Raw genomic sequence first — 72,089 nt, 5'->3', positions numbered from 1 at the left:
TCAATGCTTAGATTGGAGAGACAGAACAGTGAGTGTTTTTAACCTTTATTAAATCGTAAGTTCATTCTTACCACGCTATGAGAGTTTACTCTTTTTGTATATACTATTCTATGCATGTTATTTCGGAGTGAACTGAAGGAAAGATTTGTTTGTGATTCAGTGGCATCCCGGAGTTAAATTTAACAAGCACATGTGACCATCATTTGACAGGAAGTCTCAGCATCTGGTAAGGTATATCTGCATATTCTGCATGTCTGGTGTAGGCTGTTCCTCTTCTTAGATTGGTGGAAGATCTGGCATGCAGGCTCCTACTTCCTGATTGTGTTTATTCATTATACAAAATATTTTTTGTTTTTGCTTCATTGGTATTGGACATTTTTCATCCTTTTTTTTAAGTAGTGGACTGTTTCTATGATATTCACTATTTCTTGAATGAGATGTTTTGTGTATCATTTATCTGTATGTGTTTATTCAGCCATAATTTATTCATTGAACAATTTAGCGCTGTACTTTCAGTTATATGGCAATAGAAATCTGACAGGGGTTCTAACCTTTCTCTACTATTTTAAAGAAAAACATTTTATTTCTGTGTATATAGCCATTGCAGAAATCCCTTCACTTTCTGACTGGGCTATAGATGTCTATTGATCTTCTCCCAGAACCCAGCCTCCCTGTGCACCCCTGGGGCATGCATTCAAAGTGCTCTGTGATTGCTGTGTCCTTATAGCACAGCTGATCACAGAGAGAGGTAAATGACCAATCCCAGCAGCCCTTTACCACATGATCAACTGTGTCCAATCACAGTTGATCACAGCGTAAATAGATTTGTTGGTTATTGGCAGTCTTCTCCACAAGCACTGTGACAGTGTGAGGAGAATAGAGCCGATAACCAGCAATTCTCACAGGAACATCTACACTAATAATCAGAGCACTGATAATCAGGGCGCTGATGATCAAGACCCATCAGTTCTGCCTATAAGTTCCCATCAGTGCCACCTATCAGTGCTTCCTCATCAATTCCACCCATCAGTGCTGCATATCAGTGCTTCCTCATCAGTGCAGCCTATCAGTGCCCATCAGTACAGACTCATCAGTGCACATTAAGGAAGGAGAAAAAGTACTTAACAACAAAACCTCACAACTGTCATTCAAACTGCAACAGCACTGAAAGCTGCAAATTGGCCTGAGCAGGAAAGGGGTGAACGTGCCCAGTAGGGTAAGTGGTTAAAGTATAACTAAACGCAAAACCTTTTTTTAAGGCAGACAGACTGGAGATGGATTAGTACACCTGTCAGGTTTTTATTGTTGTCTGAGTGCCCATTAGGGAGATTCACCCTCTCTATTTATCCTGTTTACCATTATCATTGAAAGTGAAAGTAAAAGAAAATCCCAAATTTTGGGTTGTCCCCAGGAATGTATTAGAGGTGAAATCTTCCAATGGGGACACTGCTTCTGGTGAGCTTGGGATCCCCAGGGGATTCCTTGAATTTGTAGGGATTCTCCTCTTTTTGTTTTGGCTATGGGATAGGAAGAAGAAGATATCTCTCCCCAATGGGACACAGATGATAAAAAGATTTGACAAGGGTTATAAACTTTCCTTGCTCTATCCAAAATGAAAAGAAAAAGTTTTACCTATAGTTCAGTCTGAAAAAATGTTGTTAGCAGAACAGGATGTTGAGCCCCAGTTAGCAATAAAAAATCTGACAAAGGTTTCAACCATTCCCCACTCTATTTAAAGTTAAGAACAAAAAAAATGTTTTGGCTAGACAAACATTTTATGTTAAGTGAACATTCCCTTTCTTAAGCGTACAATCTGTATTGATTTAGTAAATCAACCTCTCTAAGTCTATCTATCTACTAGTTTAATATAAAGCTACTTGAAATCTGTACAAGGCTTTACCACATCACAGCATACCTTCAACAAAACCTTACATTGATTTTCAGCATTTTAACTTTAACCAGTTTTGATCCGTGTTGCACTTTTGATAAAGCAAAATATTTCCTTTTAATAGATCTACCAGAAGTTATCTATTAAAAGGTATTTTTTTGTGTTCATAAAATGCCCAGATTTTCCATTTATATAAACCTAGAAGAAAAAAAGCCTCCAACTTGATTGGTAAAGCTTGCAAATGCAATTGTCCCAGCATGAAAAGCAGGCTGAAAGCAACTTGAAAGCATGACAGCTATTAATGACCACAGGAATGCCAACTGGTAAGAAAGTCAAGAACTAACAAAGAAAATCATTTTTTTTTGCAAGAAAAAACAGCTCCTATGAAGATTTTTTTCTACTGACATTTTACAATCTATTGTGCAGAAAGGAACTTCATCTTTCTTGTTTGATGAAACATATTTCTTCTTTTAATTGTGTGAAACATATCTGGAATGTTTATTTAGGGTTTGAAGACCTTTATTTTAAACCTTGAATGTTTGTTATTCTGAAGTAAGAATTGTTTTTTTCTCATGGCAAAATGACAGTTGGAGAATGACAAGATGAGCCTGCAACACAGGCAGTTCTTAATTCACAATTAAAGCTGCATTAAACCCAAAAGCAAAAATATACTGCAGCTTACCAATCCTTAAATGCATTACTTTTGTTTGTTTTTTCACCTGGTGATCTGGCAGTAACACACTTCCTTAAGATGTCTCCACTACACTGAAGAAGTAATGGAGACATCTTTGGACTTCTTTGTCAGCCTGAGCAGAGGGTAGTGTTGTATAGACTAGCAGATTTAGATGGACTTGACTAACAAATAAAAGTTAACACTAACACTTTTTAAGGTGGTTGTAAGAGCTGAAGGCCATTCCCTATTTCCTTTTTTCCCCATATGCACTTAGCTAATGGATTACCCCCCTTCCTGCATTGAAGGGGCATGTAGATCCGTCCCACACAGCCGTTTCCCTCCCCTTCCTTTCCCTATTTAAATGGCCTGCTTTGTGGCCAATTAGGTCTGACGAAGAAGCAATAAGCTTTGAAACGCATTACCGCCCCTTCCTGCGGCATCACGTTGCCCTAGTTACGTCACTTCCGCCCGGTGGCCATCTTGCATTCCAGGATTGGTTCTATACACGAGACACAGCCTATGCAGGCTACAGAGGAATCAATGTGACTGAGGAGACCTGGCCCCCGGATAGCCATGGCCCCCGGATACTCATTCACCTCCTCCACTCTGTCTCTGGCACCACGTCTGGATGACGGCCTTATATACCGATCCCTGATTACCACTTACCTCCTGTGAGTTACTTAGTATTGTGTGCAATAAAATGATTATTTCATACTGCACTTAGTCTGGAGCCCCTCTCTCTCCTTTATCCCCCTTATACTTACGTGAGCCTGATCTCGATCCAGCGATGTGCACAAGATCACAGGTTCTCCCAGCTCTCTCCCTTCTCATTGGCTCAGAAACAGCGAAATGAGCCATGAGCTCCCACTGCTGTCAATCACAACCAATGTGTATGGAGTGGGAGGTCAATGGACACAGAGCAAGGCGTAAGCACACATGAGTGCCCCCATAACAAGCAGCTTGCTATGGGGGCACTCGACAGAGGAGAGGAGCATCAATGGGGGACCTGAGAAGAGGAGGTTTAGGTCTGCTTTGTACAAAACCATTGCACAGAGTGGGTAAGCATGGTAAGTTTATTTGAAAACAAAAATCTACCATTTATATCATATTTATAGTTGAAACAACTATATTTTTTCCTTTTGGGATAAAGGTTTTACATAAATGAATAAAAGCTGATCATTGTAAGCACTCCTGTCAGTATTAAATGGTTTCTCTCAACTGCCACTTTTGCTGAGCAACTTGGTCTGTTAAAGTAGAAAAAAACAGACGTTATGCTGGGATCAGCCGATGAAAATGAAGGAAACAAAATTTAAGAAAGGAAATTAACGCAGCCCCACATCAAAAAAATTGGTGAGCTGCAATGTATTACATTCTTGATTTAATACCATCCTAATTCAGACACTTTTATATAACTGAGGTTTTATTAGACCTTAACACTTAAAATCTGACACTCCTAGCTACATACAGTATAATGTATAATTATAATGTAAATATCTATTTACTTTTATGGTGATTTTTTAGGAAAAACTCTAAAAAAATATGGCTCATTTGTTAAAACTCGTGCATATCACTGTTCTATGATCGCTGCAGGTTTCTGACACATCTGGGTGTGGTGAATTTCTGCTCCTTCTGCTGGCTTGTACAGCTGTAAAAACGCCCAATGAGTCCTTCCTGTGGTGCTTTAGATCCAAGGGAGCAGTAACTGGCAAGATGATCATGCTTTAAATATTAAATATAATCCTATGTATCTGCCGCTTAAAGGAATTTATGTGTATCTGTCACTGTAAAAGATGAATGTGTTGCTCTGGATAAATATTTTACAAAAGTGCTAATTGATGAGCAAGGAGTATTGTAAATTTTACTATAGAACCTCTGATGAAGTACCGGAGAAGAAGGAACGTGTAGCACAGAGCTGCTAGTGATGTATATGGAGTGCTGTAGTGGATTCTACATGAAACCCCCAAAGCATGCGGGGCAAGATGGCGCCGAGCAAGACCTGCTCCTCTGCCGATCCTGCCATCATCCTCTCCTGCAGCCACAGATACCTTGTCCTCAGCTTGTGGAGAGTCTGTAATGATCTGTGTCAGAGGAGAGAGGTAAGAGAACTGCCACCTCCCCGGCACACTCACCATCAAAGCCTCCCCTCACAAAAAGGAAATATGGCGCTGGGCCTTGTAGTCCCACAGAGGAATTACCACCCCCACTATCATTACCAGCATTTCCCACTACGGATCACCCAGCTACTGAAAACTCCCTTAAGGCTATGCTACTCACTCTACAATCTGATTTACAAAGGGAAATTAGTTCCTCTATTAATCACCTACGTGAGCAAGTTGATTTCTTGGAACAACGCACTGACCGTATTGAACAACACTTAAGCGCATCCACTAAAGTACATAATGCAGTAGTGGACATACAAGATGAACAAGTTACACTTTTGCATAAGCTTTGCCTAAAAATCACTGACCTGGAAGACAGATCTAGGCGCAATAATATCAAATTCAGAGGAATCTCTGAAGAAATATCTAATGCTGAGATAATTCCATATTTGCACCAATTTTTCCAGAAACTGCTCTCGACACTCACCCCACAAGATATGCTCCTTGATAGAGCGCACAGAATTCACAAGCCTCAACACCTATTGTCCTCTACACCTCGGGACATTCTGGTGAGAGTACACTTTTATCATGTAAATGAGCAAATTATGAAAGTAGCATGCTCCCAACACTCTCTGCCTGACCACTTTGCGAAAATTTCTCTTTACAACGATATTTCTGCAATTACCACTCAAGCACACAAAGCGTTTCAGCCAGTAACATCTATACTTATGGAACACAATAACCCCTATAAATGGGGCTACCCCACAAAATTACTCATCACTTTCCTCAATCAACTAGTCCTGTATTGACACCTAAAGACAGGCTAAAACAACTCCACAACTGGGGTGTCACGCACTGGGCTCCTCCCATCACTCCAAAGCCTAAGCCTTCATCCAAGATCACTGATCTGTGGGAATCCCAGATTTCGCACTAACCTCCAGTCCACCTGATATTCACTATTAATGTCTTCACTTTAAGCCTGCAGGCTGTATTTTTTGCACTCACTACTGTGGAGGAGGGGGTTGTTGACACTACTTTTTTTTCCACTCCCCATAGTAGTAGTGTGCTATTATTTGATGTATTATTTAATGTTTCTTGTTTCATATATTGTACTGCATTACAATCTTCTGATTGATAATTGAATCATTATTGTATACTCATCAGTTTATTAGCATTGCTCAAATCTGTAAAATTGCCCTCTCTCACCCTTGATCTTTGCCATGGTGATTGAACCCTTGGCACAGGCCATACGTACCCATCCACAGATCACAGGAATATAAGTCAGTCACACTTCCCATAAAAAAGGCCTCTATGTCGATGATATTATTATATCTTTAACAGATCCGGAACATTCTTTGCCTCACCTATGCTTGCTCCTTGATCAATTTTCTAAAATTTCCCTGTATAAACTCAACCATACCAAATCAGCTATGTTAGGAGTTTCCCTACCTTCAGATACTAAACAGGCCATAACCAAGATTTCCACCTTCTCCTGGGGTCCGAACTCCTCTATGACATACCTGGGTATCCAACTCATTGCTCCCTTTTTTAATCTCTTACAAACTAATCTATCTATACTAGTCACTAAACTTTAAAACCTTAGCAAAGACTTCAACATCATCAAAGCTTCATGGGCAGGATGCAAAGCACTCGCCAAGATGTTTCTACTGCCTTACTTTCTCTACTTCTTTAGAACTTTGCCCATACCTATTCTAGTGTCTGATTTACGAAAGCTACAGTCCATTATCAACCACTTTATTTGGGCGGGCAAAAAAATAGATTAAAGGCTTCCACACTATGTACTCCTAAAACTCTGAACAGATTGGGAGCTCCAGATGTCAAGAAATACTACAAGGCTACTATCCTAGTTCAACCTAAAAACTGGTGGACCTCAAACCCTCAAATTCCCTGGTTCCAAATCGAAATGACCGTACTGGACTTACAACCTGAATGTCTATTAGGTGCTCTTTGGCTGGGACACCATTCTCCCCGATCTTTCTTATACACTATTCGAGCTACTACTAACTCCTGGATCTCCCTCATACAAACTTCAAGAGGCATACACCCTAAAGCTCTACACAATGTAACATTATTATCGCTACAACTACTCTCCCCGCATTTGAATCTCCACCACTGGGTTGCTGCGGGCATACAGAACATTGGGGTCCTCTTCTTAAATCAAGGCCTCTTATCCTTTCAACAGTTCTCCAACAAATTCCAATTCAGTAATAAAGACTTCTTCATATAGTTATGCATATGGCACATCCTCTCTAAAGCCCCCATTACAACATCTGCAATGACAAGAGACCTCCTAATGTTCTACAGATCTGCTAAGACCACACAGAAAGGAATATCCACAATCTATGGTGCTCTCGTAAACCAGATTCCACCTCTAAATCTCCAGCTATGGCATATTGGGAAACAATATTACAAATAGAGGTTCCTACCTCCATATGGTACAATGCTCTCTGTGTACCTTATGTGTTCTCTAGGAATATCTCACACTGGGAATCCGCCATGGAAATTTACCACAGATGGTACTTTACACCGAGAAAACTTGCAGCTATCTACCCCAACTCAACCTCAGAATACTCAAGGAATTGTGGTCTTGAGGGTTCTCTCCTTCACATGTGGTGGTCATGCCCGCCTATATGTATCTTCTGGAAAGATGTATCTGAATTTATTCAGGGTTTGACCAAGTCCACTATTGACCTTACCCCTGAGTTGGCCCTCTTCGGCCTTGGCCTTCAGACATGGCCATCTGTTTTTCAACCCCTCCTAACACATATTCTCATTGCAGCACGTCTCTCAATAGCAAAAATTTGGGAAAACACCGAAACTCCCTCACTAAAATCAGTTATAACCAATTTGAATAAAAACTGCCTGATGGAATTTCTCTTTGCAAAAGCTCATCAGTCTCTACCGAAATGTTTCTGCCACTGGTAAATTTGGCTTAATGATACTAGATCGCATCATTTGCAATGAACCCATTCCCCTTCCTTTACAAATTCTTTATTATGCTCAAGGTCTTTTCTTGGCCAAACCTCAATAGAGAGCCATTATCTACTACCACTACAGTACAGCACTCCCCCCAAAAAAGCAACAATATGTACACACAGATATTTACTATGCCTCTCCTCACTTCTATCTCTATCACGCAAGTGCCTTATCCTTCCCGTCCTACTCTAACTTATCCTTCCCTCCTCTTCCCTATCTCTCTACAGTAAGTTTGATAGGACACTGGGATTGGCTTTTCCCCTACACGGGGATGACCCAATCCGATAGTGAATTTACATTGTTCATGGCAAGAATATTATTTACCATTATATGTATTTTTCATATAGCAAACGTTTGGAACATGTACAGGTCTCTTGTGTATGGTCTATGGAAGATGGTAGAGGTCATATCCTCTCACCCCCTACTGTATGTGCTCATGTCCAAAACTAGTGTAATCTGTTTGATGCATTGTTTGTTACTAATGCAAAATTTTCAATAAAACTAAAGTTATAAAAAAAAAAGTGTCAAACTAGCATTTTTGAGAGTTTTTTTGAGTCAAAATGTTTATTTTTTTGTATAAGAAGACGTTTAAAAATGCTACCGTGGAAAACGTGTCTAAATGTAGCGAAACACTAATGCAAAAATGCTAAAAAAATGCAGAAAAACGTGCGTTTCTAATGTGACTTTATATAGGTAAGGCTACCAGTTTTTTTTAAAAAGCACAGTGCGCATGAGCCCTAAAACTTCACTCATTTGTTTTAAAACATTTGAATTTAGGTTCAATATTTAGAATATGTGTCTAGCATATGAATGCAGAATATATCTACCCTAATATGCCCCTTTACATGTATATTTAATTTCAATTGCCATTTATTTTAATATATCTAAAAATCTTAGGCTTTTGAGGTCAGAATAGGCCAATACAGTATAATGTTGCACACCTTTTTCAATGTTTTGAATATGTTCTTTTACCTGTTCCATTAACCTTCTTATAGTCCTCCCAACATACTATTTGCTGAAAGGGCATTTCAATAAATATCACAGAAATTGTTCAACTGCAATTTTTCTCCAGCACTTACAGATGTAATTTTACTTATTTTTTTTTCCCATTACTGGTAATTTTACACCCTTTACATTTACAGAGGAAGAAGACTTCTATTATATAATCAGATCTTTCTTATTTTTTGGAATAGCTATCACACATTTTGCTATCAGATGCCTTTCTTTAAATGATTTAGGAACATCTGTAGTCTTGGTCCTCTATTAATATGGTTAATTGTTCGTCCATGAGTCTATATCTTTGTTCATCAAGGCAAAACCCACATCATATTGCTAGATTGTAAGCACCATTGTTGGCATCCCACAAATTGCAGTATTAACCCCCCCCCCCCCCCACAAAGAAAAATATTGAATTGTAACTCCATGATTCTTAGATGTGATAGCTGTATTTGTTTTCTTTTTTAGAGTTTTTCCTAATATTTTCACCTGTTAATCCTGCTTGAACGGTTGTACCCATCTTGTTTACTGTTGGACTAAGTGTGTATCTGGATCCCCGATCTGTACACTGACTGACAGCCTGGCACTAAATAAGGCTAAGTTGAAATGCTCAATGATTGTTTATCTCTGCTTGCCAGACTGTCAGCCCAGCAGTAAATAGGCTGTGTGTAGTGAAAGTTCTGTTATCAGGTGAGATGGTTTACTTTACTTTAACCCTTTACCGGTGTGAGTTTGTTTCTTGGCTACTCTTAGGCTGGCTATATATTAAAGGCAGCCATAGATGGATTGAATCTCAAATGGTTCAGCAGGCACCAGCCACGATCCGATCCATCTGTGGGCTGGCTGGTTGTACCCAAGACAATCCATCAAATGACTTGGGTACAACTAGCCTGTTGAATTTTTTACATGTGATTATTGTGTAATTACTGTGTGATCATGGTGTTCAGCTGCCCTGGAAGGCTCCCCACAGGCAGAACACAATAGCTCCACAGGAGGTATTCCGCCAACAACACTAATTGTGTTGATGGGGGAATCAAGTGATTTTCTTTCTTCCAACCCATTGTTTCAGGAAAGAAAATCAACTAATCTATACTTTCCCTAAGCAAATATCTTTCCTTCAACCTTGGGTTGAATAAAATAGTTCGATTTCCCCATCAACACTTAATCCCTCCCACTGTGCTATCGTATTCTGACAACAGGAGATTTCCCTGCTGTCGAAATACAATGATTACTGCTGCCAGCTATAAATCAATAATGAATGCAGAGCAGAAATAAACATAAATATAGTGCTAAAATATTAAATATGCATATATAAATAGTGAAAACAAAAACTGTGCCAGTGACAATCAATGTGTGCTACACCAAATGTCTTACCAATGCATACACATAGGTGTGCCCATAGAACTGCACATAACTAGTGCTAAAAATGAATTGTGCACACAAATATGAAATAAAATGTCCCTAATAGTGGACTGTCCCTTTAAATCTTAACTATCTTCACGTGAACTTGTGTGGTATATTTCCTATAGATCGTGATCCAAATACACCAGCAGCGAGTGTCTTATAAATATGGTCTCAAAAAATGGTGAATGGTCAATCCATCTATGTCCGACTTTAGAAGCACCAGCTTCCTTTTCTCTTTCATTCTTGTTGCCTATAATTCCAAAGTAGCTCTTGGGACCCTAATGTAAAGAGAAGGGGGCCCTGATGCAAAGGGCGTATTCTGGGAACCTGATATAACTAGGGAAACTCTGGGGACTCTCCTTTAAGGAGTGAATGTAGGGACCCTGATGTAAATGAGGGTCACTCTGAGGACCCTGACATAGGGGGGTGACTCTAGGGACCCTGATGTTAGTGGGTGACACTGGGGATCCTGATGTAAGGTGAGTGGTTTTGGGAACTCTGATGTAAGGGGGAGGCTCTGGGGACCCTGAGGTAATGCTGAGGAACCTGGGGACCCTGTCCCTTTGTTTTGAGGTTTATGTGTATCTGTGAGACTGTCACTTGTGACATAGTAAGTAGTATTTTGTGGGTACAAAGGCTGTGCTATATGTGTGTCAAGTATCAGTGACTAAGCACAGATTCCGTTTAATAATTTCACTTTAAGCTCCTCCCACTATTAGGCAAAATCTGTCCTTCGTTCACTTACTGCTGACCTCAGAACTCTGCATCACTTACTATTGACATCTGTCCTCTACCTTGTTCATCCCATACTCTGCCCTGCCTACCCCTGTCCTCCACCCTGCTGGCACCTGTACACTGCCCTACAAACTGCTACCATTAACCTCTGCCCTACTGACTCCCTGTACACTGCCCTGCTGACCTCCAATCCTCTGCCTCCCTTACATTTTCCACTGCACTCCTACATTAGACAATCTAGATCCGTCCCTGTGATCCTGCCAGAATGTCTTTTATTTATATTTACTTTAACAGACCAAGCTGTCCAGACAAAGTAGCAGTTAGTTGCTTGAGACAAACCATTTATCACTGACAGGGGTGTTTACAATGATCAGCTTATATTTCTTTATGTAAAAACCTTATCTCAAAAGGAAGAACTGTTTGCTGTAACTGTTTTTAAAGTGTTATCTGGAGTTTACCTTCAATTTGTTAGCTAAATCCATCTAAATCTGTTAGTATAACATTATCCTCCACCCATAAAGACATTGCTACTGTTCAAGGGTGCCTGCTTCACTACTTCATCAGGAATGCAGACACAAGACAAGAAATACACTACTGGCTGGATCACCCGGTGTTTTTGGGTTTAATTCTACTTTAAGATCATCCGGACAGGACTTTAATTTCAGTGGTAAGAAAAAATATTGAAATTACGCAAAAAATATTAAAATCATTTGTTTTACACATATAGAAAATAATACAAACACGTGTAAATGAACTGACATGGAGTTCTTACACATTTTGATGTAATACAGGATCTAAACATACTGTATATATTGGTATGCCATTACAGTATCATAGACATTATATAGATATGTATAATATGGTGGTTGATTAACTTTTTATAATGAATCCCATTAATAATGGTCACAAAACTTGTTAAAAAAAAAAAGAAAAAAGGGAAACACATGGGGGCTCCAGACTAATTGTATTGGGTTTATTTAAAGACAATTGGCAGCTTACATGAAAAACAAACCAGCAAGCATATCTCAATCTCTGCAGTCAGTGTGGCAGAATGTCCCAAAGTCATCTGATGGCGTCTTGAGATGTAGTAAGCCTGGCATGTCAATAGAAAAGCCAAGGAGAGCAGGCCAGATGAGAGGAAGGCAGCAGTAATAAGGGTAGAATGTGGAAATCGCCCAGAAATTATGTCAACGGGAGGTGGGGAACACCGCAGACAATTAGGGTAACACGTTTCAAAGTATCCAGTTCTTTGTCAAAAACTTTTTATCTGTTATTGATCAAATCAAGCATTTCATCATTCAGAAATATAATGTATAATAATAGTAAAGCACTTTACATCATATGTTATATAATGTAATCCCTTTCAAATATTTACTGCATTTATCCTGTTTAAAATACATTGAACTGGTATTACTAGACCTACACGAGGTGTATACAACACAGATGTGCTCCAGGCCACAGAAAACTAGAAAATAAAAGGGGCAGAGAAAAGTAAAAACAAGAAAAAGACAAAGAAAAAGAAGGGTCACATTCTTATTAACCTTTCATATTGTGTAACACAAATGAGGCCTCATTCATATGTATGTACTTACTGTATGTGTACACCCATGCAAAGGGCCTTCTTTGCCCATGTGGCATGCACAGGTGTTCTATGCATCAATGTGTAGGATGTCCATTTCATTCTATTGGGAAGCAGCAGTTGCATGAACACAGCCACTGGTCCCAATTTGATGGAACACCTTTGCATCCATTGTGGACAAAGTCTCGCTCCATGAGGATACTGAGAAGCAACACTTTGACGTACAGCTCTTGATTCATGTAATTACTTTGAGTGCTATCATGAATGCCCACCCACTTTGAATCTGCTTCTGGCTTGTCTCCTTGGGTTCTCGTGGAGTCATACTTCCACAGCTCCCAGGTAAGACTCCCCTGGCGATCACCATTTGGAAATACTGTAATATGTATTTTAATTGATTTATATTATATATGCATCTACTCCTGAGAAAGTGAATTAAGAGTCACAAAATGTGTTGCATTTATGGATGCAACTTTAATGTAATTATGTATTAACATCCTGACTGTATACGATCAATTGTAGATCCAATTATATATGCAATGCATTAATATGGATTTATTACAAATCAGCTTGTTACCATTTTATCCTCTTTTTGTAAGCAATGATAAGTTTATTAATTTATTAAAAATTAATTTTGGAAACTAGTTATTCGTTGGTTGTGTTTTGTGCCTCATTTAAAGTCCCAAGACAAATATATTGGTTATATGTATTTTAGGGATGGAGGCACATTGCTGGGTGCATCAGGTCACAGTCTATTTTTGTGGACAAAGTCGACCCTTCACACAGATGTATACATAGGTACACTCAAGCGAATTAGGCCTAAGAAATAATTAAATATAACAGAGCTCTACCATACATAAAGTTCATCAGTCACCATATAATACATGGGTCCTGAGGAAGTGGATCCACACCACAAAATGAGTAGCCATGATATCTATGATACTATATTGGTGTACTGTGCGATAATACTGATAGTCCCTTATTTTTTACTATATTGTATATATGTTTTATGACATTAGGAGGTGTGTATACTCCATGTCACTGTGGATAAGCATGTGCTTTCCTTTTTTTCTGTGTATAAAAAAAAAAAATTATAAAGCTTTTTAATTCTTGGTGTGATGCCAATGCATTTTGTGAGTACTAGAAAATCCCATTTATAATATATATATATGTATATATATAATATATATAATTTGTTTTTTTATTATAATTTTATTTTATTTATTTATTTTTTAAGTATATAAAGAATTGACAATATATCTATTGAAGACCACATTTAGCGGCAAAAGCATTCTATACATTTTCTACCTCTTATCCTTTTTTCTCTTGCCTTTAACAAATCCCCTATCTCCATATTGCTTATACCTTATTAAGCCTTTTTCTGTATTCCTATTGGTTTGTCCATTGTACTCAATAATGATTATATATACCTTAAACTTTATTTTCATATTTGTAGTAAGCTGTTATTCTGTGACCCAGCTCCTAGATAATGCCAATATGAATAATTATCTACTGTATGTTCCTAGTTTATTTTAGGAATGTTTAGCATTCTTGCCTTCATACAAATAGTTTTTTGTGAATTTAGTGCGATGTTTTCATACCTGATATCCAATCACTTCCAATGCAAAACCACTGCTTCAACATAAACTCCAGCATTGTTAGCCTGCCATGAGAGCTCCTTCAATTGCTCATTGGACAGCCTTTCTAACACACAAGACTGACAATGCTGCTACTGATTACAAGGTAGTGGATTAGCGTTGTCAGCCTGCAACAGGAAGTGCTGCTACTGGCAGGATTTATAAGTAAGAAACGTTTTAAAAGATTTTTTTTTTAAAAGTACAGTAATTTGATTTAGAGAACTGCATACTAAACATGCAGAAACATCGATTTTGGGGTTACACTTTAGGAAGATATTAAAACTACTGTGTACAAAGATAAGATATGAAAACTCTAAACATTTAAAATCTAAAGTTTAAAAAAATGTATACATTTGTTTGCACATAAAAACACAATCCTTTAATTTTGTTTGCTCTGAACATTACAAATTACTTTGCTAAATTATTAATAAAAAAAATAGTATTAACAGTATTATTTTTCTAGTGGATTTACTGTATATGGTTCACTTGCCACTTCAACACTATTTTTATTTTCAGTAAGTAAACAACACACAGATGAATACATAGAAAATGCTCATCATTAAAGGCCAGTCAGTTGTTCATGGACAATCGCAGCAATATATAAACCTGTGAAAAGAGTGGGATCATAGCTGTAGCAGTACATAATCATTGGTTTAAAACAATACAGCTTAGTTCGCTGGAAGTGTGTTATTAAACACATGCACATGAGAAGAGCAGACTACAGTGGCTTATTAACGAGCACATAATTCAATACATTTACAGTACATTATGGAGAGGCAAAAGCAAGACATTTTATAAATAAAATATATTGTTTCACATTTATTTAGAATATTTTAAGTGCCATAGTAGAATTTTCAGATTTTTCATATTGCTGACCAAAATAAAGCATGGTTCATTATTACGATAGTCAAGAAAAGAGTATTTTAACATTTGCAAAAACCCAGTCTAATAAAAAATAAAATATATATTTTTTAAATAATTAGAGGAATATTTAGTAAAGAATAATTGTATTTGTTATGAAAAACACATTTAAAACTTATGGAAAACAGATTAATGCACAGAAAATCCCAAACTTTCATGATTCAGACTCTATGTGTGGCTATAAAATTCTGTTTGATTGACCTCCAGTTTGATCCTATCGCCAGTTTCATAAAAGAGGAAGTGCGGGGAAGGGTCCATCTGTGCTGGGGGGGGGGGGGTCTGTGCTTGGGGTGATTTGTCTGTGCTAGGGCATCAGTCTGTTCTGGGGACAGTCATTCTTTGCTGAGGGTTCAGTCTGTGCTAGGGAAGGTAGGTCTGTACTGAGGGCAGTTGGTATTTGCTGGGGTAGTCAGTCTGTGCTGAGGGTTGTAATGTGTTGTGGAGGATAAGTCTGTGTTGGGGATCGGTATGTGCTGGGGGGCCTCTGCTGTCGTTGAAGAATCTGTACTAAGGGGCCTATTCTGGGGGATTAGTCTGTGTTGGAGGGGGAGTCTGTTCTAAGGGGGTAGGCTGGGAGGATTTCGGGATGTTAGGGGAGATCTGCCATGTGGGGGATATGGGCTTGGGGGATGATTTGTACTGGGGAGAAGGGTCATTGTGGTTGTACTCTGTAAAATGCCCTTAGAGCTTGTTCTGGAGGTTGGAGGATGGTAAAGTTTGTACCGCCCTCAACCGCTCCTCCTTTAGCCGCAAAAGCAGTGGGACGTACACATGCCATGGCTACAGTAGGAAATATACCCCCTGTCACATTAAAGTGAATGGGGCTGCTCTTCAAGCACTCTGCAACCACTACCAAGTTCATTTTGGAGATTCAACATCATTAATGACTGCAAAAAGCCTATTGTATTTAATCAGACAAACCTTATTAATAATGTAAAAAGATTAGCAGAAGGCAAAGCATACTTATGTAATAAGAAAATACAGATGCCCACTTGTACATATATAATGAAAACTTATATATAGAAACAAGATTGTTTTTTAAATATTAGCATATTCAGATAGCATTATTTACATTTAGCTTATTATTTCCACTCATATATAAAATAGGCTAATATTATATCCACTTTCATTAATAAACCTGAACAGCTAAATGTAGTGCCCTCTAGGTAGCTAGGTTGATTGTTTTTGTTAGTTAGAGGCTAGGTAGCAGCCTGGGATGAGTCTGCCTTGGAGGGAGGCAGGAGTTTGCTTTAGGACAGGCTGGGAGGCTCTACAGGTCAGGGCTTGTGGAACCCTTCCCCCCTTCAAAAAATGTAAATAACTTTCTGTAAGAGGGGTGGAGGAGGAGAGGAGGCCCAGATCTGTATGTTTGAGGGCACTTTCCAATTCCCAGGCAGGAGACCAGGCATGGTGACCAATGTGGTAGAGCCTGAGCAGCAGGGGAGTCGGGATGAAGATGGATTGAAAGAAGGCTGGAGTGTGGTGCCCCAGGGAGGGGAGTCTACATACAGTACATGCAGGATGCTGGAAAGGGTTTCTTAGGGAGGACATCCTGAGCAGTAGGGAAGGAGCCAGCTCAGTGGAAGGCCTGAAAGCAGCTACAAACCAACCATGCTGACAGGACAGGACAGTGTGAGTAATCCTATGCCAGATAAAGGAAGAGGGTGGTCAGATGCAAGACCCAACTAGTTCTCATCCAGGACTACTTTATTGCTAGATCTTGGAATCCCTTGCGCAGGGATACCCTCAATGCAGGTGGGTGAACTGTCTCCTTAAAGAGACAGTGCTACATTTTTTCTGCTACAGTGTACAGGTTGCTAAGAAGTTTGTCCACAAATTTACAATTCATTTGGCATCCCATATACCCCTAGACCCTATCCAAGTTGTTAACCCCTTAATAAAAACAACTAAAAAGCAGCATAAGAACTATTACTGACTTCAAGTGTACAAAGGTGGAAAATGTATGTTGCCTGGGCGTGCAGATGTTAGGGGGACCAAATCAAATACAGCAGCCCTCGAGAAGGTAGTGCTACATAAATATAGATACAGTAAAGTACATTATATTAGAGCTGCTAAAAGGATTTGTATTTCTGGTCATCTAGTTCTGAGGTTTTAAATTGCCTGGCAAGGGAGGGGATCTGACCTTTCTCTGCTGCAGTTTAGCTTTGACTTACAGGTCTCCTTCCCACCCCCACCTTGTGATTGGACAATAAAAAGGGAAGCAGCACACTGATGAGCTCATCTCTATATCACTCTGCTCTCCACACCTATCAATTTTCTTCTTGCACTAAAGCACACCCGATTGGTTCTTTTCTGAACCTGCTTTAAGTTCTGCTATCAGAAAGTTTCAGGAGATTGATACAAGTCAAAATCAGGAACTTATACTGTTCCTGTGTAAAATATTACATTTACTTTCATATTAATGTTTACAGAGCTGTATTGATTTTTGCTTTTATATCTGCCTAGAATTCAACTTTAATGGCTTCTTTATACTTTTTACTGCCAAGGACCCCTGTCAAAAGAGAGCTTCAGTCAGTTCTGCAAAAATTAAGTCAGTAGCTACAGAAACTGTAGCTGCTGACTTTTATTAAACAGATACTCAACTGTCCAAGAATCCATCGCTGTCCTCCCCCCTGGCTGGTTCTTCACTGGACTTTGTGTCGCTGGTGCCACCATGCTAACTGTGGGCAGCTGGCTGTAACTCCTGGCAGCCTCACATCCATCTTCCCTGTTTATGTGCATGCACCTGTCAAGTGTTGCAGGAGGTTGCGGGTGGGGGGAGAGGATAACTTTTGCTCTAATCCAAGCAGAAGAGGTAGTGGGTACTTGTCAAGCCTAGGGACCTGCCCCCCCCCCCCCAAAAGGAAAAATATTCCAAATATGGCAGAGGAGGGGAAAGACAGGGAACAGGGTTAAAGCAAGCCTTGTCTTCAAATTTTTGCTTCACAGCCACAACAAGAATTACACCTCCTATGATGTTCATCAGACAGTATCATCCACCGAATGTGACACATTGAAAAGAATAGGACCACGCCATAACTGCCCAGCAACCATGCGTAATGCACACAGTTGCAATTCAGTGTTGCTGCTTTTATATGGTTTAAACAGGCAATGAGTGTAAGACAAATCACCTCCTTGTCTTCTGTGAAATGCCTCTGAAAAGTGATTCAACCATAGATTGCTTTTCAGAGGTGTGTCAGTGACAGCCACTAGAGTAACAGTGCTTAAACAATTGTTTTTGGATAGTCTACTAATATTTGCTATTAAAGAATAATCCTTGTTTAATGTGTGTGGCTTTATTTTAACAGAGACACATACTTTAACTGAAGTCTCGTTCAAACTATATGGCACAAACTATGTTTTAATTTACTTTGTTTTTCAATAGTGCTGTTTGGCAGAGCTCAACTATACTACGTCCAAGTCAATAAGAATTTTTGGCAGAAAACAACCTATAGAGAATATTGAATCATCCCCAGCACTCAGCAAACAAAATGAACAGTATGGTCGGCAGTCTACACTGGTACCAAAGTAAAATCTCAAGCTCTATTTCATAAATTCACAGTGTGTCCTAAACACTTCAACAGATTAATACACTTTTTTTTTCTTATCGATAACAAAGAAAAATGCCGTGGCTGCAGATTTTGTGGCATGCATTGCTGCTTTGCAATAACGTATTTGTTTAGATTCCAAACTTTATGAGGACTCCCTCAATAGTTATTTACTCTTCCTTATATTGTACAACATGTTCAGCTGGAGAGAAGATTTTAAAAGAAACAGCTTTATTAAAATAATAAAGAAACATACTGAAATATTAAACAGCTTACAAACACGCAGAAACCAATTTATGTGCCTGAAATACTCGGCAAAGGGAAATATTATCACTAGAATATTATTGAGCAGGAGGGGTATTTAAAATGTTTTCATAAGCAGCATCACTATGTAAATTAGTCCAGTTATGAAGTGTATTAGCCCAGCCAGGCACTGTATGAGTTTGATCTATCAGTTAAACCAAATTAACTATGTAGCATGAGTCCATCTGAAAAAATCCATTTATATTATTTCCAGTTAGGTAGACTTTTATACTGCACAGCTGTTGATGCATTTTTATTGATATGACAGATTAAAATCTGAATGTGTGAGACAAGTTTTAGTGTGGCTATGTTATTAGACAGCACTGCAGGTTTTCCCTTTGTACATGTCTGCTAGTGAATCTTGCTGTCCAGCTGCTAAACTGGCCAAATGTTCCTCTCCTCCAGTAACCATTTAAGGGGGTCTATTTATAAAGAAAAAAAATTGCTGTGCAAATGTATCAACATTCACACACATACTGGGAATAATCCCCTTAATGTGTCTAATATGTGTATTTCCTATTATCAATAGCGTCATCTATCATCTATTGCATTATGGCCACTAAATGGTGATAGTCATATGAAATACACATATTAGACACCTTACAGGGATTTTTTGTGATGGCTGTGGTATTCACGTATATACAGGTATACACTCACAGGCCACTTTATTAGTTAAGTCTGTTCAATTGCTTGGTAACACAAATTGCTAATCAGCCAATCACATGGCAGCAACTCAATGCATTTAGGCATCTAGACATGGTGAAAACAAATTGCTGAAGTTCAAACCGAGCATCAGAATGGAGAGGAAAGAGGATTTAAGTGACTTTGAACATGGCATGGTTGTTGGTTTGAATATTTCAAAAGTGCTGATCTACTGGGATTTTCAATCAGAACCATCTCTAGAGAATGGTCCAAAAAGAGGAAATGTCCAGTGAGAGGCAGTTGTGTGGATGAAAATGCCTTGTTGATGTCAAAGGAGAATGGGCAGACTGGTTTGAGATGATAGAAAGGCAACAGTAACTCAAATAACCACTCATTACAACCAAGGTCAAACCGTGAAGCAGATGGGATATGGCAGCAGAAGACCAAACCGGGTGCCACTCCTGTCAGCTAAGAACAGGAAACAGAGGCTAGAATACGCACAGGCTCACCAAAATTGGACAATAGAAGATTGGAAAAACATTGCCTGGTATGATGAGTCTCGATTTCAACTGTGACATTCAGAAGGTAGGGTCAGAATTTGGCGTAAAGAACATGAAAGCCTACGAATCTGCAGCCACTGCGTGATGCTATCATGTTAATATGGGCCAAAATCTCTGAGGAATGTTTCCAACACTTTGTTGAATCTATGCCACAAAGAATTAAGGCAGTTCTGAAAGCAAATGAGGGCCCAACCAGGTACTAGCAAGGTGTACCTAACATAGTGGCCTGTGAGTGTATATAGATCCCAAAGTGTATACGTCACTTAATCAGAAATAGAGGTGGCCTTGATGTTCGAGTTGAATATAAGTTTGGCTCGAACATTGGGTGTTTATGTCTTCAGCGAACACACAAACAGTAAAGGTTTTTGGCGGGCTATTTGCCTGCCGCGCCCCACAATGCGCTGCGCTCTCACAGTCAGGGGCGGACTGACCATTTGGAAACTTGGGCACTGCCCGAGAGCCCGGGGACAGTAGGGGGCCCCATGAGATGCCCCTGGTACCTTTTTCATAGGCTTTTTTGAGTTTGGGCAAGGACACAGGGGCCCCATGATCCCCTATTACTGCATCATTAGTGTTCCCTCTTCTGTGTTGCAGGCGTTCCTCCTGCGTCAGCAGTGGTTTCCTTTTCTTTTTTGCTTTTTTAATTCAATTTAATTTATTTTTTATCTCTTTGCTGCAGCAGCACTGAAAATAATTACGGAATAATTGCTGTTCGCCCTTCTGCTTTGCAGGTATTCCTCCTTCTGCAGTAGCAGTGGTTCCCTTTTTTTTTTGCAGTAGCAAAAATATTTGGGGCTTAATTGCTGTTCCCCCTTCTGCATCGCAGGCGTTCTTCCTTCTGCGGCCTTCTGCATCACCAGTGTTTGTTATTTTGGCTTTCTTATTTTTTTTACATTTTGATTAATTGTAATTTTTTTGCAGCAGAAAAAAAATTCTCCATAATTACTGTACCCCTTATTTTCTTTATTAAAAAAAAACACAATAATAAAACATTTATAGTGCACCAAGCACAAAATTATTGCACCCAAGTACCAAATTCCCATCCCACACTCTAAAATAAAAAGTTATAAAAATCCCCATCATGTCCGAAAAGGCCAACAAGGAGTGGCAGATGCTCACAGGCAGATAAAAGAGGGCAAGCCACCTCTGTGTCCACAGTGAAAAGTGGTGGTCATGGACATGGTGTATACTCTGCAGGCGGGGCACACTTGCCCTTTTTTTCCGGTGATGGCCGTGTTATTGAGCCGCAACATGCAGAAGAGGCGGTAGAGTTAATAAGTAAGCCATCCTCATCCTCCTCATCCTCTGTCACACAGGCTCATACTAGTTCCACCTTCTGTCTCAGCTGCCAAAGAAGCCTATTCCACAAGCTCCTTGTCCACAGCTACTACTTCCGTAGACACACCGTCATGCACGGAGGAGTCACCTGAATTATTCAACAATAGTGTCAGTTCCATGCTGCAATTTCAGTGCTCCGATGTTGGTTCCCAGGTTGAGGAAGGGAATAATGTGAGCCTAGAGAGAGGGGGTGCCAATGATGGACAAGAAATTGGCAGTCATGTTCCCCCCAATCGCAGCATACTGCCAAGTTGGCAATGATGAGGAGGGAGGGGATGATGAGGTCACTGACTATATTTGGGTGCCTGAGAGAACAGAGGAGGAGGCAAAACTCCAATGAGGCAGGATGTCCTCCAGGAGCAGGCATAATGGCAGCCCCCCTATTACATTGCACGACAGAGCTCCACAGGTGCAGGGTACTACAGACTCCCCGCTGATTTTCAAAAGCTCATTGGTGTGGGCTTTTTTCAATACATGTGCAGCAGACCACAGCATTGCTGTTTGTAGTCTCTGTCTGAAGCGGATCAAGAGTGGTCAAAACACCAGCCGTTTGGGCACTGCATGCTTGTCAAGACATATGATGACCTGCCATGCAGCCCTCTGGCAACAGCACCTGAAAGACCCACATCATAAAAATATGCCAACTTTTCCTTGCTCCTAATGTGGGATCTCTACCCCTACAATATCTCAAGTCTTTTCAACAGCCTCCACTGAGAGGGATTATAGTATAGCAATGGGTGCCACAAGTCCTTGCACCCAATCTGCTATTAGTACACCACCTGTTCATTTCACCAGTCAAATTTCACTACCCCAGTTGCTGAGCCATAAAAAAAATACTGTCCCACCCATTCACATGCTCAACATCTAAATGCTAACTTGGCCAAATTGTTAGTGTTGCAACTACTGTGTTTCCATCTGGCGGACTCTGCCCCTTCTGTGAATTTGCGGAATGTGCTGTACCACAGAGACAGGTTCCGAAAAGAAATGTAAAAAAAGAATAAGAAATGGCTTGGGGGTCCCCCCAAAATCCATACCAGACCCTTATCCAAGCATGCAGCCCAGCAGGTCAGGAAATCGGGGGATAAGCGAGCACCCCTCCTCCTGAACCATACCAGGCCACAGGTCCTCAACATGGGGGGTGCTTTGGGTCAGGGCCCCCCAAAGTACCGTGTCCCCATGTTGATGGGGACAAGGGCCTCTTCCCCTCAACCATGGCCTGTGGTTATGGGGGTCTTCGGGCTGGGGTCTTATTGGATTTTGGCCTCCCCCTAAGTGATTGAGTATGGGGTACATGGTACCGCTACCCATTCACAAAAAAAAAAGTGTAATGTAATAATAACAGACAGTCTTTTACATGTCCTTTATGAAAAACAAAAATAAAAAAATTGTCCCCTGTAGTACATTCCATGTCAATCACAATGCCCGCTGCCACCGCCGACTCGAAAAACACTCAAAGAACGCTCCGTTATCGTAGCTGGCCCCAAGCGTCAGAAAGCTGCGCTGGGATGACAGTTCTTAAATAGTGTGATGATGTAACAAAGGGGCAGGGTCAACCCCCGCCCCCTTGTGATGTTGTCATGCGTTGTGCTTGGCCAAAGCATTGGTCAGGTGCAATGCTTTGGCCAATCACAATGCACTGTCAGGGCTCCCCTGCCTGCAAACCCCCAAAACCACCAGGTCAGGGATGTGGGGAAGAGGCCCTTGTCACATGGCCTAGTAAGCTGCAGGGAGGGAGGGCACTCATTCATCCCCCTTACCTGCCCTGACAGGCCTGTGCTCAGATCAAGGGTCTGGTAGGAATTTAGGGGGGACCCCATGCCTAAAGGGCCTGATATGGCTTTTAGGGGGAACCCCATGCACTTTTTGCCCCCATTTTTGGGAGGTGGTACAGTTTTTAGGGGGAACCCCACACACTTTTTTTTAAAAAAAAGGGTCTGGTATGGATTGGGGGGGAGGGGGCGCATGCTGTTTTTTTTTATAAAAATTAAATTAAAAAAAAAATGTCAGTCCTGCTGCAACAGGTTCTATACATTGTACAGATGTGCAACTTTGCAGGTAGTTTAAGGGGCACCCCCAGGCACTATATAATTTTTCTTTTTTTATCTTCTTTTTTTTACTTTAAGCAATGAAAAATTACTGCATTTGAATTAGTTTTTTTCACTGATTCATGTCCCTCAGGGCAGTACCCCAGTCTCCATACCCCTTTTATGGCCAGTAACTTTCATATAAAGCCTTCAAAATGGGCACTTTTGAATTTTCAAGTTTGAGTCTCAAAGACTTGCAATGAGTTTGAAGCCCATCACTGCTGCTAATGTGTGTCCAGCAGCTTCTATACAGCCTCTCCACATGCTCTAGTGATGGTCATCACAGTCTGAATGTGTTTTTCCTAGAGGGCATATTTCCCATTTTTGTTATCTACAATTGATTTTTTTACATCCTGTCCCTGTTTACATGCTCTGCAGTCATAGCAGACTGCTTCTTCACAAGGTATTTTTCTTCATTTTTGCTGACCACTGTTTATTTATTTATTTATTTATTTTTACAGTCTGTCCCTCTCTATATAAATTTCACTGCTATCAAGCTGCATTTGATTTTTCACAGGACATATTTCTCAATTTTTGCTGGTTGCATCTGTTTTTTTTTCATGCCTGCCCTGTCCACATGCACTCATTTACTAACTGGCTGCGTGTGTTTTTTTACAGATATAATCCAAATTGTTTCTAGCTGCAGTTTTTTAAAAGCTTCTTCTTAAAAAAAGTGTAGTATTCCTTGGCTATGTACATCAGCACAGACGCTTATATTTTCCTTTGGGAGGGCATGGAAAGACCTTTTTATCAGTATCAGCAACTGTTAAAGCACATATGACAATTTACATCTACTTTAACAAACTAATAAAAATAAATCTAAACAAATAAAAATAATAATTGTGAGTGATTAAAATGCTAATCTGTAAATAGTGTAAAATAAAAAAAATAGTGCCAGCAGGTGGCAAAATGAGTCAGGAATAGTACTTGGGTTCTCAACATCAAAGGTCATGTATTGTCCTATCTTGTTTTTGGTGATTGTTGGCCTCTTGTTCCTTGATAGACAAAACATAATCTGGCTATCTCTGTGCTTCATAAATACCTTCTTTTAACATTAGAAACATACTTTTCTCTACTTTCATCCACAAGGTGGGATTCTTTGTAGTCTTCACCTCTGGAGGGCCAGTGTCTGAGCTGGTGGCTTTATTTTGCAAGAAACCCCACAGTAAATTGGGGTTTAGGTCTAGGACATCCTGATTTTTATAAATGTAGTACTTACAGTTGCTTGCTTCACCTGGGCAAATTTAAATATAATCAACATTTGTAAATATGTAAATAATTAAATGAAAAAAAAATAGGCTGTCTTTTTTTGTTTTCTTCCTCAAATCTGAAAATCTAAGGAAGGGCAGGCATTCTATGGTTGTAATAATGTTTACTTCCTCCAATCCTCCTTCCTGTTTGCTGCTGCCTACCCTTCACTCTGCATTGTAGAGGGGCATACAACCTTTGTAGTTTTTGCATAAAGACAAGGTGGTGTTTAAGCCTGTTTTATAAGGGTAGGCCTTACATTGAAAAAAGTGAAAGAAAAAAATTAAACAATAAAAAGTTTGATTATAAAAACTGTAAATCTTCTTTCGGGATTAGCATAAGAGGAGCAGGATGAAAACAGTGCAATAGCAGTGCTCTTAATATGGCTGCTATGAACCCTTCAGAGGAGTACATGCCGTTTGCTGCCATCCCATTGAAGTACTGATCCCACCAAGCTCCGTAGTGTATAGTCATGTGTTTTCTCATGCAGATGGTACTCAACTTTGTGTACATTTAGTAAAGCTGGTGCACTGAAATAATAGGCTGCAGACCACTATGGCACTGATGCTGCCAAATACTTATCTGTCTATATTTTGGGAATAATTGATGGTTAACAATCAATCTTTCTTCAAAATATGCCAATTTTTTTATAATTTTTTTTTAATTTTCTTTTGTTGAACATTGTATTCAAGAATAATAGTTTTGTTCATATTCATATTCGTTTTCCTGGATTTATCTTTATCCTTAATGAGGTGTTCTCTATTCATATTTCTCACCTTTTTCTACTTCTGCAGACTGCTAGTTTATTTCCATAAGAGAGTTAAAATTTCACTCACATTTAAAAATTTTCTTCCTTTTAATATTCCTGGGAGATCGGTAATGACTGGGTGAATAATGAAGAAGATCATGGCCTCTAATTTAAAAGTACAATTGACCCTCCTTTTGCAGTGGGGTCCATGATATAAGGTGAGGAGATACCCATGAGTTGTTATGAAGGGCATGGTGGTGTTTGTTCATGCTGAAGAACAGCATATTGTTGTTCCAACAAGAATTAACATATCGATTGAAGATTGCACAAGGATTCGTTGGTATATGCGACTCTCACATTGCATTATATGTTTTTGGATTTTTTTAATGTTATTTTTTCTTTTTATTTTGTGATATTAAGCAATTGTGCCACTGCCCAGCATGTAAAAGAAATAATTGGTGTTTACCCCTTGTTGCAGTCAAAGTTGGGTGAAAAGAAGGATCCTTTACTCTGTGCACATAACTTTTTATTATATTTTATGTATTTATTTTGCATTGTTACATGTCCCCTATGGCAGTGCCCAGAATCCCATGCCCTTTTTTGATAGCCTCTTGCTTTATAAGCCTTGCAAATGGCTAGAATTTATTATCAAGATTCATCTTCCCTCCTGTAAATTTCAATGGGGTTAGTTTTTATGTTTGCAGTTTTTAGTCTTTCAGACACATTCACGCATCCCTAGTTCTCATGGATTCATAGAGGAATCCTCAAAAAAGAATAAATTAGATGGATTATACTGAGAAAAGAATTTCACCTAACACCTTCAAGTGCATAGCTTATACAAAGAGAGACAGACATTTTGATGGATACATTTAGATGTATCTAGTTGTATATTCACTAGAATGTAATAACCTCGCCAAGGCATGAGATGTATGAGGTATAAGTGCCATAATAATTTGGGGAAATCGATCAGCTGTAACCATGTGCATATTGCAGTGTGAGGTTTACAGACTACTCTTACAAGGCTAATCAGCTAAGTAGCATACTGTTTTTGTTTGTAATCAAATGGGCATGTTTACTGCTGGAGAAAGCAATTGTTTCTAAAGGTACCTGCATATGCACATTAAACAAATGAATTACATGTTTGGCAACACAGTTCCAGACATTTTGTTCCTCTCAAAGCTTTCCTTTCTTTCTTTCTTAAGCAATTGTACTGTTAAGGTTATAGCCATTGTATAGTAACTATTATTTCAATTGTATCCTATGTGGCCTATTTAGAAGTGTTTTCATGCTAAATTTACACACCTTTCACTCAAGATTCACACATTGGATTCACAGATCCTGTAATGCATACTTCTCTTTCTGTCAGCTCAAATCAAACTGCCTGGCAAATATGAGAGTTCTGTGAATGTTGGTAGACTGAAACCTTTCATTGACTTTTTTTTATTGCTGTAACATTCATTCCATTAGTATTCCCAATAATATAAAGAGATGCTGAGTGGTTTATTGCTAGCCTCCAAACTGTAAGGGAATTATTATTATTATTATTATTATTATAATACAGGATTTATATAGTGCCAACAGTTTGCTCAGCACTTTACAATATAAATTCCTGAATGGCAGTGGTCAGCAACCAGCAGATCGTGATCTACCAGTAGATCTCGGACAGGTGATAGGTAGATCACGGTCAGGGCTTTCTGCTGACCCCGTCTACTCCCCGACTACACATCTGTCACCAGTTCGGCTCTACAGACCTGCTGAGTGCTTGCCCTGGCTGTCTATCATATCATCTCCAGTTGTTACTGTGTGTTCCAGCCTAACGCTTGCTAGAGGTTCCAGCAAGCCATGCACCCAGGTCTTGCAGTTCAGGTGGAGTGCCCCTTTAACCTCAGCTGGTCATTTCTGCATCTCTTTTGTTCCTGCCCAGATGCCCTGCCTGATCTACCGAATTTAAACCACAAGCCGCAAGTTCTGCAATCCACATCGTGTTCCTCCTCCTCATCTGTTCCACCTTCAGTGGGGCCTGGGCTGGAGATACAAGAGAGGCCGACCTCATCAGTTCAGACTTCTATCAGGTACGTGACACAAACAAAACTCATCCGGGTGAAGCTAGTCTTTAGAAGATGAAGAGGCATTCCATAAAACTTGGAAATTGGATTTAGAAGAATCAATGAATCCCTTAATGCCTGGACATCAAGCTATTCTGTTAGGGCAAAGCTCCAGCACTTCCAGGTGGTGGTGGAACTTGAGTAACCTCTCATCACATCAACACTTTCCTAGTGTCCTGTGAGGACACCGTTCATAGAGATGGGCCAATAGGAGAATGGGGGGGGGAGCAAGCTTCAATACTATGTTAAGATTTGTATAGCTTTAGGGCAGCTTCACATCTGAATCACACAGAAAGGTGGTCTCCATTCCTGTGCAACACAGTGCAGTGTGATTTTCAGCCCTTTCAATTGAACGGGATAAAAGTACACTGGACTTCACCAAAAGTAGTTTATATGCTACTTTTCAAAAACACGGTGCACCAGATCGCATGTGGTACTATATGACCTGGAGAAGGCAAACACACTGCATTTACGATCTGCGTTTGGCGTCTCGTTATGATTATGTTGACACCTGCGCTCCCCCCACGCGACTGCTGTGTCCAGCAGACACAGCGGAATGAAGATCCTGGTGAACGGGACCCAGTGATCATGTGATCGCTATACGATCACATGATCACAATGTAAGCAAAGCTGTTATGAATCAATGTCATTCATAACAGCTCTGCTTCTCTTCCTAGTGAGCTGTGATTGGCCCACAGCTGTCACATGATACATGTGGCCAATCACAGCACCCTGCACCATGTGACCAGCTCCAGCCGATCACTATCCTGAGCTGTCAAAACTTAACTCATTCATGACAGGTCATGAATGAGTTACAGTAGGTTCATGACAGCAAGCTTTGCATTGCAGAAGAAATTATATTAATTTCTCCTGCAAAGCAAAGTGTAAAAAAAAAAAACCCTGATCACCCCCCCCCCCCCCCAGTAGTACAATGTTACCATGGTAATATTGTACTATTCTAATAAAAGTATTTTAAAAATAATAATAAAATTTTTTTTTTAAAGAAAATACCATATTGAGAATTTTTTTTTGTAAGAGTTTTTTTTTAAACTACCACTTACTCACATTTTGCAGGTGAGTAGCAACTCTTGGCAAAGTGACGTAATCTTGCTTCACTTCCTATTTTGGGGTGTGAACGCACCTGTGCCCCCCGCTGCCCCCCCAAGTCTGCCAGGGAGAGAAGAGAGAACACAGCACCGAGTAAAAGCACTACATTTTACACACACGTTAGATTAGCACATTTAACCCGTTTATCACCCCTATTAACCTTTTGATCTCCCTGTCACCCAACCAATGCCATTAGTACAGTGTCAGTATATAGAATTTTTCACTGATCACTACTTTCCTGCCACTAGCGACATCTGATAGCATCATGGTCAGTAAGCACCCCGAAAGAAGAATAAAGCAACCAAATGAATGTACTCGTGCGCTGGACAGTGGACTCACTCAATGTCAATATCCCCACATGAGTAAGAAGGAATGCAAGCCTTGCTGCCATCAACGGACCAGGGAAATCCAAAGAGAACTGTATATAAGAAACAAAGAGAGGGCACATGGGCCTAGTGCATTACCTTTAAAAATAAGATTTATTTATAAATAGTAAAATACTCACAAGAGAAATAAAATCAAATGGAAAGCATGTCACAAAGGATGCAATGTGGTCCGAAAACCCTGAAGGTGGTTTGGTGGGGGACTGTAGACCTCTGGATAGCTGGTGGCTGACACATTTCGAGGTTGTACCTCTTTCTTAGAGCCAGTCTGGCTATGAGGAAGATGTACAACCTTGAAGCGTGTCAGGAACCAGCTATCCAGAGGTCTACAGTCCCCCACCAGACCACCTTCAGGGGTTTTGGACCACATTGCAGTCTTTGTGACATGCTTTCCATTTGATTTTATTTCTCTTGCTGTTCTGCCTCAAGTGCCCTGTCCATGATTCCACACAGTGTGTTCTCCAGCAGGAAGACTAGAGGGATAGCGTCACCAGTGCATGCATTGTAGCTACTCACCATCCTTGTGGCCTCCTCAAAAGGTGACAGGACAATGCATGCATCCTTTATCAGCAGTCACTGGCATGACGAAAAGAAGCCAAGCTCCCCTGAGCCTATCCTTGTGCCATACTCCCACAGGTGTTCATTGATGGCCCTCTTCTGCATGTGCAGCCGCTGCAGCATTGCCAATGTTGAGTTTCAACTGGTGGGCATGTCACAAATGAGGCGGTTGGTGGGCAGGTTCAATTTTCATTGAATGTCAGCCAGCCGAACACTGGCCATGTATGACCACCGGAAATGTCCACAGACTTTTCTGGCCTGCCTCAGAAGATTTGGTAACCCTCGGTAACCCTGGATACCTGTTCAAGAATTGCTGCACCACCAAATTCAGCATGGAACATGTGTCAAGTGTCCCTGTCAGAATGCAGAGAGAAAGTTGGTGCCATTGTCACATACAACCATTCCTGGCTTATATTGCCATGGTGTCAACCATCTCTGAGCCTGCCCCTGCAGAGCTGACAGAATCTCTTCCCCAGTATGGCTCCTGTCCCCTAGACAGACCAGCTAAAGCACTGCATGGCATCTTTTAGCCTGACTGTTTGCGTAGCCCCTTGAAAGATTAGTGAGCATTGCTGGTTCAGAGGACAAATCAGCAGAACAGGCCATAGAGGAAGAGAAGGGGGTGGAGCAGACAGATGTGGTAGATTCACCACCAGCTTTTTGGAGGCATGGTGGCAGAACAATCTCCAGCACTGAACTCTGTCCTACATTCTTCCCAGCTGCCAGCAGAGTTACCCATTGTGCCGTGAATGAAATGTAACATCTTTGACCATGCCTGCTGGACCACGTATCAGCAGTAATGTGGACCTTGCTGCTGTCATAGCCTTCCACATGATGGTACAGAGCTGTAATGGTCTTATGTGAAAATACATTTCTTTCAGAGCCTGCCAGCACATTCCGCAAATTCACGGAAGGGAGTCCACCAGATGGAAAGGCAGCAATTGTAACACTAACAATTTGGCCAAGCTAGCATTTAGATGCTGAGCATGTGGATGGGTGGAACAGTATTTTTTTTATGGTTCAGCAACTGGGGTAGTGAAATTTGGTGAAATTAACAGGTGGTGTACTGCTAGTATATTGGGTGCAAGGACCTGTGGCACCCATTGCTGTGCTATCATCCCTCTCAGTGAAGGCTGTTGAAAAGACTTGAGGTATAGTAGGGGTAGAGATCCCAGATAAGGAGCAAGGAAAAGTCGGCACATTTTTATGTTGTGGGTCTTTCAGGTGCTGTTGCCAAAGGGCTACAAGGCAGGTCATCATATGTCTTGTCAAGCATGTGGTGCCCAAACTGCCGGTCTTTGCCCACGCTTGATCTGCTTCAGACAGAGACTGCAAACAGCAATGCTGTGGTCTGCTTCACATGTGTTGAAAAAAAGCCCACACCAATAAACTTTTGGAAGTCAGTGGGGAGTCAGTAGCGCCCTGCACCTGTGGAGCTCTGTCGTGTGATGCAATACTGTGGCTGCCCTTATGCCTGCTCCTGGAGGACATCCTGCCTCATTGGAGTTTTGCCTCCTCCTCTGTTCTCTCAGGCACCCAAATAAAGTCAGTGACCTCATCATCCCCTCCCTCCTCATCACTGGAGCCAACTTGGCAGTATGCTGCAGCTGGGGAGGAACATGACTGCCAATTTCTTATCCGTTATTGGTATCCCCTCTCTCTAGGCTCACATTATTCCCTTCCTCAACCCGGGAACCAACATTGGAGCACTGAAATTGCTGAGCATCCTCCAGCAGCAGGAAACTGACACTATGATTGAATAATTCAGGTGACTCATCCGTGCATGATAGTGGGGCTATGGAAGGAGTAGCTGTGGACAAGAAGCCTGTGGAATAAGCTGCTTTGGCAGCTGCAGTGGAAGGGGAACTAGTATGAACCTGGGTGACAAAGGATGAGAAGGATGACGATGGCTTAGTTATCCACTCTACCACCTCTTCTGCATGTTGCAGCTCAATAACACCATTGTAAAAAAAAGAGCAAGTGTGCCCTGCCTGCAGAGGATACACCATGTCCATGACCACCACTTTCACTGTGGACACAGAGGTTGCTTGCCCTCTTTTATCAGCCTGTGAGCTTCAGCCTCTCTTTGTTGGCCTTTCGAACATGATGGGGATTTTTTTCAGGTATTTTTCTAACTATTTTAGAGTGTGGGATGGGAATATGGTGCTTGGGTACAGTACTTTTGTACTTGGTGCACTATATACCTTTTTATTATTGTGTTTTTTTAATAAAGAAAATAAGGGGTACAGCAATTATGGAATTTTTCAACTGCTCCTGCTGAAAAAAAACATGAAAATAAAATGTAAGAAAATGAAGAAAGCCAAAAAAAACCCAAAACACCTGCGACTCAGAAAGAGGAACAGCAATTACGAACAAAATATTTTTGCTGCTGTTGGAAAAAAAAAATATGCGATGCAGAAGGGGGAACAGCAATACAGCAATTATGCCCAAAATAATAAAATATTTTTGCTGCTGTTGTGGCAAAAAAATATCAAATAAAATGAACAAAAAAAATTCAGAAAGCAAATGAAAAGAGAATCACTGCTGACGCAAAAGGAGGAACACTCAGGATGCAGCAACAGAACCTGATGCTGCAAAAAAAAAATTAACAAAGAAAAAAAAAATGTGAATAGCGGTGACGCAGAAGTGGTATAAAAAACACTGACACTTCACTGACACCACTACACTGTTCTTCACAGCACCGCACTACACTGACTACACTACAATGTCTCCTAACATACCACTTACTAACTTCACTAAACTCCACAAACACATTACACAAGGCTGCTGTGTAACAATGCACTGTCGGGCGTTGTGGGGAAAAGCCGTACATCAAGACCTACCCTAATCAGCAGCTTTGAGAATGTAGAAATCCCTCCCCCATTATTATTATTATTTTATATTATACAGGACTTATATAGCAGCAACAGTTTACTCAGCTCTTTACAACATAAGGGCAGACAGTACAGTTACAATACAAGTTAATACAGTAGGAATCAGCGGGCCCTGCTCCCCATCTCCAAATTCCCCAAAATACACAGCATTGTGATACCTAAAGGGCAATCAGTAAGGGTTTACAACTACTTTAAAAGACCAGTGCCTACAAAGACCTAAAAAAATCTGTCCCTATGCGCTTTATCAGTAGCATTCCCTATGCTTTCCCTATCACAGCTATGTCATTATGGCTTGCAGGGGACCTTTTATAGTGGGAGGGCTGGTGCATAACAATTCTTGTGCATTCTAAGACACCTGACCTGTTCAATGGCCATTTTACTGAACTGTGAACAAGTTAGTTTGGCCTCAAACCCATGGTCAATGTAAACTTGAAGTTCATCTTTTCTTAAAACAATGTTCAGGGCCAGTCTGTTTTACAGGCCTTGGATAAAATAGGTTTGAAACTGCAGGTTCTGGAGTTCAGCCTCCTACTACTCATCTGTAACTTCTTCCTTTCCACTGGCATCCATTCAAAGAGCGAGAAGAAAAAATACTGATTCAGATCAGTCATCTCTAGGGATGAGAAGTGTGAATTCAGCTAAAATGATTTTGTAACTAAATTACTGTTTTTATTGTCAGTAAAATTTTGCTGAATTGAAAGCTTCCAATTTCATCCATTAAGCTGGTTAAATGAAATTTGATATGAGAAAAAAAATGTATTTGTTAGAGGATAACTAGATAATGGTTCAATATCTACTGTATGTTGACTAAAAGAGTAATAAGAGTGATTATGATGGCCAGGTCCTGGTCTGAATGGAGTTTGGTATGTTTCTTAACAAAACCCAACTTTGAAGGCCTGGTAATTTCTTTGCCAATTTCTTTGCAATAATTTTTGATTGAAGTTTGGCATTGACATTTAATTGAAATAGCTTAGAATGAGCCAGGCTGTTTTAGGTCCTTAGGCAATAGTTTAGTGTAAGTCTCCTTACTAATTGATAAGTAATCGCCCCGTTTGAGATTGTATTAAAGAGAGAATTAAAGAGTGACTACAATATTTCCTTTTGCAATCCTTTTTAAAGGATTTAAGCCCCTTCACATTCAAGGAAACTATTTTAGTAACAACATTTCAGTTTCCCCTCTGGTTCTCACTCCTGTGCTAAGAACATGAAAACACCCAAAGACAAACCTGGAGGACCACCTCTATGAGTTCCCAGCTACATAGCCGCAGCTTATCAGAGCACTGTATAAACCAAGTGTACATTTTAAACAACCATACTAAAAAGGAAACAGAATACATCAATAACAATTTCTAAAGTCTGATTGCACATTTGTCTATGTAGGTTTAGTGGAAGAAACTGTGGATCCCTGTCTACTAGATCTGAAAATAATCCTGCAGCAATGTGTTACCACAGCAATAATGAGAAATGGTATGTTGACCAAGGAAAATAACCTTAAAGTGATTTCTTGGCTGGAAGTCTTTATCTAAATAAGGCACATAAAGAGGCATGCGTTCAGCACAGTCCTAAAAGTACATTGTAGAAGCAAAAACATTAGCATATACTTATCCATGACCTCGATTAGAAGATGGAATGGAGGAGTCAAATGAGAAAGGATATGGGTTATTCTGGCTTGGTGCAAAAGTATGGTTAGGGTTGCCATCTGTATGGTTTCCTTTGCATGGGGAATGTTGTGATTGAGGTAGAAATAGTGAAGGTTGTGGCATATCCTCCATATTGTCAAGGTCCTACCTTTTCCCTGAGGTTATGTTACTCCATGTGCTGGCGTCCATCTTGGATTCTGCTGTGCATGGTGGGAATCCTTTTATGCCTTCAGGTCTCTGTGGTCCATCCCCCAGAGGGGTGTGGCTGATGACATATGGCCCGCACCTGTGGCCCGCACATGCTCTTTGCACTTGTGTCTTGTGTCTCTGTGTTGCTATTACTCTGTTCTGACGCTCGTGACTCTCCTGGTATCTGATTCGGCTTGTGACTCGACTATTCTTTGTATTCTCCTTTGATCTGACCCTCTGTTGCTGAACCCGGCTCGTGACCTGTGATTCTCGTCTGCTGTCCTGTACTGTTTTGTCCTGTTGTTGTTGACCCGGCTTGTCTGACTACTCTTTTGTCTCTTCCACCAGCTACACACCATTGGTGGCGGCCATTACCGCAGCTGAGGTGTCTCGGGGGCCGCGACCTGGTTCCTGGCTGCGTCAAGTCCATCCCCACCATCAGGGGCCCTGGTGAAGGGCAGCCTGGGACTTAGACTCCGCGCCCTGAGGGACTTCGGTCTGTGGGTGGTGGTTGTCGTCAGCCAGTGCGTTACATTGTTAGGCCTGCCTGTCCGTTCCTCGGCCCCTGCCCTGACACATATGCAACAGAAATAGTTTTGATTCAGATAGATCCTTAAAGGTAGGGCTCTGGCCATTTTGTTTCAAGATGTGCAGAGTAGGAGGATAAACTAATGGGAACATAATCTGCTTCTGGTAAAGAGGAAAACAGATTTTGTTGAATGCTTTGTTCTTTTGGGTTACCTCTGCGGAGTAGTCAGCAAAGATTAGTCATCTATATCCAGGGATTTGGAATCCCAAACCATTGCAGTATAGCCGCTTTTCTGTGTATTTCAGGTATTTAACAATGGCTGGTCTGGGGGCTTTTCTCTCTGGCTGTGTAGCTCCCAGCCTGCATGTGCTTTTTGTCACACATGAATAAGAAATGACCATGTCACATGAATACTCATACTGCAAAGCTTTGTCAGAACCTGTGATTTAAAGGTTTCAGATACCCAATCATTTTTAAATTGCTCCCTCTGGAGCAGTTCTCTAGATAACCCACCATTTCCTCTAAAGTTAATAATAGGGGGCGCATGCGCGGCCGGCTCCTGGATGGACGTGCTTCTCTGACCGCTCCGTCCACCCGCCAGTACGATCGCGGCACACACCGGCCCCAGGGGATATAAACCCCACAGCAACTAGCAGGAGCACTGTGCAGACCTCCCCAGCTATGCCCCGCAGGAGAAAAACCCCGGGACAACCGGGAAAACTCACACAGTTCTGGCATCCTCTGTATCTCTACAAAGACGTGACACAGAGTGGGGCCTGGGGCCTGTTCTGGCCAGAAAATAGTCTATGGAGGACACTGGGTGAACTCCAGATTGAAGGTCAAAAACATTCTTTGTGTCTTGTATTTTTATAGCAGGATGCTGGCAGGACAGGAGCCCCTTCCCTACTGCTACTACATTAGAGCTGGAACAAGAAGTCATCCATACCTTTTTTATTTACATTATGTATCATTTCTTTTATATAGGGGTCAATTTAGAGTAGCTTTCATATACCTGTATAAGGAACCCAAAATGACGATAAAGGCCTCTTGTACAATTCCTGTCCAAGCACCTCTGGAAGCTAAGACAGGGTCTGCAGGGGCAGTGGAAGAGCACAAATGCTAGGTTCAGGAACTTTTGACTGGAACTCTAGAGCACTGTTGGATTTGCAGGAGAACTGCTGATAATACACTGCAGATTCACGAGGTTCAAATGCAGGAGTAGTCTGGTCACAAGCCAGAGTTGATATGATGAGCAGCAAGGCAGTCGTGCATATATGCATGAATGTTCCTAACTGTAGTTTGGTTTATTTAACTTAATGTTTATTATGTTTTGGTTAATTTTTTGTAATATTATTCATTTATTTGTGCTTTGTTGATTTTTTTATTTTACTTTTTGCTGTCGGTTTTTTGCTTTCTGTTTAAAAAACAACATATTTAAGTTAATAAGGGTCCTTTAAAAATCAAGAAAAAAAACACCTTCACTTTGCATTCCCCATTGATTTCAATGTATTTTGGCTACATGGAAATTTTTCCCCGAATTTCCCCTGTTTTGGCTGAACATTTAAGGAAGTAAAAACTCTCAGTTTTGCTTATCGACCTTTTTTACTCTCCACTATACTTTTTTACTCTCTCCTTGAGTAAGTGCTTTTTTCCTGTGTTGTTTTAGATCCTTCTTCACTTTTTCATTTTGCTTCCTAAGTCTACCATTTACCCTCTTTGTACTGACATCGGTCTGTTTGACTATTCTTTGCCTCCTGATTTGGAATATTATATTTCTGTGTATGACCCAGCCTGATTCATACATTGATTGTTGTGCATTGACTTGACTTACCTGAATGGTTATCCCAGCCTGCAAGGCTGTTTGACTTTCTGTGGTGTACGTTCACCTCTCTGTGGCTGTCAACTGCATCCTCACCTTGATGCTACCTGTTGTCGCTGCTGTGTGCACTATCCAGTGTCTGACCCAATGCCAGTATTACCATCTTTGCTCCTTTTATTAGCTGCTGTGTTATCAGGGAACTGCGTCTCTGCCCAACTGCCAGTTTATGGATTGTGCTGCATTGAATTTTATTCTTTACTTCACCACAGTGAATGTATGTTAATATTTATAGTGGTGGTATTAATACTTGCATTGCAGTAGCTCAGCTGCCCCCTGCTAACAGGAACTTGGCAGATGGTAGCTGCCTTGTTGCTAATGTAAAAGTAGAGCAGGTGCACTAGAAAAGAGGAGAAAGAAACCAAGAGAACCAATTTTATTGACTTTACTACTTCTATTGTGAACTTTGAAGAGTGTTTGCTACACAGTAGATTTATCTACAAAGGTCAGTAAGGGCTTTTTTTTCCTAAATGTATTTTCTTCTTGGTAAGAAAATGTGCATATTGAATGTCTAAAGTCTGACCCAGGGGTGGACTGACAACTCATGGGGCACCCGGGCAATAGAGGATCATGGGGCCCTTGTGTCCTTGCCCAAACTCAAAAAAAAGCCTATGAAAAAGGTACCAGGGGCATCTCATGGGGCCCCCTACTGACCCCGGGCTCTCAATAGGGGATCATGGGGCCCCTGTGTCCTTGCCCAAACTCAAAAACGCCTGTGAAAAAGGTACCAGGGGCATCTCATGGGGCCCCCTACTGACCCCAGGCTCTCGGGCAGTGCCCGAGTTTCCAAATGGTCAGTCCGCCCCTGTTCTGACCACAGCTCTACTTTAGAATGCTTGTTGCCTTGCTGTCATGCTAATCCAGTGGCTTTAGTATTTTCACAGATATGCACCTGGAACCAGTGTGCAGATCAGGAGTTCTGAGTTCACTCGGGCACACTCTGCTACATGCAGCATATTTCAGGCCAGTAACTGGGAATACTGAAGACAGAGACAGACTGGCAACTAACTGTTTTGAAGACTATGAGTATATATGTTTCCTTAAGTGCAATTTTGCTTTGATGTTGTGTTGGCATTAAGTATAGCCAAGAACTTGCCCACGGAACATGTTTCTAATTGTATTCTCTCCACTCAGTTATAATTTACTTTATACAGATTTGGAAATAGCAGCACACTATGCACTCTTGTTCACTGCATGCACAAGCAGAAACATAAACAAGTTCCTATAATTTATTAAAGCCAAAAACACAGAAGGAAGCTGAGAAACCTAGAGATGTTTCTTGTTAACGCTTCCTATGTTAGCATACTACTAGAACAATTATTTTTTACAACTTTTTGTTGAAGTGAGTAGTTATGAGAAAATTGGTCTGCTGGAAAGCTTATGATTCAACTTCGTCTGACTCATTCATTGATGCAGGGCAAAGGACGGGCATTAGGAGATAATACTGCAAGTAAAATACATTTACACACAACACATGTATTATATAACACTATTAACTGCTTGCCCTCCTGAGGATTTACCCTCTTTTTTGTGTTACGGTGCTGCATTACTTTAACTGACAATTGCGCAGTCATGCACCCAAATGAAATTTACGTCCTATTTTCCCACGAATTGAGCTTTCTTTTGATGGTATTTAATCACCTGTGCGGTTTTTATTTTTTGCGCTATAAAAAAAAAGACCAACAATTTTAAGGAAAAAAAACACTATTTTTTACTTTTTGCTATTAAGCTTGTCCAGTAAAAAAAAATAAAAAAATAAACTTGCAACATAAATTTATGCCAAAATGTATTCTGCTACATGTCTTTGCTAAACAAAATCCCAATACGTGTAAATTAATTGGTTTATATGGAAGTTATTATGTTTACAAATGGCGTAATATATACTGAGTGTTTTTTTTTTCATTTTTTATTTTTACTAGTAATGGTGGCGAACAGCAAATTATAGTGGGACTGCGGCAGGCATTCTGACACAGGGGGTAACTGCAATGGTGTCACTGACATCCCCAGTGACATCAATACAGTGATTAGTGCTAAAAAAAAAGCACTGACACTGTACTAATAGCACTGGGCATGAAGGGGTTAACATGTGGGGCGATCAAAGGGTTTAATGTGTGCTGTGTGCTGTTTTACTCTGTGCTGTGTCTGTGTACTTCACTGTAAGAACACTGCTTTTGATGCTGTGCGCAGCCATCCAAAGCAGTGTGCACGAGCTGACAGGGAGAAGAACTGTATTGTTTACATACAGTTCTCCTTCCCGTTGGAGATGCTCGTGAATCACCGGGCGCCGGTGATTAATCACCAGCCGGGACCCGGTGACTGACATACGATAGTCACATGTTTCATTTTTAGTTTTGAGTAAGGCATGGAAGGTTTAAAATAGCTGCTTGTCTAATTTTTGCTGACTGTGTCTTGTTGGGGGCTTTCCATTCAATTTCTGTCCCAGAGGTGCAACAGGAAGTGAGTAGAGATCTCTACAAATGAGGGAAGTTCACTTTTTTAGGCAGCTGTCACCAAAGTGTTCACATATCCTTTTGTTCAGGTGGCAACAATAAAAGTTTGGCATTTTCATCACTTTTATGATAAATGGAGCTGGTTAGGCTGTTTAGCAGAGACAAAGACAGCAAAACTATTTGGCAGGGGTTATAATCCTTCCCTTCTCTATCCAAAACTAAAAATTACATTTGAATATGCATACAATTTAAATAGAGACAAGCAGACAATGTAATAAGTACTTGGTGATTTAACAAGATGAAGTTTATTATTTACTGTCAACCTCCAGAGCTTGGTAAATGAAGTAAAGCTTCACTTTACAAAGAATACCCAATCACATGCAAAAAAAAGAAAAAAAAAAGAAAAAAAAATGTTTGCTTGCACTTGATTAGATCATGGAAGTCAGCAGAGCTCCCCCTCATTTACCAAGCGCTGGAGAGACTGCACTTGCAAATATGCACAGCCTGTTTTCATTTAGTAAATCAACCCCATAAGACGAAAATCTCTACTCTGTGTGATATCAGTGGCCTAGTAAGTACCTACTATCTGTCATTATCAAGAGCTATCCTAAAAAATAGGTATAGAGCACGTTTTAGTTGATAAATAAATTAACAAATTATGTAAGTGCAAGCTGGTCAATATGTACGTCATTAAAGATTTGAAGTATACAGTGCAAAATAAAGTGATTTTCAAGGTAAAATGTTTTTACCTTAATGCATTGCCTGCTTTAAAGTAGTTGTAAAGGCTAAAGGTTTTTTTTTATCTTAATGAATTCTCTGCAGTAAGGTTAAAAAAATGATTTTAGGTGCATTCCCTTCCAAACACTTACCTGAGCATGATCTCAATCCAGCTGTTTGATTGAGAGCAGTGGCACTGCTTTCTCTCTCCCTCCTCACTAGACTCAGTGAGAGCAGTGGGAGCCATTGTCTCATGCTGCTGTCAATCAAATCCAGTGACAATGAAGCAGGGGGTGGGGAGCAGAGGTGAGCTGTAAGTAGATGAACAGGAGTGGCATTATTCTTAATGGCATCCCCCACATTGGAAACCACAGCGCATATACCTGTGTGTGTAATAGTATGCATTTTCCTGCAGCTGTGATTTTGGAAAAGGTGCAGGGACTTTTTTCTTTGTATCCCGCAGCTACAGCAGCCCATTGGGCTACTGTGCTCATGCAAACGAGGCTGCAGGGAAAATGACATTTTGTGAATCTATCCTAAAGGAGAAGCTTGGGCCAGGGGCGGACTGACCATTTGGAAACTCGGGCACTGCCCGAGGACCCAGGGTCAGTAGGGGGCCCCATGAGATGCCCCTAGTACCTTTTTCATAGGCTTTCTTGAGTTTGGGCAAGGGCACAGGGGCCCCATGATCCCCTATTGCCCGGGGGCTCCATGAGTTGTCAGTCCGCCCCTGGGCATAATAGTGCTGAGTCTTCTATGAAGATGGAGTGAACAAGCTCCTGATGACACACCACCTCCTTCCTTCTCCATTGGGAAAAGTTATTTCATAGCGTATTCTACAGGTAACGATCTCTGGATGGTATATATACATACTCACCTCACTCTCCCCATGCTGCAGCATTGTTCTGAGGGTGTAGCAAATCCCCACTGGCTCTAAGAGCAGGATCTGAATGATCACATGACCGCTGATCAATCAGTTCTCAGTTTTTCTCAGTCAAAAATCTTTGGCTATTCTGTTTTAATTCTTGAGCCCTGCCATTTGCTATTTTGCAGTGGAAGTGTCCTTTACTATTACAATTAAAGGGAAAAAAAGTTTTTTCATCAATATGCATTTCAAAAAACATTAGTACAATTTATTGATAAAAATATCTTTCTCCCATGCCTACTGAAATAGGCCATGCCATTGCATTTACTGAAATATTTCAAAATAAAGGCTAAGAGTGTGGCTCAGCCCTACTATAATTGCATTATCAGTAATCATGCTGTAGTATGACACACAGGACCCATGCGATCTCTTTACACTTGTAAGAATCCTATCCAGGGTGGGAATCCCACTGTAGTAAATCTGAGGACCTTTAAATGGATGCCATCGTTTATGTTGCAGGTTTCCAGTAGACGGGCTTTAACATTGCATAGATTTTTGGAAGATGCAGTACACAAATTACAAGATTGGAGGAGGAGTGTGAGGGAAATAAGCAGATGGGGGTTAATTTTGCTATGGTAGGAAGGAATTTGAGGGTTTTTTTTTCCATAGCTCAGGTGGGCAGGTCAGTTTGATTGCATTCAGTGCGGTATGGTTTCTGTAGTAATGATAAAAGAAAGTGTGTACTGAGAGAAACATGCAACCTGCCACTGTTATTTTTATGCAATAAAAATGGCAGGTGCTTGGCTTCATTACTAATAATAAGAAGGGATATGAAATTTGTTCTGCCAGTGATTCAGCTAAAGAGACCCCAATATTTACTCTACTGGGCACATGCTCTATTCCCTACATGATATAATTGAATAATAATAGTAAAGTATGGTCCAAAGATCCTCTTATTAGCTATTTTCATATAAACAGCAACCTTCCCCCTCTTCCAGACAGGGTGTCCTGTAGCTTCTTTTACCAGTTCATTGAGTGAAACATGTTTGCTGGTAAAGTGTTCTTTCTGTAATACTTCCACTGACCCAGAACAAGAACCAGACAGCCAGGCACGTGGCATTTTCAAAAGGTCAGCAATGGCAGCATCTGTATTTTCCCTCTATATAGGTTCCCTATAAACCCTTTAATTCCATTAAATTTAATTCTGGCTGCTGTTATATGACATTGTATATTGTTATATGTTGTTATATATTCTATTAGTAAAACACAGAAAGGATGAGCTTGTGTTTTTATAATGTTTTGGTGAGTTGTCAAGTCCAGGTTGGACATCACTGGGAAGAGCAAAAGAACCCAACAATGCAGTGGCTACTCCAAGTGTTAGAAATACAATTTTTTATTATATATCCCGCCACATCTTAGCTTTCTTGGTATATCAGGCACTAGATTTCGGGTTAATGTTTTTTTAGACTGCAGCAGTGGTACCTGTAATAAAATGGTAGGAGTTTTGACACTTCCTAGGTCCCAATGGCCTAAGGAACCTTTGATATCATGATCATGTTGAATGAATTGCATGTAAACCTGTGTGAGATTACTTTGTATGAAAATAATTTTAGAGTTAAAAGTTTGATTCACATGTTATACACGCATTTTGACCTTTTATGATAAATGCACCACACAAATATGTTGTTATTATTATTATTATTAATATTTTTGTTATATGAAGCTGACTTGACCTGGGTGTCATCTATGATGATGTATCTGCAGTTGCATTGATACCAGGGGCGGACTGACCATTTGGAAACTCGGGCACTGCCCGAGGGCCCGGGTCAGTAGGGGGCCCCATAAGATGCCCCTGGTACCTTTTTCATAGGCTTTTTTGAGTTTGGGCAAGGACACAGGGGCCCCATCATCCCCTATTGCCTGGGGGCCCCATGAGTTATCAGTCTGCCCCTGATTGATACTATTAGTAAAACACAGAAAGGATGAGCTTGTGTTTTTATAATGGTTTGGTGAGTTGTCAGGTCCACTTAAGGGCCAGGTTGAACATCACTGGGAAGAGCAAAAGAACCCAACAATACAGTGGCTCTTCCAAGAGTTAGAATTACAATTTTTTCATTATATATCCTGTCACATCCTAGCATTCTTGATACATCAGGCACTAGATTTGTGGTTAATGTTCCTTTGGACTGCAGCAGTGGTACCTGTAATAAAATGGCAGGAGTTTTGACACTTTCTAGGTCCCAATGGCCTAAGGAACCTTTGATGATATCATGATCATGTGGAATGAATTGCATGTAAACCTGTGTGAGATTACTCGCTATGAAAATAATTTTAGAGTTAAAAGTTTGATTCACATGTTAGACATGCATTTGACCTTTTATGATAAATGCATCATACAAATGTGTTGTTATTATTATTATTATTATTATTAATGTTTCATTAGTATTTTATTGTATATTGGAGTCAATTGATGTCTTTCCAAAGTTTCAAACTCATCCAGTGCTTTTAAAGGACAAAATACTTTACCTGGTCTGCAACTTTAAAATAGTAAATTGGATGATGTACAGAGTTCTCAATCGCCTGATCAGCCTTATAGTGCAGGGAATCTGACTATGAACTAAGTACTCTTGTGTCCCTTCAAGGTAAACCATACCTGGATGTATGAGAGAGACATACCACATTTAACAAATTAATAAACTGAGTGGGCACTTGAAGGCCATTCAAATAATTTTCTCATGCAGCAGAAAGGCCTGCCAAAAATTTAAATCAGGCTTGTGACTATAGCCTTGCCATATACAGTATATCCTATGTTTAGAATAGGAGAAGTAATGATGTATAATGGAAGTTATATTAATTAGAGAGATCTATATCTATATATATATATATATATATATATATATATATATATATGCAATAAGCACTGCATAATAATGAATTAATAAAGAATCACAGCAAACATATTGGTAGCCAGAGAATTTTTATATAATAGACTCAATCAATGTCAGTAGAATACTATAAATATCAGGCTGCTCTTTGCTTAGTCATCACATTTTGCAAATGCTGTAATGAAAAAATGTGTCAATCAAACCTTCACGTGGTTAAATTATTGCATCAGATAATCTATACATCTTAACTGCGCAGGGACTGCTGATTAAAAATACATACAATGTCATTGCAATATGATTATAATTCATAGCATCTTTCTGTTTGTGGAAAACGTTTTATTTTTGCACTATAAACTGGTATCTTGAACCACAGCCATCCAATGAACTCACCTATGTATTTTTAATGTAAATATCACCTGTCTTGAGGATGTATCATAATCCGTGACGTTTCAAGCACCAGATGTAATTAAATAGACTGAAATCTCTTAGACTCAAGAACTGGTACTGTGTGCAGTGAATTGAATCTGATCAACGTGCAGCTTCTTTCTCCCCTCTAGTGGTCAGAAATGGCAATGCTGCAGTTTAATATGTGCCCCTGACCAGGTAACAGATGAGCTCTTTCTAAAGTGTCAAATGTTGCAAATATATTCTTTAATGCTACATAAGAAAAAATCCAGGCTTTGAGATGAGATGATGGTGCACAGGTCCCATAATAAAAGAAAAATATTGCAAATTCAATAATTAATACATCCCAGTTGGTATTTGCACATTTGTATCTTTCTTTTGTTAATTCACACTGATTTAATGACCATTAATTGGATTTTGAAGGGAAAGCAGATTTAAGGACTATTAAAGGAAATCAACAAGGATAGATTACACGAAATCAGATACAAGACTCCAGCACTGCAAGGTAAAGCTGACTATACACAAGTAGATTGTCAGTGCATTAGATGTCTTGACAAATGTTGTTCGAAAGTACTTACACATTCTTTTGCTTTTAACATTAGATTTTGTAAGGAATGGACTTTCCTGAATGAAAACCACATAAATGTTTGGGAAGCATTTCATCCTGTTTCATCAAAATTTATTGTGGTAAAAAACAAATGTTGATTTGATCCTACTAGCAACTAGAAAATTAAATGAAAGTTCTGAAAGTGAAATACTTTTAATGAAATTCTACTAGTGTATGGCCAGCTGAAGAATAGTAACACTTGCCTAATGGTTGCTTTCTGTATGAACATTAATATTGCAGTATTCTTAACTGTAGCAAGGCTCATGTTGACAGCTGTGTAAGGTGCTGTCTTTCCTTCACCTGGCTGAGCTAATCATGGCTATAGGAGTTTCCCACTTGTTAGAAGGCATGTGGAGCTGTACAAGCAGTGGTCCCCCTGTATCCACATGGGCTTGGCTGTTTTCCACTTTCCATGACCAAAGATAGAGGAAGATGCAGATTTCTGGAAACGCAGTCCTATCAGCACACATACTTTGGTTATATGCAGTCTGTTAATATTATTATATGTGAAGTTTGTTAGGACAGGAATTATTTCTGGTCAGAGATTAGCAAACTGATTCACAAAGCAGGCAAATCCCCCTAAACAATGCATATTGATTTGTCTAAAAATTAATACCATTCGTGACTTATGATTGCATGGATTCCTGGATTGTGTGATCCTCTGCAGATCAGACAGACTTACAAGCAAATAATCAGGCAAACATACAGATCTTCTCAACTTAGTAATCAATTTTTTTTGTCAACTTTTCCCTTGCTTTTAAAAGTTGAGCAATATAACTCCACAACTGAAAAGCTGACAATACATTAAAAATATGACAAACTGAATTTGCATGCACTAGTTCCTCTGTATGAGCCTCCAATACTTTCTACAGCCATTCTTCCTTATGTTCCATTACATTGGAAACCTACCTTCTTGTCTAATAATACCTTGCTCTTCTATGTGTGAGGTCTCCTAATTTACACTGCTTGGCATTTACCTGTTTGATTTTTCTGTTTGGTCTTTACTACTTCCAACCCTCTCCTTAAATTATGGCCCTCCAAACCATCAAGGCGTGTGACTTTTTATGTACATGTATTGGTTTATGTGAGCATCTTTGTATTGTAAATTTCAATAAAAATGTATTGAACAAAAAAAACAATAGGCACACATACAAACCTCGATCTCAGATAGATCAATCTCAGATAGCCAAATCTTTAACTAAAGTACCCAGACTGGTACTTTACATTGTGCTGTCAACCAAACTGTCAAGCCATTAAAAGGCTGATATCATAATTGATCACATGTGCAGCACAATGGCAACTTTACCGCAAACAGAGACTAAGGTGGCAACTTCCTAGGCTGTAAAGGATAGGAGGGTTTAGTTTAAATTTAGCTATGTGATATAAGCACTTAGCATCTAAATCTAACTTCCAGATGATGTGGGAAAATGTATAAATGATCATGTAATGAAAACAGATATAGAATATAAAGTCATTACATGAATATGTTTTACAAATTCCTATTTGTTCAGCCATGTGTTATGGTGATTTGCACATTGTCTATTTACCGGTAGAGTAGGGCAGAAATAATTGCCCTAGTTTCAGCCCATATAATACAGTTAGTAAATCTCATCTTTGTATTAAAGTGTTTCTAAATCCTAAACATTTTTACCTTAATGCATTCCTTGCATTAAGGTAATAAATGTTTAGGCATCCATTTTGGCTCCCCCCCGTTTACCTAGTATTGCCATTGGCTCCCACTGCTGTCAATCAAAGTCAGTGACAAGGAAGCGGGGGACACAGTAGCAGAGCTCAGGAGCGAGCATGCAAAAGTGCTCCCAGGAGCAAAGGTGTGGGACCCAACAGAAGGTTCAGGGCCACAATGGAAGTATAAAGATGTTTTTTATTTATTAATTTTTTTAAATGTTTACAATAATTTTAAGGAGTGTTTCCAACATCTCCGCGAAACAGTTACAGATATAAGACTGCTAATTTCTTGCTGATAATGAGATATATGTCAAATGTAGTCTTCTACATACTGCATGTCTATTTCCCAAAGGGTCACATAACTTTTCACAACCACAGAATATGCATACAGTTTATAGCTAGCGATCTATCATTGCACTGGTGCTAAAATAATAGAGTACTAATCAAAGTAAAATTTTATATTTAAAGCTATATCATTCAGTAAAATATACATAATTTGTATACATGTATAATGAATAATTTCTTGCCTGTATTAAACAAAAGGAAATCACACAAAGCTGCATGGAGAGAACAAAAATTATGGTTGGTCTACGGTTCATCCATAGATCCAGTCTAGAGTGAATACAACAAATACTTTAAGTGAAAAATTATGTTAGGAAATGGGATTTTTATTACTAACTTAATTTTAAGGGTGCAGCCCCTGGAGATTCCATCCTGACCCTGGCTTTTCGGTTTCATTAGTCATTTACAGTACATGGAACAAGTGTACAGGACGGGAGCAGGGGCAGACTGACCATTCGAGCACTCGGGCATTGCCCGAGGGCCCGGGGTCAGTAGGGGGCCCCATGAAATGCCCCTGGTACCTTTTTTATAGGCTTTTTTTGAGTGTGGGCAAGGACATAGGGGCCCCATGATCCCCTATTGCCCCCCATGAGTTGTCAGTCCACCCCTGGACGGGAGTTTAACATTTTCAGACTTTACTGGCTGCACACTTGCTCAAGGCCAGTGAAGCCATGAACACTATGAAATTAGTTTACTAAAGGGAAATAGGCTGTTCACTTTTGCCTTTAGTAAATTAGTTCCTATGACACTATGATCAAAAACACCTTTAAAAATCTAAGCTAATCACAACTCTACTATTTCTATTTTCATGGGCCATTTTATGTCCTTAAATAAATCCATCATGGCCTAAAAAATATCTAAAGTAACAGCAGTACTGCCACAGAGCCATCTAGTAGTGTCTGCAAGCACCTAGTATAATCTTCAAAATCACTCTCTGCGTTCTGGGGGAGTCCATTGGATCTGAGTCAAAGCTCTGGCAAATGTGAGGAGGTGAGGCATGTGTCAGGAGGAGTGATGACTTACAGTGGTTGTAAACCATTACATATACCCAGTGAAGTGACTGTCCTCAGGTGATACACAGAGATGAAGCAAATCCTCCTTCATAAGTTGTTCCTGTTTATCTTCAGTCTTCTCTTCATCCATTAAAAGTGCTGAATTTATAAAGCTTGTCTGAAAATTCTTAAAAAAGGGGGAGGAGAGCTGAAGTTACACTCTGCAAAGCTCAGTGAAGAGAGTTCTGAGAACTGATTGGAGGGAAGAGACAAAGCCCCCTTCACACACAGCACATAGGAACAGAGCTGAGGCTCTCAATCTGCTGGAGGTCCCTCCCCATCACCATTTTTTTCTCTTGGTGTCAGGAAAACTTTTCAGAAGTGATTCATGCTGATAGCAGAGTTTTGAAGTAGCAGACAGAATGACACTTAGTGCACTTAAGTACACACTATAGAGGGATTTGTTTTGTTCACATTTCATGTCTGAGGTTTAAAACCACTTTAATCTGGACTTGGCAGAAAGCTGATGCTCTATATACAGCCTATGATTTTAAAGCACTTCATTAAACATTTTAAAATTTTCTAATTATTTTGCCATTTGTATCTAAATATTTCTTTTATGTCAATAGTTAGGTTTAATGGTTATGTTGAGTTAAAGTGTGTGTATAGCCAAGACTAGACCCCCCGCCATGCTAAGTTGATTTAAACACATAAAAGTATCCTGCCCCCACCGGGAAGAAAATCGAGGTTAAGGGTTATAGTGAAATGTAAAAGTGGATTCATGTTATAGAATAAAGGTTAGGTTAAACGTTAGATTTAAAGATGGGTTAAGGGGTTTACTGTGACTCTGTTGAGGAGAAAAGAGGAGAGCAGCTGGCAGTGAGACAGGAAAACACAGTTAGTAATTAAAACACACAAAAAAATAATTACAACAGCAGTATTACCTTTGGCTCATTTTATTGCAAAAAAAAGGAAGAAATATTCCCACTGGAGATTTGCTGTCCTCTCACTTTTAGTCCCCAACACCCGCTTTTTTATAACTACTCTTTTTCCAGCTTAAATTCACTGATGTCAGCTAAAAGTTACAGGATGTTACATCTTTTTAGATGTCAAGTGAGTTGAAAGAAATGTATAGCCAAAGCTCATTTGGCTGTACTTCTCCTGTGGATCAAAGGACTGCAGTTCGTTCTGCACTCCTTGTTTTCAGCCAACAGCAGGCTCATTATCGGCTGACATCACTCAGTCAGTCCAGGCTGGGGAAAGTTCCCAACTTTAAAGTCGGGATCCACCCAGGAGCCTGGACCAGCACCTGGCTCAGTCTCGCAGAGATTCGTTGAGAGCCTGAGCCAGCCACTTCCACAGCTCAGGGATTCAGTGAGCATGGTGGCCATAGCAGAGAGCAGTGACTGACAGTCACCAGCTCTGTGCTCATGGAGCACTAAGAACTGAGTGATCAGCGGTGTTTGATCGCTGAGTTCTCACTCTTAGAGCCGGCGGGGGACATCTGTATTGGACCAATGCTGCATCCACCTAGATAAGTATGATTAAATGATCAAAAAAGTCAGTGCAGCGCTGTTGAATGGATAATATATGCCAATACTAATATATCTTAACCTTTTGAGGACCATAAGATTATGGAACGCCAAAAGAATCAATTTTTTGTTTTTAAAGTTCGTAGACTTCAGTTGCTGTAACTAAGCCATTTCATGAAATAATTGGCAAAAAGCTAGATCCATTTGTTGATAAGAACTAATATTTTGACTCAAACCAAAAAAAAAAAAAGTATTTTAAGTTCTTAATCAGATGATACAGACAATTAAAAACATGGGACAAATGCGTCCCTTGGTCCTTAAACAAATAAAAAATGGGCTGTTTCACAATTAGAATCGAAGTGGATCTTTGAGTTAGATTCTTTACATCCAAAAGGGCTTAATGTAGATTTTGATATTAATTGTTTCATCGATAACAGTTAGATTGCCCCAAAATAATTGTTAATATCAAAAATCTTTTTATTATTCCTATTGACTCCACTTCCCAATGTCCTCCTTATTATATTGTATTATATCTTACACGTACTTTTATTTCTTTTACTGCCACTGGCGGCCATCGTGAATGCATGGTCAGTTGTTTCATTTTCTACTTTGTTGTATGCACCTTATTTGGAAATAAAATTCCTTGGTAAACACAGTATCACGCTATGTGGCATCATTCTTGGGCTTTCTGTGAGTCTCATGATTCACAGAGCCCTTTTTAGAGGTGATCTGATGCAGTGATACCAATCGAGGGACCTTGAAGGGAACAGGAACCTGACCACACCTGGGAGTGAGTGATCTGGCTGACCTGAGGAGACATAAGTGATCTATAAATGCGTTTTTTTTAGCACACATCTGGTGAGTGCGCAATTCGCTTATTTCCAGTCACACCATCTGTCACTCCTGATCTAGAGGAATTGAGCACCTTTAACTGGGATCTTCCATGATCTTCAAGTTCATTGTTTTGGCTTTCACATACTTACCACTTTGACCACTCATTTGTGGTTTTATATGATCTTTTGCACTTTATATTTATCTATGACGTAATGTTGTGTTAAGATTTGCATGTGTTGCGTTAAGATATATTAGTATTTGCATATATTATCCATTCAACAGCGCTGCACTGACTTTTTTGATCATTTAGTTTTGAGGAGGTATATGGTGCCTTTTTTGTGTCCTAGCAGCTGGAATTTTAAGTAGCGCTCGCCTACCTTTGTTTTGTATACTTAGGTAAGTATGATTGCTACAAAAAAAACATGCTTCTCTTTTAAATCCCACATGCTTCCAGGTGCTTCTGAGGTATTTTGACTTATCTTTTCATTTCTCTGATTTACCTTTTAATTTCCTCAAGACTCATACTGAGCTGCTTCTCAAGTCACATTGAGCTTTTTTAAATAGTTTTTGCATTTACCTCACTTATTTCCTATATCGCCACTGGAGTTATATCTCTTTTGTAACTTTGTTACTAATCATATAATACATTTTTCAAGCCTACTGAGACAGGATACACTGTAAAGATATCAGATTTTTTCAAGGGGCATAGAGTATATAAATCAGGTTTGTAACTGTTATAAAGAGTCTGCACACTATTCAATTAACAATGCTGTTGGCAAATTAGATTAATGGGAATTAAATCTGCTCCAACAGAAACATCCACTGATTTGAAAGACATTGGACCTCTCACACCAAAATCCAATATACACACAATAATAGCCCTACTAATTGCTCTACACTGCCATTTTGCAAATGGGACCAATTAACTACTAATTCTAAGAAAACCCTAATATTTTTTTCACCCTCATCATCAGAATGGCATCACATAAGTAGTAGTCATCTGCTGTTAATTATTTTGCAGGCAATAAGTAATGCATCTTGCACATTTCTGCGTCGGCAGTACGTTGGCAGTGCCTCTGCTTCGTCTTTTGTGAAGGTGTAATCTGCCATTTGATTTAGCAGCATCTGTTCAGAAAAGTACATAACTTTTAGGTAGCTACATTTTATTAACAGATCAAAGACTGTGTTAATGAGGTTTCCACTTATTTCTATTTTTTACATGATTTTGAAAAGTAAAAATATCTGGAATTTTGTGTTTCTTTTTAAGCCAAAATAGAATCGTAAAGCAGCCCAGAATTGCAAATGAAATGGTTTTAAATATAGTAAAGGAGTTTGAAGTTTTTAGCTAATGAAAAGAATTAGGACATACTTTTCACTTACAAATTGCAAAATGGAAACATCTTACAATTTTAATGATTGCAGCACATTTGCTTTTTATCAAAGCACATCAGAGCATTTGATTTATTTGTTATTTTAATCAATCTATGATTTTTTTCCCATACTTGTGATTGGTTCACCATTCATTACTTTACCATTTCAAACATATACATAATCATTGGTAAACCTCAATGATGGATTGTTTTGTCCCTTTGATTATTCCCTTTCTATATACTGACAAACTTGAAAACTTGACTTAGGTAAAAATGTTTAGAATACAATTAAAAGCAAGTGGTGTTCACAATGCTCCTTGCCCCTGATTATTAGCCATCTATTATAGCTATGTTAGCTAGGGGGCTGTAATGTCGGATGGAAGAAGCAGTAACAGATAGATGAATATTTAAAAGACACAAGGTGCTAGTGCTACATATTAACAGTGTTGCCTCTGTACCACTCTACAATCCTCCACAGCCCTGTTTTGCCCTTGGGCTACTAACTTTTAATAGGGCATGCATTCTTCTTCTTTTAATAAGCTACATACACCTTCTGTTGGCTAAAACACAGCAAATAATAAAATGGAAACTTTCATGTATTCTAAAGAAAAATACTCCTTTATTCTCTGCAGGGCTGCATTTGGACCATAGCTAATCAAAACTGAGCAGCCAAGAGAAGAACCAGACCAGCTTGTTGTTTAAAAGAAAATATTGCAAGATAAAATACAAAAACAAGTGATTTTTCAGTAGTTTAAAACAAAGTGATCAAAATAACATACCTCTCTCTCTCTCTCTCTCTCTCTTTTTCCACCCACAGTTTTTTTCATCTATAGTGCACAAAATGTGACCATACAGCTAGTTAATGAGGATGGATGCTTTGAGCAGTAGCACTCTAACATATATCCTGTAGTTACCTGAATAATCCAGATAATCCGGGATGTACAGGTTCTATAATTATTACAGAGAATACTGTCATATGTCATCTTTTTAATTTATCATCAACTCACCAGGGCATAATCAGTAAATAAACACTTTGCCCCAGCCTTTTTTCTCAGACCCAGATATTTCCACATTGGATCCACCATTTTGCTTCTCACTCAGCATAGAGAAAAAGAAATCAGGCCATAAATTACAGCCTACACATCAAAGACATCTTGACACTTTCTGTGACTATCTCTAATTTCTGTCATGTAGTAAGCAGGGGCTAGTTGAAGTGCTTAGAAAGATATGGGCTTAAAAAGGACCTCAACTGTGGAAGCTGTGTCCAAAAAAGGCTAACAGGAGACAAGGGACTAGTCACTAGTATTGCCTGCTTACTTACTGAAGCTGAATTTTTCCTACTATTGACTTACCATGCCTTGTTCCAAACTGTGTTTAGATCTCCATCTTGGCAGAGGTGCAGGGCTTTGCTTACCCATATCAGAGCTGCCCCCTTATATTAGTGTGGTAATATAGTCAAAGCAGCAGAATAGATGAAGAAAGCTCAGAATTAACAGAACTAAGCAGAAACAGAAGGGAGATCCTTGTATTTCAAGTCCCAAGGAACAGCTTCCTCTCCAGGAAGGGGATCAGTGAGCAGCATCAAATCTCACTCAAAATCTTATGGGACAATCAGTCAGCGCTACATATAATCTCATACTGCAGATATACAGTATAGCTATTAGGCTACAGAGCAGGATTGCCTAGGCACAGTCACATATCAGAAAAAGCACTGCAGTTTTTTAAGGGGTAATGAAAGCAAAATTTAGATTGTTCAGGGTACAGCTTGGCTCAATTAACATTTCTAGAAGTTCCTCCAACTGCTTGAGTGAAGGTCCACTTCAGCTTGAACTTTTTACAAAAGTCAAATTTAAAGATCAGAACCATTTGCTAAACAGTGTATCATCCCATAGTTTACATATATTTTGGAGGAAGAAGGAGTACATTCAAAAAGAGTGAGTCAGTAATGCCAGTATGTTTAGCTGCTTGGGTATAAAAAAGTTCAATTTGAATAAAAGAAACCTCAAAATCTTCCATGATATGGCATTACCTGTAAAAAATATAAATAGCCATGTTTTACATTCAATAGTTTTCTGAAGAAACCATAATGATGGATCTTGCAAAGAAATAGCAAAGAAGAGGACACCATCAAATATGTTTCCACCTTCACTGCTTGTACAAGCAAGCATGTGCACAGATTCCTTATTTTTACTCCCCTGTGGGATTTTGTGAGTTTATGCAAATCACGGGGAAACACATCCTTATGATCCCTATGATGTAAGGCTAGTGCAAACATTTATTGGCTCTCTTTTCTACATGAGTTCTTTCCCTATGATTTGTTGCCTCCTCATCTCAGCTATTTTGATTTAGATCCTGGTATTTAGTTTGACTTTTTCCACGCTAACTTGGGACCTGAATATCACTAATACCATGACCCTGTCTCTGGATTACCTTTCTGCTGTGGTACTTGTGGAATCTTTTTTTACTTTATTTATATTTAATCATACCACACTTGAAATTAATATATGACTACCCTAGGCACAGATTTAAAGTACTTTTACTGCATGTGAAGAATATGTTAATAGATTAATATCTATAGTCTGAGCATGGGTACACACTAAGGCGTAAAAGTAACCAAGAACTGATAAACACATCAAACATTTATTAGAGTGGCAACAATTTCTTAATATAGACAAATTCAATTGAGATGACCATCAACCAAAACACTTTAACTGGTTCAGCTCCACCCCATAGCAGAAATAATGCTACAGGGCAGCAGCTGTGCGCAAAATCATGAACATATACATGACTTTGCATTTTTGGGTAGGGGGCATGCATGAGGCGCGTGTGCACCCTAACTGCATCGTCACTCACGGCCGCAGCTGTCAGTCATCGGATCCTGGCCAGTGATTGCCGAGGATTTCCCACAGGGAACAAAACAGTTCTCCTCCCTGTCAGCTACTGCACACTGCTTTGCACAGCACTGCTTTACAAAGCAGTGTGCTTACAGTGAATCCCACACACACAGCTTACAGTAAAACAGCACACAGTTAACCCTTTGATCACCCCTCATGTTAACCCCTTCATGCTCAGTGCCATTAGTACAGTGTCAGTGCTTTTTATTAGCACTGATCACTGTATTACTGTCACTGGGGATGTCAGTGACACCAAGTCAGTCCCCCCCCCCCAGTGTCAGAATGCCAGCCACAGTCCTACAGTTCACTATAAGTCGCTGATTATTATTATTATTATTATTATTATTACATCGAGTTTATATAGTGCCAAAGGGTTTACTCAGCGCTGTACAATAGAGGGGGGGACAATACAAGAAACAGAACAGCAACAACAACAGTACACGAGGGGTTAGAGGGCCCTACTCTTTCAAGCTTACAATCTAGTAGGGAGGGGACAGTGGCACAGGAGGAAGTGGCTGTGGGGGATGGAGTGGTAGGAGGAATGAAGGAGAACGGCTGTTAGGTGAGGGAGGAGTAGGTTTCCCTGAAGAGGTGGGTTTTCAGGGAGCACCTGAAGGTGAGGAGGGAAGGTGACAGTCTGATGGATTGGGGCAGTGAGTTCCAGAGGATGGGGGAGGACCTGGAGTAGTCTTGCAGTCGTGCGTGGGAGGAGGAGACCAGAGAGCAAGATAGAAGGAGGTCCTGTGAGGAGCGAAGGGTACGGGTAGGGTGGTACTTGGGAATCAGGTTGGTGAGGTAGTTAGGGGCAGTGTTGTGAATGGCTTTGTAGGTCAGGGTTAGTAGTTTGAATTTGATGCGTTGGGCAATCGGGAGCCAGTGGAGGGATAGGCAGAGGGGGTTGGCAGAGGTGGAGTGGTTGGTGAGGTGAATGAGTCTAGCCGCTGAGTTCAGGATGGTATGGAGTGGGGAGAGCCTGCACTGGGGTAGGCCGGTGAGAAGGGAGTTGCAGTAGTCAAGGCTTGAGATTATCAGGGAGTGTAGTTTAGTGGTGTCTTGGGTAAAGATGGTACGTATCTTGGCGATGTTGCGGAGGTGGTTGCTGATCACTGCCATTACTATTAAAAATAGAATAAAAAACCCCAGTATATATATATCGCCATTTGTAAGTGCTATAACTTTCACGTAAACCAATTAATTTACACCCAATTAATTTACACATATTGGGATTTCTTTTAGCAAAGACATGAAGCAGAATACATTTTAATTTAAATTTATGATGAAATTTGATTTTTTTTAATTTTTTTACTGGACGTTTAATAGCAAAAAGTCAAAAATATTTTTTTTTCTCTACATTGTCGGTCTTTTTTTTTATAGCGCAAAAAATTAAAACCGGAAATGCGGGAACCCTGGAAGCTTTATTCACATCTTTTGGCGTTGTTTGCAACAACTTCTAAACAACTTCCTAAACAACTTCTAGTCTACAATTTTTCAAATTTTATCTGCTATTTCACTGTCCTCTGTTCCCCTAAATCCTTATTTAGCATTATTGAATTTAAATATTGACAGTATTAACTCCCATGCTAAACACTCTGTCACCCACATTCTTTTGGCAGCTAGACTGAGTATCATTAGATCTTGGAAAACCTCTCATCCGCCCACTGCCTTTGATGCTATCGCATTATTTCACAGGCACTGAACTTGCAATGGCCTCTAGCAAAAGTAAATCTAGAAAGGTACTTGCCCTATGGCAACCTTGGCTCAGATGGTACCAAACATACCCGCCTGTGTGAACACCTCACTTTGGTAGAAAGTTCTTTAGCTGATCTCTCTAAGCTTTGACATTTTAAATTAAACATTACTGTGTCACTGGTCTTTTTATGATTTTTTTCTCTCTGTTCTGTTTACCTGTTTTTTTTTCTCTAATTTTATCACTGACTGTAGAATGTTTATCTACTGCATACGGGTATACCCTGTATTCTTATGTAAAAATTTCCAATAAAAATGATTGAAATATATAAAAATAAAAACCGCACAGGCAATCGAACACCACCGAAAGAAAGCTCTATTTGTGGGGTAAAAAGGACATACATTCCATTTGGGTACAGCATTGCATGACCGCACAATTGTCAGTTAAAGTAACCCAGTGTTGTAATGCAAAAAATGGCCTGGTCAGTCAGGGGGGTAAATCCTCTGGAGGGCAAGTCCTCCTAAGGATGAATTGTACTGCATTTAGGTTCTATACTTACATATATACCTTTATTACTGGGACTGTAATGTCTGCAGAAAATGGCACTGCAGTCTTCTTTCATTTGTTCTTCTTTCTCAGAACGGCTCCCTTGCCCAGACAAGCGTCTAAACTCTGGGGCTGTTAACATATGTTTTACACAGGTGCTGCTGACCTTCTACAATTGGCACCTGTAGACACACAGCTTCTTTCAAGGAGCAATAAATTCATAAGTGTGGCATTTTTTTTCACATTGCAACACTATTCCAGTAATATATGTTGATATTTCAAAGTGTGTTGTAGCTTTGAAAGTGACAAGCAAACCTTCAAGTACATAATGGAAGAAGTGTTCTTGTGTTAATGTTTATTTCGCTAGAATGATTTAGCAATCCATTTCAAACTATTGCAGATGTAATGTAGTCTGATTGTTCTCCTTCTGAACAATAATCACCCACTCTGTAATGTTTCTTAATTATCTGGGATGTTATCATCTTCCAAAGCTGTTTCATAAATCTGCTCTGTGGTCAGTGTGTTAGGCAATAAAAAACATTTAGTCTATTAAGGATTTGAGAACTCTGTTAAAAGCATGTGGTGGGATGTGTGTAAGTATAACTGAAAACTTTACCAGCCATTTATTTCACAATATATCTAACTTGCATATTGTCAAACCGAACAACATTAGAAATATTGATATACCTGATCATTAAAGGTGAACATAAGTTAAATTACTATTCCTCCCAAGATGAATATTATTGTAATCAACTGTGCTTGATAATTTCGGCTGACCATTATTATGTTCTTGGGGGATAAGCTGGTTTTAGAGGTGTCTAGATTTGTTCGCCTTTCCACCTTCATAGGTATAAATATACACAATCGGGTGAATTTTTGCATACGTCTAGAAAAAAGAAAAATCTCTGAGCAGTGTTTTTGTGCCTGCACATCTAATTGGCCATTAATGTCTACAGTTGGCTTTAGGTTACGGAACTAGATAAGTCTTTAAAAAGGCTTTAAAAAGTCATTACACACAAAAAAATTTTCCGGTAATGTGGAAAATGCACTCATCAAGATTAACCAATTAGCTATTGTATTCATTTTTTTTCTGACAACAAGAATAAAAAGAAATCTGAAAATGGTGTTGTTTTTATGGCTATAGCAGAAATCTCTTTTTAAACCATACTGAAAAAAAGTTCTTAGCAAAGAGCACCATGCAAAACATGATAATAAACAACACGAAAAAACTATATTTTATTGTACTAGCTACTTGCTGTTTGTAGTAATTTTAATGCATAAAATAAACTGTTCATCTATTATTATGCATAACTGCAATGAACATAACTGCAACACAATTTACCTTTGTGGACCCTTGGATATGTCCCTTTAATAGTCACCTAAAAGCCAGAGCATGCAAATTTTACAATAATGCTTTATATAATTATTTTTTAATTATAAATATATAAATATTTTAAATAAACATTTTAAACAGAATACAATAGAGATTTTTTTTCTCTCTCTCTTCCAGGCCAGCACAAGTTTAGCCCCTCTACTGTGCTGAAGACTCTTTGCATCCACCAGAAAGTAAGGAGAAAAGTGTTTGTTAAAATGTAGCACACTGCCCTTCAGTATGCCAATGAATATGTCAATGCATGTGCGTCTACCTGCACTTTACACATGTTGCAGCATAAATGGATTCTTAAAGTGGTATCAAACCCAAAACTGGAATATATTGCAGCTTTCCAGTTAGTTAACTTTTTTTTAGTCTTTTTTTCTCTCTGTTTCATTTGGTAATCTGGCCATTAACAAACCTCCTGTATTAGAGTATCCCCATTCTGGATGAAGGAGCACAGGGGGCAAATTTGGAAAGAAGCATTGTCAGTTTGGGGGGAGGGGTGTGTTAAATGTATTAGCAGATTTAAATACACTAAAAAATGAAGCCAAGCTCCAGCTAATACTTTATACGCAGTTACAACAGTTTTGTTCCTTTTGGGATAACGGTTTTCCATAAACAAAAGTTGACCATTGTAAGCACCCCCTATTAGTGCTAAATGGTTTGTCTCTACTTTTTACATCTACAGGAGAGCTTGTTCTGTTGAAAAACACCAGACTTACTGGAAGGATCACAAGGTGAAAATAAAGGAAAGAGAGCCAAAAAAAAAGAAAACTAATGCAGCAATCACATCTAAGAATTGGAAAGCTTCAGTGTAATAAATGTTTGCTTTTGAGTTTAATGCTGCTTTAACTGTTAAGTAATTGAATTATGTTAACAGGCTTAGTTTAACAAAGTCTTTAAAGTGTTACTAAACCCACAACAGTAAAATCAGTCTGTATATGCAGTAAAGCAAGCTTGTTATACTCACTGAGGAACCTAAGGGATTGATCCTCTGCATTGTATAAAAAGGCCATTTGATCCTTTCTTCTCTGTTCCTCCCCCTTTTCAAGTGACCACCTCTAGACTGAACCGTAGGCATGCACATGCTCAGTTTGGTGTGTATTGCTAAAGAGGATTTTTTTTCTTGGGAGAGTGCATGTGATTAGCACAGGGCCAATCAGCACTGTCCAGACAGAGGTCAGGAGATTTGCATTATCCTAGAGCAGAAAGAAAACTCATCCTACAAGCTTTAGCTAGTGGAGGGCTGGACACAGATCAAAGTCACAAGACTGCTATATACTGCTGACAAGAAAAGATATTTAGCAGTTTATATTTACAAAAACAATTGCACTTCCATATTCTGTGTACTGTGGAGACCAGATATAGTGGATGCAGGGTCTTGGGTTTAGTAACAAATTAAAGTGTTACTAAACCCAGGAGCCTGCATTCACTATATCTGGTCTCTACAGTACACATGGAAATGCAATTATTTTAGTAAATATAAACTGCTAAATACCTTTTCTCATCAGCAGTATAAAGCAGTCTTGTGACTTCAGCAAAGCACTGGTTATAGCTTGTAGGAGGAGTTTTCTTTCTGCTCTAGGAGGATGTGAAACCTCTGGCCCTCTGTCTGGACTGTGCTGATTGGCCCTGTGCTGATCACTTGCACCCTTCCAATTAAAAAAAAAAAAAAACCTCTTTAGCAATACACACCAAACTGAGTATATGCATGTGACCATGGGTTCAGTATGTATCAGGTGGTCATTTCAACGAGAGGCAGAGAAGAAAGGATAAAACAGCCTTTTTACACAATGCAGAGGATTAACCCCTTAGGTTCCACAGTGAGTATAACAAGCATTCTTTACTCCATATACAGACTGATTTTACTGTTGTGGGTTTAATAAGGAAAGCTTCCGACAAAAAAGTGAAAAGGAACCCAGAGCTTTATTTGTTGACTGCATATGACTTAAAAATATCCATTCACAATATTTCGTATTTACCTACCTATGAACCTATTTATCTAAAAAATAAATAAAAGTCATAGTAATGAACTTACCAATATAAAAAAAAATCTACAGTCACTTTAAAGACACTTTCCAATTTAAACATAAGTGTATGATGAGTCTCTAGTAGAATGAATGTGTGAAAGGTGCTTATTATTATAAGCTATTAGTTTCCTTGACAATGGTGAGCAAACACTGACAGAAAGAAGAGCACAAGCTTTATACTGAGGATACATGATGTGGAAGACGGTGTTGTTTGCATCAGACACAAAGAAATGGATCAGATAGATTGGGAACTACAGGGGGGAAACTGGAACAAGTCATGCAAAGAGCAATAGCAGTCTACAAGAACTGCATAAATGTTCTAATACAGACATCATCAGACATCCTGTCTGCGCATTAGATGATAAGTGCTGATAATAGTCTCTAAGGTAAAAAGTCTTACAGTAAATGTCAGCACAGTAGTTAGGCATTATAAGTTTCATATTAAGTGTAATTTTGGTATAGGTGTAGTCTTTACATAGACATTTATTAGGTAAGGCTATGTGAATGATCAGCCCTAGATTAAACAATAAGGGGGTTAATTGTCTCCAAAGACTGGGGGTCTAATCACATCCAGCAAGTATGCAAGCAGTAGGATGGAATGATCTCCTTTCAAATAGTTCCAGTATTTTCTCAGATGCAGATGTCACTTGACAGAGCAAGAGCATGAAGAAAAGGTGTTCCTCTATCTCACATAACCATTGATATTCATGATCTATTTAGCTTGGCTGCTGCTGACCTCCATGTAAGGAAGCATTTCCTCACTAATCACCAATGAAAGTGGACACCTCTGCAATGACCATCAGTGTAAGAAGGCTGCATGGCTGCTCTCCTTGGAACACCAATGTCATCACTGATTACCAATGTAGGACAGTTCTTCTCCATTATTCACCAGTGTAAAGAGGAATGTCATCACTGACTATCAATGTAAGAGGGCACTTCTCCACTGACCACCAATGTGAGTAAACACTTCTCCGCTGACCATGGATATAAGACAGCTCTCCTCCACTGATCACTATTGTAAATGGGCACTTCTTCACTGATCACAGATATAGGAAGGTTCTCTCTCATTGACCACTAAAGGTAGGCACTTCTCCACTGAGAAATAATGGAAAAGAAGTTTTATTCACTCACTTCTTATATAAGGAGCTTTTTCACCACTGACCACAAATATGATGTCTAGTATACACAATGAGGAAAATGTTTTTGGAGCGATCGTACGATAACCTGATCGCTAGTACATAATTTTTGAGATCCTATCAGGACAGTTCATGTGAAATTATCTGAAGGGACAAGCATGAAAAGTTTTCTTGTAGGATAACAGAATGAACAATTTACTTTTAATCAGTACAGTTTTCATTCGAAAAAAATACAAAAAGACCAAGAATGCACATGCTCAGAAATGAAAGAATACTGTACATCGCTATACAATACAATACATGACATCATCGCGGGAAGTTGTATTCTGTCTTACGAGAATTTTTGTAACTCTAGTAACCTATTTGTTTTGATATGAGACTAGCATGAAAAAAAAAATCATTCATCCAATATTTTCATCATGTGTGCTTAAGAGGAGAACATCTCTGCTGACCACCAACATAAGGAAGCACTTTACTGATAACCATTGTTAGGGGGAACTACACAGACCAGTATAAAGAGGCACTTCTCCATTGACCACAAGGGTTAGGGAAATTACACTAAATATGTAAGGACACTTTTACACTGACCCCAAATGTTGACCAGTCTGCACAGTGAATACCCCCACACTCCTGACCTCTGCACTCTGTAAAATGATTGCTGCCCTGTCTGCATTTCTTATTCTTGCCATTATTAATATTTGTTTCTTCATTTTATAATCATTATTTAAAATATTTTGGAGAAGGAGAGAGGTAGTCCACTGATCTATATATAGACATACTCTGTTAACTGTGCAGCACATTCCTCTGCTCTGTAAGTAGTGCTGTACATGACATAATTCTGACTGCATCACTCTGTAAGTAAAAAAACAGTGCACTGTCTGCTTTTCTTTGCTGTCCAAAAGTATGATCATTTGTTTGACTTCTTGAATATTGCAGACAATCATTTTGCTGTATACAGGAAGGGTAGTTAAACATGATTTACTCTGAGTGTCAAATATGCTAGGCATGCCACTCGTTCCAACCGGTTGTCAGTAGTATTTGACATTTGTTTTTGTTCTGATGTTATACTTGTAATAACTTATACTACTTATAACTATAGATGAGCTTGTTCTAATGTTCAGTAACCAGATGAATTAAAATGGTGTTTGTCTAGGCCAAAACTCTAGCTGCAGTGGAAAGTGTAATACTTCAGCAGCAGGATCCTAACATTCATGGATCATCCCCACCGGGCTGGAGTCCCTGGTTGGTGGCTGATTGTAAACAAAGGTATGTGCACGGTGGCTGACACATACAAAATGGCCTGGGAACGCCAGCCCTCCCACAAAATAATGCAATGGGATGCCCCCCCCCCAATAATTCATACAAGACTCTTATCTGAGCATACATATTGTGGAAGGCCAATAAATGGGGGATGAAGGTGCACCCCCTCTCAAAAATAGTTGACCATGTGCACTCAACATGAGAAGGGTACCTTGCAAGGGGGGACCCCACTGGCAAAACACCTTTCCCCCATTCTGACGACAAGAGTCTCTTCCCCACAACCCTGGCCTGGGGGCTGTGGAGGTCTGCAGGTGGAGGGTGATTTAGAATCTGGAAGTCCCCTTAAAAACATGTAGACCCCCAGATAACACCCCCCCCCCATATAAATGAGCAAGACGTACATAGTACCCCTGCATATTCACAAAACATGTAAAGGAAATAAACAGACTCACTTTGACAAATCCTTTATTAAAAACAAAAAGTCTCATTATGTAAATCCATCATCAATCACCTCATCCAGTAATATAGATCCTTATCAATCAAGATGAATGACTCCTGCCAAAGGAAAAAAAGACACCAGCCTTTCCGCTTCCAACAACTGCTGAAGTAAATGAGAGCTGCCTGTCTTCACAGTAGAATGTAAACAAATGGATTGGGGGATTCTAGTTGATATTATTGACCAACTATGGTAAGCAACTTCACTGGGTATACCCTTACCTTTGTTTACATTCAGCTATTAGCTAGAGAGCTGTCATTCACAGAAAACAGTTGCTGGGAGCAGATTATTTTGGTGGTGTGCTTTTTTTGGCAGATTGGCGATTAATTTACATTTTTGTCCAAGTGTGTCTTAGTCATTCATACAGGGGATCGACAGTATAGGGACAAAGTACTTTGCCAGAGGGGTCCCCTTGGAAAAAAATTCTCCCATGTTGAGGGCAATAGGAGGGGGGGGGGTGTGAAATATGCTTGTCCCCCTCTTCTCTCCTGGCCTGTCAGGGTGCATGCTCGAATAAGGGATTAGTATGGATTTTGGGGGCAACTTTTTTTTCTTGTTTTTTCATGGGGTTTCCCCTTAACATCCATACCAAGCTCTAAATCATTTTTTTGCCTTGTTTAGTTTTTTGCATGGTATCCCTGGACAGTTATTCTAAACTTTCATTAACCCCTTCCCACTGCAGCCTCCCGGCCATTTAAGAGGTTCTAAATACATGTGCTGTCAGGACAGAAGCTGGACATAGAGCTGCATATATGCGGCCTGTTGGCATTAAAGCCCACCCGTCGAGAGGCCGCATATATGCGAACCTCCGGCAGTAAGTGGTCAAAGGCTAAGTTCACCTTTTCGGGCAGAATTTCACTGCTTTCTGTAAATTACCTCAACTATAGAAGCTTTGAGCTTTCATCTGTTTGGTTGTTTAAAAATATTTTTAGATTCCATCACTTCCTGTAAATCGTATCCCACCATGCACTTCCTTGCTGCATCACGGAAGAAGGCATGATAGGGCATGTTCACCTGTCTGCACCACACCTCCCTCATTACTATCCCACTTCTTTTATTTTCCACCAACTTTCTGTACAATCTGATTTTACAATTTGTGTTCGATATCCTTTAGATTTACCAAACCTTCATAATAAGAGGACACACCATCTATCCAATCACTCTGATTCCAATCAGGCAGACCCTTGCACTACATAGTTGATGGTAGATCTAAGGCTGTGTATTCGGTGAGAACGTTGTTCCTTGACATTGTTTATATGTGTGCATAGAGGTGGATGGAAGCCATCATCTGGAAGGAGGGAGGTCAGGGTGTGTGCTAATGAGGTCAGCTGGTAAACTCCTTACTGTGTCTTAACAGTTTTCATGTCCTAAGGTCCATCCAGGAAGTAATGAAGGAGTTTATCATACAACAATCTGCATGCTGAGGTAAGGGCTGTGTGTAGGATACTATAAAAAAAATTCATTTTCTGCAAAAGAAATACATTAATGGTATATTGGTACATAAGGAAGCTGGAATTTAGAAAAAAAAATGTGATTTCAGGTTTTATGGATAAGAGCCTTATGTATTTTTAGGTTGAACCTCAAGCTGTTTTTGAGTGGGTCTACCTGTACCACCTATACAAGATTCTCATCTAGATGAATGAATTCCTCAGGTGCTTTGTTACAAAAAGTGGCCACAAGTTGTCATTTACTGGCAAATTAAATAGCATTGTCAGTTTTGTTCTAGTAGGTTGCATACATTGTACAAATGTGCCACTTCACAGGCACTTCCCAGGGCCCCATGCCCTTTCTTGGACAATCCCTAGCCTATTAGCCTACCACATGACCATTACTGATTTCTAAGATTTGACATTGATTTCAATAGGGTTCAGATTCAGTGTATAAAAGTAAAGTTTGCCAAATGCATCCCAAACCGAACCCAGGTATGTTTGGATCATCACTAATTAACCCAGACCTTGTGTGAGCCCGGTTGTGATTACTGCTACTATCAGCACCCAGCTGTCAATCCCAGCAGCAGGAATCGGTAGATTGCTGCCACTGGGATTTGCAGAGTGGCAAAATGCCCATTTGAATGGTGCCTTATACAGGAGTATGAAGCACAATACAAGACCCCAAATTTGTGAAAAGGCTCAGGGTCCATTGTAATTTTCATGCTGCATGTGGCACTTTGCAAACTGTTTGTCAAGAGGCACCTTGTTCAACATCTGAAGTCAAACACAACATGATGACCTACTGTATACATAGAAAATATTCTAAGCAAAGCCCTGAGGGTTTTTATATAATTTGTCTTAATAAAAAGAAAAGCAGGTTTTGTATCATGTAACATCTGTGGAAGCTCAGCAATAACACAAAGGGACTGATTTATGACCTCAGATTTTATATACTGTATGTAAACAGTAAACCTCTAATATGCAAATAAACTCTTTACTTTAATTCACTGCAGAAATGATTTGATTAAAATATTTAACAATAGCCTATTACTATTCAGTGAAGTTGAATATTTACACTAAAAAAAACCTTGACAATATAATTCATAGCATTTGTGAGGCCACCAGTTGTATTTGATCCAGACCTCTGTATGTTAGTTTCTGTTTCCTAAATTGTATCTCATAAAATATTGATATAAATGATAGCCTTATACTGCTGTCCATAATTCTCACATGATAACCATAACTGTGGTAGAATTCTTGCAGTAATGGAGATCATCTATGTCACCCTGCTCTCCTTTTTGCATTAATTAGTGAAATGGTAGGAAATTGCCAAGACTACTTCAGAAAGAGGTAGGCAGAAACGATAGGGCTGTGAAGTGGAATATTAACCTTGAGCTTCACTATGGATAACATGATGCATAGCCTTGCTTAGTGAAAGGCATACCCAACATGGATCATGGGAAGTGCCATTTTAATTCTTGTCACAAAACTTTCTAACTAGAACACCACCCTTGGTGGACTCCTACCTCAGCACTTGAGGAGTCCGAAGGACACAGCAATTATCTGAAACATGAGTTCATTTGGGTAACTGGATTCCAAGTATTACATAGAATGGCAACATTGTATCCCTCTACTAGAAGCTGAATTCCCTAGTTTATACAACACAGCAGAATGGCATAGGTATTATGTACATATGTACTACTGTTGTAAAACATATTGCATTCTTATAACCTATGTCATTAATATTTGTAATCACAGTATTCAGTATATTAATTTCTTTCTTTATTTCTCCTTATTAAAAATTTTCCGTCAACCTGTTTTATTAGAAAGTTTAAGGTACAAAGATATATGCACAACCAAAGCCAAAACACTGGCAAGGCATGATATAAAAAATGTTTGCAACTTAAGCAACGCATGATATAAAAACATAGAAGACTGAATATAAGCAAAATACCACAGTAACAGTGGCCAGTCCAGAGTAGAACATTGTATCAATCCAGCACTGATAGCATTTCTATAGGGTTGCCAGAGTGTTCAATAGAAATGTCAAAATAACTGCAAAAATGACTATGAATCTCATATAGTACAAGTTATAGCACATTGCCCAAAAGGTAAAAAAGAGAGAGAGAAGCAGAGGAAAGAAGTAAGAAGAAAGGGTAGAAAGGAGAAAGAAAGGGAGAGATGGGAGAAAAGTTAATCTCACTGCATGGGTATACCCCTGCATAAGGCATTAAGCATATACTGTAGCTGGACTATGGACTTCAGACCTGTTCAAATCATTTGGTAGTATAATCAATTATGCTAGCAAGGTTTTCATTGACCACGTTGTGCCGGAACATAGAAATTGAGGCAGAGGGTCATATCCATGAGCGAGCTATAGTGAGTTTAGTCACCAATAGCATAAAGAAGATCACTTTTTGCATGAAGAGAGGAAGCTTCTCCACAGGTTTGTTTAGTAAGGCAATGCGGGGAATCTTTATTAAAATGTTATGTACATTTGTATGTGGACCAAGCTGTCCAGGAAAAGTGCCAAGAGTTGGGACAAACTGTAAGGTCTCAATCACACCTATGCATCCGTGATTCAGTTGCAATTTATTTTGTTTTTTCCAATGTGTGTTGCAAAATGTTATCATGCAATTTCACACATTCATTTTAAGTTAATTCTTATATGAAGCATTTTCAAGTCATTAGTCAGCTTGATAGCGCTTGTAAGGCATCAAATAGCACAAATAATGTATTTTCGTGCATTGCTCCAGAATTCTAAGGACCTCACAATGCTGTAGAAGGGAAAAAATAGAAAGGCCATATTTTGAAATGACAATACAAAACACCACAGAGGTATGAAAAACACTTATAACATTAGGACTACATGTACATGTGTCTTTAATTGCCACCATACAGTGTGAAATGGCCGTAAGCGCCCAGGGTGCTTGAGCACTTGCAGTGACACTGTTCAACTGTTCACTGTTCAAAACTTGCCTATAAAATTGGACCATTGTAAACGTTCTACATGTAGAGTAGATAAGGAAGAAAATTACAAATAAAGGCATGTGGCATGTATAACAGAATAAATGATGCGGGGTGCTTTTTTAGCCAGTTCTGAACAAATCCTACTCCTACACTGAAGGATGATTACAATAAAAATAAATGTAAGGTAGAAAAAATGTAAGTATCTATGTAACAGTATTTCCAGAAATAATGATATATAACTCTCATTTCTTCATTCATGTTTTCCAAATGCTGTGAGCATAGGCAGTGTGATAACATTTAGGGGAAGCTCAGTTGGTAGTTGTACTGGCTTTGACACACTGAGATCCCTGAAACATGAAGTAAACTACTTTATCTTCCTCTGCCTCAGGCTTTCAGGGTTAGGAACCATATCACAATTCCAAATAAGAATAATTGCACAAATGTCAAGAGTGTCCCATTCTTCTTCTTTCACCATAGTAATCTAAAAAAGGCTTCTTGATGTATTATATTGAGCAATGGTCTCATCAAAACCTCGCTGCAAGAAACCTCGTGAAACAAACTTCTTAATCATATATTTTGCTTGTAATATATTAAGTACAAGTAAAAGCAATGTTATTATTACTTATAATACATGCTTTTTTTTTAACCACTTGACATCTGAAAGATTTACCCTTCACAGGCAGTCTGACACTAACTGATACTTTTGACACGTTGTGGGAACCAGTGACTCTAATGCAGTGATCAGTGCTACAAATATACACTTAAATATAAAATAAACTTGTGAGCCACTAAATATTTATGATAGGTTCGTCAGCACCAAACACATACTCATCCAATGTGTGTATAAATTAAACAAATACCACAATAGTGCCACGCTCCTAATTACTAATAAATATCAAACGAGAAAACATGCTCATACAATAGTGCAAAACCAAAAAAAACAATATCTCTATTGTTAATAAAGTGAAAAACATATATTGTGACTAGTGAAAATCAACCAATATTGAATGTGCACAAAAATAAATATAATAAATGAATATAATAAATTAAATGAATCAGTCTCTGGTGATACAAGTGACAAGTCAAAAGTGATAATAACTGATATGCGCTCACCTCATTCAAAGCCTATAAAAGGCTAAACCAGCTTTTGTTCACCAGGTGGAACTATAACCATAAATTGCACCGTAGCAGTAATGGTGGGTACTCCTCCAACGTGGCTCTCCTCTCCTGCCACTATCCCCACAGGGATCTCTCACTCTCTCAATAGGTAGAAACACTCCTCCTTGGTATATCCCTCAGTGTGGAAAGAAATAAAGACATTGTGTCTTATCCTTTTAAAACATAAAACCTTTAATGTGTGCCCATTGCACTCCCATGTAACATAAGTAAAAGCGCTTTATATTAAAAATAGGTAGCCAGTGGATGCAGCAAGTGCGCCTCTCGCTCTGCGTACTTGCCGTCCTCGGGTGCCTGGTAACGTCACTGCCCCTCCCCTCCCCACTTGCTGCATCCACTATATAATTTATTATATTGATTTATTATATTTATTTTTGTGCACATTCAATATTGGTTGATTTTTACTAGTCACAATATATGTTTTTCACTTTATTAACAATAGAGATATTGTTTATTTTGGTATTGCACTATTGTATGAGCATATGTTTTCTCGTTTGATATTTATTAGTAATTAGGAGCACGGCACTATTGTGGTATTTGTACAAATATACACTGCCACTGTACTATGACACTGGCTGGGAAGGGGTTAAATATCTAGGGTGATTAAAGGGTTAATTATGTGCCTAACCGGTGTATATATGTGTACTGTGAGGTGCTTTCACTAAGGGATGTGCTGGTTTTGTTCCCTGCTTTGCAGGGAAACAAAAACCAGTACATTTCCACTGGCAGGACAGAGCTCTGTATTATTTACTTTGACAAAGCTCTGCCCTGTCTTCCTCCTTGCTGATCAGCGGGTGCCAACAGACAATAATTGGCCGGCACCCGCTGATCAGCTTGTGCTATGACTAATCACAGCACAGCAGGCACTCTCCGTACCAGGAAGTGCTGGAGGAGAGCTACTCGGACAGCTGCTCTGCAGCCCTACTTCTAGGTGAATATTAAAACAGTCATTGGCAATGTAACAACCAAGCTCCTTATATGCTAAGTTCACCTTTAAAACATATTATACCCATATTCAGGATGAAATAAATTGTTGCAACTACCTCATCTGAGGCCTGGTAAGTTGCAATATGTTACACTTTTGATTTTGGGTTTAGATCGATTTAAAGTGACTCTAAAGGCAGAAGGTTTTTTTTTACCCTAATGCATTCTCTGCATTAGAATGAAAAAAACCTTCCATGCTCAGGTTCCCCCCAGCACCCTTTTATATTTACCTAAGCCTGATCTTGATCTAGCTCTGTGCCTGAGAACAGCATCTCTCTCTGATCTCTCCTTCCTCACAGGACAGAGGGGCAGCAGTAGGAACCACTGGTTCCTGCTGTGGCCAATCAAATCCAGTGAAAGGGGGCAAGCTGTGCTGTGCTCGGAGGTGTGCCACAATAGGAATTGGTTTCCTATGGTGGTACACTGAAAAAGAGGAGGAGCCAGGAGCACTAGCGGGGACCCTAGAAGAGGAGAATCAGGCTTCTCTGTGTAAAACTATTACACAGAGCAGGTAAGTATGACATTTTTTTTTTACAATCACTTCAACTGTTGCTAGATATGGAATAACTGATCATTTTTAAGACCAGGCGATTCTACAAATTTACAAAAAAGTGCCAAACTCCAGATTCATACATAATTATACAATTATAACAAAATATAGGCTGTCGTCAGGAGCACAAACTATTCTGTTCCCTCCTGCCTGGGTCCAGTCTGTGTCTCTGGTGCCAGGTAACAGAGATGACACCCCTTTTCTTCCTATTGGCTGAAGACTGCCACTGACTTCTCTCCAGCCGGCTGTCTGTCCCTTTTTATTTGCCAGTGGTTCTGCACCTCCTCCATTGCATCCTAGTCTCTAGGCACTGCTGCTGCGTTACCTTGGCCTGCTCGACTACCCTGATTGGCTGTGGTGCTACAGAGCTCTAGGTGAGCATCACAAACTCCAAGGCTTGTGTTTTGTTTCCTAGCTCCCTACCAGTTGTGCTCAGTGTATCGCTGCTTGTCAAACTGTTTTTGATTCCCTTGTTGTTGAACTTGAATAACTCTTTCAGATTGTCACCAGCCCTGGCCTTTGATTGTTTATTGGATTAGGCTACCTGATTTGACCTAAATCTGTTTAACGAATTATGCTTGCCAGCTACCTGACATGACCTGGGAACCCTGAGACACTAAATGGAATTCGGTGGTTCTCTGGATTATAATGGGCAAGACTACTCAGTGCGGCTTCTGATACACAGTAGTTTCTCTGGCAAAGATAAAACTTCATTGTAGCTTTACCTGAAAAGACCTATGAGTGTCTCATTCCCTTTATTTATTTCATACTACTTGAGAAGCACTAGGCTTTCATTGTCAGTGTCTCCCGTGTCGCAGTACCCCATTAACAATATATATATATATATATATATATATATATTTTTTTTTTTTTTTATGCTGCTTTGTTGGGTGACACTGTGTTACTGCCCGCAGCTGTATTTATATGATATCTTTACAGAATGCCATATTAAAATTATTTTACATTATTACATTATCTTGGATAAATATGTATGAGAGCATTCAGTAATGCAGTTAAACAGAATGATTTCTGTCACTTTAGCTGTAATTGTTCTGCTAGCTACCTGCACAATAGCTCAATACATTTGGAGATGTCATATCTCTCTCTCTCTCTCTCTCTCTCTCTCTCTCTTTATTTATTTATTTATTTATTTTTTTCTCTCTATCAGCATTGGACCTTTAGCATCCGCCTGTCTCGAACCCCAGGATATCTGATCTATTCCTGATGAGAATGAGTTACAAGACAAGATGAGAGAGAGCGACGTTCGGCACTTAGCGTTCCCATACTGAATACCATATATGCGTAGTCTTCAATATTGGATTCAGACAGAAGGAAATGCACCTGGAAATAGAACTCGAAATGGAATTTGCATCTCCTACAAATCATTTCTCTTTTATGCCCTGTCAGTAAAATCCCAGTGAGTGCTATCAAATTTGCTAAGTCTTTATGCAATTCTCTTGTGATGTTGTTGGTAAGTCATAATGCAGTCTTCATCGATCTAACTTCTTTGCAAATAACACTACTTTTTTCCCTGTTGTATATGTTCATAAGGATACAGGGTATAATCATTCCACTCTGTGACTTTGCAAATCTAGCTCCAGATTCTAATTCTAAGCAAATCATCCTTCTGCCTCTTTTCTTCTTTCTATATTTTTTTGACATTTAATAATTCTGTTTATTAGTGACAACTCTTCCTTTAAATTATGCTTATGCAATCAGCATAGTTAGATATTTTATTTAGTACTTTAATCCAGTTTTCCAGGTTAAATAAACTCTGGCCACCACCATGACAGCTCAGCAATTTTTAGTTGCAAAATCAAATAGGGTATAACCTTACTGGATGTAGCTTTTTTAATCTTACAAATGAGATTAAAGTCCAAATGTATTTTCAAAAAATATGCAAAGAATGAAGTCAGTGTACTTTATTACAGTACATTTTGATTTTTTTTTTTTTTTTTTTGAGGATGGGGTCACTTTGACAACACAAACAGTAAGAAATTTGAAAAAATATGTTTGAATATGTTTGAAAACACACTGACTTTATTCTTAGCACATTTTTTGCAGCACCATAAAGTTATTGAAGGGATGAAATATTATCACACACCGATGATGTCCCTATAATTTTATTCCACAGAACAATCACAATAGCGGTCCCGAACCAGGGACTGACCTCCAACACATTTCACCCAAAA

Source organism: Staurois parvus, unplaced genomic scaffold (genome assembly GCF_062004578.1).
Source record: "Staurois parvus isolate SC_StPar_1 unplaced genomic scaffold, SC_StPar_1.0 ptg000155l, whole genome shotgun sequence".
Taxonomy (NCBI): domain Eukaryota; kingdom Metazoa; phylum Chordata; class Amphibia; order Anura; family Ranidae; genus Staurois; species Staurois parvus.
The sequence above is the reverse complement of the archived record's forward strand: the minus strand, read 5'-3'. Positions refer to the sequence as shown.